Source organism: Aegilops tauschii, chromosome 1, assembly GCF_002575655.3.
Source record: "Aegilops tauschii subsp. strangulata cultivar AL8/78 chromosome 1, Aet v6.0, whole genome shotgun sequence".
In the NCBI taxonomy this organism is placed as follows: domain Eukaryota; kingdom Viridiplantae; phylum Streptophyta; class Magnoliopsida; order Poales; family Poaceae; genus Aegilops; species Aegilops tauschii.
In genome coordinates, this window is record NC_053035.3 from 113,055,172 (window position 1) to 113,127,260 (window position 72,089).

A 72,089-nucleotide genomic window follows, 5' to 3' on the forward strand; every position below is an offset into this window, starting at 1 on the left:
CTTTCTTTTTTCTAAAACTCGGCAACGTCTCTTTACTGGTACACTAGCTTGTTTTGTACGCCTTCCCAAGTCTTTGATTTTCTTTCCCTTTTTTTGCGAGGAAGGAAGGAGGACAAAATTGAGAGTTCCTGGGACTCGAACCCAAGACCTCTCGGTTGAAAACCAAGGGTGCTAGTCACTTATGTGGCGAACGTTCCCTGTGAGGAGGATGGCAGACGAACGCATTTTCCTCGCAGTTTTCTTCCTATATATAAAAAAGTATGCTACTTGGTGTCCGCTTAGTCAACAAACGATTGTGCCAACCTTGACCGTTGGATTGACATTCAACGTCTGTCGCGTTTCTTCAGTCTCTTCTTCCTCGAGCCGCCAAAGCCAAACCAGCGCCGGCGGGACCGCCTGCTCCCGCCTCCCACGGCTGGCTGTGATCTTCCCCGGCTCCTGTTCGTTCCCGTCCGAGGCCTCACCATCGTCCTCCGCCTTGGTTCGCTCGCCGCGACGCCGCCCTCCGGTGTTGTCAACATGGTCAACAACCGAGAGGAATAAGGAGATGACTGTACATGGTGAGGATGACAGTAGGGACCCAGCAGCGCGCGCAGTAATTTTGTTTTTTGGGACGGAGAAGGGTATCAACTGGGTTGTGCGGGACCCGTGGCCCGTATAGCCCAGGCTTTTATTTCATATGTTTAGCACATGACCAGCCCAGTTTGTTTTTTTCCTTTCTGAAAATGGCTAGCCAGCTATTTTGTTTTTTTGCAGAATAACCAACGTAGGCCTACTTGCTTTTCTATGCCCTGCTGGGCCGGAAATCTTTCAAGACGAGGAGGGATGCATTTTGCCCAGAAAATGGGCTATAAGTAATAAGAAATGGGCTATAAGTAATAATAAATGGGCCGTAAAATGAAAAAATACAGCAAACAGGCAATTAGTTCCAAAATACTGTTTTCTTTCGGATTTTGATATTTTAAATTTCATTGTTTTTGTGCGGGTAAAATTTCATTGAATTTAAATTAAGGTATATTTAGATTTAAAATTAATTTGAATCTGGCTAGAAATTTCGGGTTGTATGCTGTTTGGGACAGATTTGGAGGCTGACTTGTGGGTCTACTAGGTTGACGTGTACTTTGGCTTTGTCAACTTAGTCCACAAACGATTCTAGCAGCAGTGACCGTTGGATGTCAATCCAACGGCTGTGCTGCTTCTTCAATATCTGATCTTCTTGCTCCAGCCGCCCAAACCAGCTCCGGTGGGACTGCCTGCTCCCGCCTCCCGTGGCCGGCTGTGCTGCCGCGGAGGCCGCACCGCCCCACACTACTTCATTGCTGGCCAGGCCATTCCTCTACTCACCCACACCTCCTGTTATTTTCCGGCGACGGCAGCCGGACCAGTAAACCCTCGTACTCCCCACCGCGTGGGCAACCATTGCCGAGTCTTCCCCGGCTCCGTGTCGTTCCCTTCCTAGGCCTCGCCGTCGTCCACCGCCATGGTGCTCTCGGCGCGGCCTGGTCAACATGGTCAACGAACGACATCCATCGGCCGTGGACTGTACGCGCAAATAATGATTCCTCCACCTGACAGCTGGGACCCACCGGAAGGGCCTCTGTATTTCACGAAAAAACGTTCCCCCCGCTGACATGTTGGACCCACCAGCTATATCTTCGCACGCAAGGAAGTGCCTCCTTATTACGCACAAAAAAATGAATACCCCCCTGCTAGCTGGGACCCACCATAGTGGGAGGATGACTTGTGGGTCAACTAAGTTGACGAGGACGGAGGGCTTTGTCAACTTAGTCAATATGAACGATTCTAGCTCCAGTGACCGTACGATGTCCATCCAACGGCCGTAGTGCTTCTTCAACCTCTGGTCTTCTTGCTCCAGCCGCCCAAAGCAGCGCCGGTCGTGCCGCATGCTCCTGCCTCCCGTGGCCGGCTATGCTGCCGCGGAGGCCTCACCGCTGGCCAGGCCCTGCGGCGACGGCAGCCTCACACCGCAGCCGAACCAGTGAACCCTCGTACTCCTCTCCGCGCGGGCTTCCATTGTCGCGTCTTCCCCGGCTCCGCGTCGTCCCCTTCCTAGGCCTCGCCGTCGTCCACCGCCGTGGTGCTCTCGGCGCGGCCTGGTCAACATGGTCAAGGAACGACTTCCATCGGACGTGGACTATACGTGGAGAGGCTGACAGCTGGGTCCACGGCCGCAGCAAGGAAGTGCCTCCTTATTACGCGGAAAATAATGATTCCTCCACCTGACAGCTGGGACCCACCGGACGGGCCACTGTATTTCGCGGAAAAAACATTTCCCCCTGACTGCTGGGACCCACCAGCTTCATCTTCACACGCAAGGAAGTGCGTCCGGGCAAAAAAATGATTCGCCCCCCTGACTGCTGGGACCCACCAGCTACACCTTCGCACGCAAGGAAGTGTGTCCGGGCAAAAAAACGATTCGCCCCCCTGACTGCTGGGACCCACCGGCTACATCTTCGCACGCAAGGAAGTGCGTCCGGGCAAAAAAAATTGATTCACCCCCTGACTGCTGGGACCCACCAGCTACATCTTCGCAGGCAAGTGCCTGACAGTCGGGACCCACCTGGTCGAAGCGTACGTAGCGTTGTCATTCTGGTCGCGAACGTGTACGTACATACTGGTCGATGTAGAGGCGCGCACGTGTCGTAGTAGAGGCGCGCACGTAGCATGTACACGTACGTACAGCGGCCAGGGTGCAAGAAAGAAAATACGGCCACGTATGTGTACATACGGGCGGGGTCTCGAACGCCTACTCGCGCATACGTACGGCCAGGGCTTGTGTACATGGCTGGGTCAGAACGGAGAAACAACGTCGTCGTCGTGTTCATGGGGAGGCAACGGAATGCTCGTGTTCATGTGGAGGCAATGGAATGCGTCGTGTTCATGGGGAGGCAACGGAATGCGCCGTGTTCATCGGGAGGCAACGGAACGCGTGGGAGCCAACCGGCTGGGTCGGAACGGAATGCATGGTCGTGTTCATCGGGAGGGCTTGGATGGAACAGGTGATGGAAATGAGGCTTGGCGTACCGCAAAATGGAGGAAACGGACCTCCTACCTTCAGAACGGGGTCCTGTTGATCGGGAGGGGTGTGGCGTACCGCAAAACGGAGGAAACGGACCTCCTACGGTCGAAACGGGGGTCCTGTTGATCGGGAGGGATGTGGCTTACCGCAAAACGGATGAAACAGACCTCCTACGGTTGAAACGGGGGTCCTGTTGATCGGGAGGGGTGTGGCGTACCGCAAAACGGACGAAACGGACCTCCTACGGTCGAAACGGGGGTCCTGTTGATCGGGAGGGGTGTGGCGTACCACAAAACGGACGAAACGGACCTCCTACGGTCGAAACGGGGGTCCTGTTCATCGGGAGGGTTGTGGCGTACCACAAAACGGGACTCCACGGGATACTGTTCATCTCCACCGTCGACCTCCTCCAGCCTCCACGGGCTACCGTCGACCTCCTCCAGCCTCCACGGGCTACCGTCGACCTCCTCCAGCCTCCACGGGCTCCTGTTCATCCAGCCTCCACCGCGCGCTACTCCACCGGCTACTGTTCAACCACCCCTCCACGGGCACCCTTCCACCGTCTACTGTTCATCCAACCCTCCACACCACGGGGTCCTGTTCAACCACCCCTCCATGGGCACCCCTCCACCGTCTACTGTTCATCCAGCCCTCCACCACACTACGGGGTCCTGTTCATCCAGAGGCAACGCCACCGCTCACTGTTCATCCAAACCCCCCGCAACACTCACTGTTCATCCCAGAGGCAGCATCGATCGACTTCAGTTAGCAGCTGTAGCGAAGGAATCGCTCGATCGGGTTCAGTTAACAGCCATCGATCGATCGCTCGAGTTCAGTAACGCGTAGCCTGCCGTGCAATCGCTCGGGTTCAGTTAGAGCCCAACGCCTCGCTCGGGTTCAGTTAGAGCCAACGCCTCGCACACACGTGCGTACGTGTACGAGAGAAACGCGCATCGCTCGGCCCCCGACCTCCCACCGTAACCGGGAACTCCCCGAAATTTTCCTCCCCCTCGCTTCTACCACGGTTTTTCCGTCATGGACGGCCCAAAGAATGTCATGCAGCTGCGTCTCCGGCCCGCCCAGGACGAAAATCCCATTTTCTGTCATGATTTTTTGTCATAGAAGTAGGAGCCCACCACATCTATGATGATACCGGGTTTTGTCACAATTATCGTCATAGAAGTGTCATATGTATGACAGAATTTTTTTTCGTTCGGCCCAAAATGTCACGGATGTGTCTTTTTTTACTAGTGTTATGGACTGTTTTAGTCACCAGTGGTTTTTATCTAGGGTATTATGACCCGCTCTGGGGTAAACCGCCAGAGCACTTGTGATCTGTGTATCTGCAAGGAAAATAAAATCTGCTCTACATACTTGATGATATCATAAGCATAAGTGGCAGATCTTCAATTGGTGGATCAGCAGTGTTATGCAAAACAAAACATGCACGATGGCATGGAAGATCAAGAGTTTAACTAGCCTATTACAAGGCATCTGATGCCCCAAAAGAATAATTGTTTCGGCAGTTTCACAGAAAACCGATGCTAAGCCGACCTGCGACTTACGGATTTTGGCCTTGATGAGTTGAAGGTTGTGGATCGTCCAGCACCGGTTCATCCTGCTCGTCTTCACCCAATGGTGGGAAGTCAGTGGTTGCCCCGTTGATCCCAGTCAAAGCTCTGAATACAGCTTCATCACTTATAAGTGTTGATGTGTCAACATCAGGGGCAAAAGTGTGCTTACGGATCGGAGGAGTCAGGTCCTGAGAATCGTGAGTCGGCGCCTTGACCTTCTTGTTGTCAGCATCGTACACTGACTGATAATGTGAAAGATTAGTGTCTTCAGCCAGCTTACTGGCCAGAGGGTGCATTTCCCTTGCAATTGGGAAGAAGTCTTCTGTGCTGAAGGGTGACCCGTCTTCTTTTACGCTCGGGCAGCCGTTTGCCAAGTCTGTCAGTTCAAGATCAGCTAGCCATGCTTTGGCCCGGGTTAGCGCTGTAAGTGCACCGGCTCTGGCAGCTGATTTCTTCAATTCTTCGATCCGCAGAGGCATCATAGATAGTTTCTCCAACGTATCCTTGATGAGGGTTGGAGGCTGTTTGTTGTGAGCAGCTGTGCAGATGACCCGTTTTGTGCCAGTATATAACTGCTCTATGAGTGTGTAGGTGGCTTTCAGTTTTTTCTGCATGTCTGAGCCAAGGTGGGCAACTCTGGAGCCTGTATCATCAAGGAAGTTTGTAAGCCGGGAGCACATTGGTTAACATACATTAAAAAGATTAAGAGGAAGTTATTTACCGAAAATGGCAGCAGTCATGGCATTGATTTGTTGTTTTAAGCCGGCAAGCTCTGCAGCTACCGGCTTAAGGGTCGCTTCAGCATCCTCAGCCCTCTTCAACAGGGCTGACCTCTCTATATCCCAACCCGCCTGTTCAGCTTTGAAGCCTTCTTTCAGCTTCTCCATTTCTGCTAAAGTAGTGGTCAGCTCATCTTTGGCCTTGAAGGTTTCTGCTTGCTGAGACTTGATGTTTTCTTGAAGGTCGGTGACTTGGGATTCTTTGCTACTGAGCTCGGCCTACACGAGACAAACAGTAAATGAGATTGCAATGAATTTATTTGAAGTCCCAAGCACAATACAAGTATTTTCCTTGGCACTTGGGGGCTAATGCCTAGTTCTCTTAAGATTTTTTTTGAAGTCCCAAGCACAATACAAGTATTGTCCTTGGCACTTGGGGGCTAATGCCTATTGCTCTTTTTCAAGACAAGTTTATGATGATCTGGTTGTTATATGCTAATTATAGCCGAGTCATGGAGGCTCTATGCTTAGTTTTTCGGGATATATATATGGTATTGAGACCCTACTTATCTTAACAGATTAAGCCGGCCCTTGGTACGTCTCCATCGTATCTACTTTTCCAAACACTTTTGCCCTTGTTTTGGTCTCTAACTTGCATGATTTGAATGGAACTAACCCAGACTGACGCTGTTTTCAGCAGAATTGCCATGGTGTTATTTTTGTGCAGAAATAAAAGTTCTCATAATGATCTGAAACTTCACGGAGAATATTTTTGGACTTATCAAAAAGTACTGGCGAAAGAATCAAGACTAGGGGCCACACCCTGTCCACGAGGGTGGGGGGCGCGCCTACCCCCCTGGGCGCGACCCCTGCCTCGTGGGCCCCCTGGAACTCCACCGACCTCAACTCCAACTCTATATATTCACGTTCGGGGAGAAAAAAATCAGAGAGAAGGATTCATCGCGTTTTATGATACGGAGCCGTCGCCAAGCCCTAATCTCTCTCGGGAGGGCTGATATGGAGTCCGTTCGGCGCTCCAGAGAGGGGAATCCGTCGCCGTCGTCATCATCAACCTTCCTCCATCACCAATTTCATGATGCTCACCGCCGTGCGTGAGTACTTCCATCGTAGGCTTGCTGGACAGTGATGGGTTGGATGAGATTTATCATGTAATCGAGTTAGTTTTGTTAGGGTTTGATCCCTAGTATCCACTATGTTCTGAGATTGATGTTGCTATGACTTTGCTATGCTTAATGCTTGTCACTAGGGCTCGAGTGCCATGATTTCAGATCTGAACCTATTATGTTTTCATGAATATATGTAAGTTCTTGATCCTATCTTGCAAGTCTATAGTCACCTATTATGTATTACGATCCGTTAACCCTGAAGTGACAATAATCGGGATACTTACCGGTGATGACCGTAGTTTGAGGAGTTCATGTATTCACTAAGTGTTAATGCTTTGGTCCGGTACTCTATTAAAAGGAGGCCTTAATATCCCTTAGTTTCCAATAGGACCCCGCTGCCACAGGAGGGTAGGATAAAAGATGTCATGCAAGTTCTTTTCCATAAGCACATATGACTATATTCGGAATACATGCCTACATTACATTGATGAACTGGAGCTAGTTCTGTGTCACCCTATGTTATAACTATTGCATGAGGAATCGCATCCGACATAATTATCCATCACTGATCCAATGCCTATGTGCTTTTCACATATTGATCTTTGCTTAGTTAATTTTTCGTTGCCACTGTTACAATTACTACAAAGCTGCTACTGTTACTTTTGCCACCGTTACCGTTACTTCCATACTACTTTGCTACTAAATACTTTGCTGCAGATATTAAGTTATCCAGGTGTGGTTGAATTGACAACTCAACTGCTAATACTTAAGAATATTCTTTGGCTCCCCTTGTGTCGAATCAATAAATTTGGGTTGAATACTCTACCCTCGAAAACTGCCATCCCCTATACTTGTGGGTTATCAAGACTATTTTCTGGCACCGTTGCCGGGGAGCATAGCTCTATTCTTTGAGTCACTTGGGATTTATATCTGCTGATCACTATGAGGAACTTGAAAGGCGAAAAAACCAAAATTTATCCCTCAACTACGAGGGGAGGTAAGGAACTGCCATCTAGCTCTGCACTTGATTCACCTTCTGTTTTGAGTAAACTTGCGACACCTAAACCTGCTTCTGCTATTAATTCTGATATGTTGCATGTTATTGATGATGCCACTTCTGCTATGCATGATACTTATGATGGAACTACTTCTATGCTTGATACTACTGTGCCACTAGGTGAATTTCTTGATGAACAACTTGCTAGGGTTAGAGAGAATGAAATTATTGAAACTAATAATATTGATGAAAGTGATGATGAAGATTCTCCCCCTAGATATGAACTGCCTGTTGTGCCTGAGGGTTATGTTGTGGATGAAGAAACTGCTAGAGACTTTCTTGCTTGCAATGATAGATATGATCTTAAGAAATTATTAGTTAGGCTGAAAGAAAAATCTTTGAATGCTAGAATGAAATATGACCCTGCTTTTGCTACTTCACCTATCTATATTTCCGATAAGGATTATGATTTCTCTGTCGATCCTGAGATAATTACTTTGGTTGAATCTGATCCTTTTTATGGCTATGAATCTGAAACTGTTGTAGCACATCTTACTAAATTAAATGATATAGCCACCCTATTTACTAATGATGAGAAAACTCGTTACTACTATATCCTTAAATTATTTCCGTTCTCATTAAAGGGTGATGCTAAAACATGGTTTAATTCTCTTGATCCTGGTTGTGCGCGTAGTCCCCAGGATATGATTTATTACTTCTCTGCTAAATATTTCCCCGCTCATAAGAAACAAGCGCCTTAAGGGAAATATATAATTTTGTGCAAATTGAAGAAGAGAGTCTCCCACAAGATTGGGGGAGGCTTCTCCAATTACTTAATGATTTGCCTGATCATCCTCTCAAGAAAAATGAAATACTTGATATCTTTTATAATGGACTAACCGATGCTTCCAGAGACCACCTGGATAGTTGTGCTGGTTGTGTTTTCAGGGAAAGAACTGTTGATCAAGCTGAATTGCTATTGAATAATATGTTGACTAATGAAAATAATTGGACCCTTCCTGAACCAACTCCTAAGCCAACTCCGAAGAAAAGGGGTATTCTATTTCTCAGTCCTGAAGATATGCAAGAGGCAAAGAAATCTATGAAAGAAAAGGGTATTAAAGCTGAAGATGTTAAGAATTTACCACCTATTGAAGAAATACATGGTCTGAATAACCCGACACAGGTAGTAAAGGTAAATTCTCTCTATAGATTTGATGAAGGTGATATTCCTCGTTATAAGTCTGCTAGCCAATGCTTAGATGAGTTTGATAATTTTATTGTTAAACAAGAAAACTTCAATGCTTATGTTGGTAGACAATTGAAACGCAATGCTTATATGATTGAACACATGAGAGATTATATGTCTAGAGTTAAAGGTGAACTTAAACTCATTAGTAAACATGCTTCTATGGTTACCACTCAAGTAGAACAAGTGCTTAAAGCTCAGAATGACTTGCTCACTGAATTAAATAATAAGAAAAATGATAATGATGTTAGAGTTATGACTAGAGGAGGTAAAATGACTCAGGAACCTCTGTATCCTGAGGGCCATCCCAAGAGAATTGAGCAAGATTCTCAGAGAACTAATGTTGATGCACCTAGTCCTTCTAAGAGGAAGAGAAAGAAAAATGATAGGACTTTGCATGCTTCTAGTGAACCTATTGTTGACACACCTGAGAATCCCAATGATACTTCTATCTCTGATGCGGAAACACAATCTGGTAATGAACATGAACCTAGTGATAACATTAATGATGATGTTCATGTTGATGCTCAACCTAGCAATAACAATGATGTAGAGATTGAACCTGTTGTTGATCTTGATAACCCACAATCAAAGAATCAACGTTATGATAAGAGAGACTTTGTTGCTAGGAAGAACAGTAAAGAAAGAGAACCATGGGTTCAGAAACCCATGCCTTTTCCTCCTAAACCATCCAAGAAAAAGGATGATGAGGATTTTGAGCGCTTTGCTGAAATGATTAGACCTATCTTTTTGCATATGCAGTTGACTGATATGCTTAAAATGAATCCTTATGCTAAGTATATGAAAGATATTGTCACAAATAAAAGAAAGATACCAGAAGCTGAAATTTCCACCATGCTTGCTAATTATACTTTTAAAGGTGGAATGCCTAAGAAACTTGGAGATCCAGGAGTACCAACTATACCTTGCTCCATTAAAAGAAACTATGTTAAAACTGCTTTATGTGATCTTGGAGCCAGTGTTAGTGTTATGCCTCTCTCTTTATATCGTAGACTTGATTTGAATAAGTTGACACCTACTGAAATATCATTGCAAATGGCCGATAAATCAACTGCTATACCTATCGGTATTTGTGAGGATGTGCCTATTGTGGTTGCAAACGTTACTATTTTAACGGACTTTGTTATTCTTGATATTCCCGAGGACGATAGTATGTCGATTATCCTTGGTAGACCCTTTTTGAATACTGCAGGGGCTGTTATTGATTGCAACAAAGGCAATGTCACTTTTCATGTTAATGGTAATGAGCATACGGTACACTTTCCGAGGAAACGACCTCAAGTCCACAGTATAAATTCTATTGGAAAAATCTCAACAATTACTATTGGAGGTTTTGAATTCCCTCTTGCCACTGTTAAGAAGAAATATGATATTTTTATTGTTGGGGATGTGCATATCCCCGTTGAGGTAACCTAGTGCTATTCGAAAATTCTCCGATTTCATGCGATTCGGAATGAGTTTGTTAACAAGACTTGATCAACCTTGTTAGTAGATTCCTTCTGATGAGCATGAGATGGATGAAGTTAGAAAGCACAACCTTCTGTACCCTCCTTTTAATTTCTGTTATCTAGATTAAATAAAGCAAAAATAGTATTTTCTGTCTGTTTTCTGAATTATCCTTGCAATAAAAAATACCCCGAAAATAAAAGTTCTCCAAATGCCCTGAGATTGAAATATGATTTTTTCTAGATATTTAAGAATATTTGGCACTAAGAACACACCAGGGGGAGCCAGCACCTGGCCACGAGGGTCCAGGGCGCGCCCACCCCTTGGGCGCGCCCCCTGCCTCGTGGGCCCCACGTGCCCCCCTCCACTTATTCCAGCACCCACACACTTCGTCTTCCTCCAGAAAAAATCACCACACATCTCAAGCACGAGTTCTAGCTCATCGTGCTGCCATTTTCGATCTCCTTGCTCAAAGCTCCACTCACAAAACTGCTTTGGGGGATTATTCTTCGGTATGTGACTCCTCCAATGGTCCAATTAGTTTTTGTTCTAGTGCTTTATTCGTTGCAAATTTTTGCTACTTAGGTGACCCTGTTCTTGAGCTTGCATGTCAAATTTATTTGGTCCCAAGTAGTTCTAATGCATGATATAGTCTCTAGGCACTTGTGGGAGTAGTTGCTATCAATTTTGTTGAGTTTGGTTCACTTTTATTTTGAGTTACTAAAATTTTCAGAAATTTTTCAGAGGAAGAAGTATGTTTAGGAAAATGTACCAAGGTGGTTCTTCAAGGAAGCAAGGACCCAGGCCCGCAATACGTGAGCCGGACCATGAACTACCAAGAGAAGCTCAAGTGCGGCCTTGTGAATGGCCGTCAGAAGATTTCATGGTCCAAGCAGGAATTAAGGAGGAATTTCACGCATATGTGCGTAATGCTGAACTCGAGGGCTTCATGTTAGATAAGTGCCCTCAGCATTATTACCTAACTGATTCCTTTGTGAGAAGGTTCAAATTTACATCTTCACGCAATTCTCACGCTGTCCTATTTGATCTCTATGGTAAATGTTATACCTTGAACTTAGAAGATTTTAATACTGCTTGTAAACTCCCGCAATGGGGTAGTGCTAGTGAACCTCGCAAATCTGAGTTTAAAGATTTTCTTGCTAGTATCACTGTGGGGGAATCTAGAGAAATAACACAAGCCACCATAGGGAGCATTCATTTTCCTGCTATACATTATTTTGCTCTCTTTATAGGTAGATGCATTAACGGCAAGGACGAGGCATGTCACATGTGTGTTCCTGAATTTGTGTTCTCAAGAGTGCTGTATTAGGAGATAAACAATACAACTTGGGGGCCATTGTTGCACGTAGGTTGCATAATAACAGTACTAATGGAGATTTGTTCGGTGGAATTTACGCAACCCGTTTAGCTAATTTTCTTGAGATACCCATACATGAAAATGATATGGAATTGCCTCCTGTTTATTTAGATTATAATGTTATGGTTCGTCATCAGTTTGTTGAGAGGAATGAACAATCTCTCCAGTACCGACTAATCTTTGACAGGCGCCGCACTGTCCATGTTGCTCTCCCTGCTCCTACTTTCTTTGACTTTCAGGCAAAAGGGAGATATGTTATAACAAGGGAGGAGGCGAACGAGTATGAGAGGAGTACAGAGGCAGCTCGCCTCCAAGTTGCAGCTCATGAGGCAATAGCTACTGCATCTCAGTACGACCCCAGCTACAACTTTGATCCATGGGCATAGACCAACTTAGGCCAAAAGCCTAATCTTGGGGGAGTACGTATTTCCCACCGACATTACATTCATGTTCACACACTCATTGCTAGTTGTCGGTGCTCATACTTTTTCATTGTAATATCCATGCTAGTTTATTTTCTTTTTCTCGCTTTCTTCTCGTGTGTTTGAATAACCTTAAGAAAAACCAAAAAAATTAGTTGTAGCTTTTAGTTAGCTTACTTTCCATGCCTGTAGTAGTAATAATTAAAAGAAAACCCAAAAAGATTTCTCATTCTTCTTTTGCTTGTTGGGAGCTTTCCCGTGTAAATAGTTTTATTTCTTTTCTTTTCTTTGGGGGTCGAGAGGAGAAGACCATGATGAAAATGTTGAAGTGGCTCTTAAATGCATTATTGTTAATTTAACCAAGAGCCCATATTACCTTGTCTTCTCTCTTGTATTGAATGCTTGCAGATTCCAGCTTAGTCCAATGCACGTGCACTATTATTATCCACACCGTTCGGTTGTGCAAGTGAAAGGCAATAATGACGATATATGATGGACCGATTGAGATGAGAGAAGCTGGTATGAACTCGACCTCTCTTGTTTTTGTAAATATGATTAGTTCACCGTTCCTGATTCAGCCTATTATGAATGAAACATGTTTGCAATGACAATTAGAGATTATAGTTGCTTATGCCATGCTTAATTAGCTAGGAGTTTATAATGGTTTACCTTGCGTGCCAACATGCTATTAAAATGGTTGTGATGTGGTATGATAGGGTGGTATCCTCCTTTCAATGATTCAAGTGGCTTGACTTGGCACATGTTCACACATGTAGTTGAGACAAAATCAACATAGCCTCCACGATATTTATGTTCATGGGGGATTATATCCTACTCATGCTTGCACTAGATGTTTATTAATTTTAATGCATGTTCATGACTGTTGTCGCTCTCTAGTTGGTCGCTTCCCAGTCTTTTTCTAGCCTTCACTTGTACTAAGCGGGAATACTGCTTGTGCATCCACTTCCATAAACCCCAAAGTTATTCCATATGAGTCCACCATACCTTCCTATATGCGGTATCTACCTATCGTTCCAAGTAAATTTGTATGTGCCAAACTCTAAACCTTCAAATGAAATTTTGTTTTGTATGCTCGAATAGCTCATGTATCAACTAGGGATGTCTGTATCTTCCATGCTAGGCGGGTTATTCTCAAGAGGAGTGCCCTCCGCTCCTCACTCACGAGAAAATGGCTGGTCACCGGGATGCCCAGTCCCATGCTCAAACCAAATCAAAATAATTGCAAACAAAACTCCCCCAGGACTGTTGTTAGTTGGAGGCACCCGTTGTTTTGTGCAAGCCTTGGATTGATGCTTGTTGGTGGAGGGGGGGGTATAAACTTTACCGTTCTGTTTGGGAACCGCCTATAATGCGTGTAGCATGGAAGATATCGAGATCTCGGTTGTTATGTTGACAATGAAAGTATGCCGCTCAAAATATTATTTATCTCTATTTCAAAACCGAGCTCTGGCACCTCTACAAATCCCTGCTTCCCTCTGTGAAGGGCCTATCTATTTACTTTTATGTTGAGTCATCATCCTCTTATTAAAAAGTACCAGTTGGAGAGCACCGCTATCATTTGCATCCATTACTATTAATTTATATTGAGTATGACTATGATTGGATCTCTTTTACCATGAATTACAATGTTTAGTCAGTCCTTGATCTTCAGAGGTGCTCTGCATTTATGTTTTGCGGTCTCAGAAACGGCTAGAGAGATACCATCTTGTTATATCATATTATGATTGTTTTGAGAAAATGTTGTCATCTGATATTTATTATTATTGCTCGCTAGTTGATTATGACATTGATATGAGTAAATATGAGACCTAAATGTTATTGTGAATATGGTTAGTTCATAATCTTTGCTGAAAACTTGAATGCTGGCTTTACATATTTGCAACAACAAGAGCAAACAGAGTTTGTAAAAGTTTTTCTTTATCACTTTCAATTTGTCAACTGAATTGCTTGAGGACAAGCAAAGGTTTAAGCTTGGGGGAGTTGATACGTCTCCATCGTATCTACTTTTCCAAACACTTTTACCCTTGTTTTGGTCTCTAACTTGCATGATTGAATGGAACTAACCCGGACTGACGTTGTTTTCAGCAGAATTGCCATGGTGTTATTTTTGTGCAGAAATAAAAGTTCTCGGAATGACCTGAAACTTCACGGAGAATATTTTCAGAATTAATAAAAAATACTGGCGAAAGAATCAAGACCAGGGGGCCCACACCCTGTCCACGAGGGTGGGGGGTGCGCCCCCTGCCTCGTGGGCCCCCTGGAACTCCACCGACCTCAACTCCAACTCTATATATTCACGTTCGGGGAGAAAAAATAAGAGAGAAGGATTCATCACGTTTTACGATACGGAGCCGCCGCCAAGCCCTAATCTCTCTCGGGAGGGCTGATCTGGAGTCCGTTCGGGGCTCCAGAGAGGGGAATCCGTCGCCGTCGTCATCATCAACCTTCCTCCATCACCAAATTCATGATGCTCACCACCGTGCGTGAGTAATTCCATCGTAGGCTTGCTGGACGGTGATGGGTTGGATGAGATTTATCATGTAATCGAGTTAGTTTTGTTAGAGTTTGATCCCTAATATCCACTATGTTCTGAGATTGATGTTGTTATGACTTTGCTATGCTTAATGCTTGTCACTGGGGCCCGAGTGCCATGATTTCAGATCTGAACCTATTATGTTTTCATGAATATATGTAAGTTCTTGATCCTATCTTGCAAGTCTATAGTCACCTATTATGTGTTATGATGCATTAACCCCGAAGTGACAATAATCGAGATACTTACCGGTGATGACCGTAGTTTGAGGAGTTCATGTATTCACTAAGTGTTAATGCTTTGGTCCGGTACTCTATTAAAAGGAGGCCTTAATATCCCTTAGTTTCCAATAGGACCCCGCTACCACAGGAGGGTAGGACAAAAGATGTCATGCAAGTTCTTTTCCATAAGCATGTATGACTATATTCGGAATACATGCCTACATTACATTGATGAACTGGAGCTAGTTCTGTGTCACCCTATGTTATAACTATTGCATGAGGAATCACATCTGGCATAATTATCCATCACTGATCCAATGCCTACGAGCTTTTCACATATTGATCTTTGCTTAGTTACTTTTTCCGTTGCCACTATTACAATTACTACAAGGCTGCTACTGTTACTTTTGCCACCGTTACCGTTACTTCCATACTACTTTGCTACTAAATACTTTGCTGCAGATATTAAGTTATCTAGGTGTGGTTGAATTGACAACTCAACTGCTAATACTTAAGAATATTCTTTGGCTCCCCTTGTGTCGAATCAATAAATTTGGGTTGAATACTCTACCCTCGAAAACTGTTGCGATCCCCTATACTTGTGGGTTATCAACCCTTGAGGGCTATAGATGGGAAATTAATTCTTTATTATCTAAAGTCCCGGTTCATCTTGACAGATTAAACCAACCCTTGGGGATTACACATGCAAAGTTGAAGTACTATTATTATAAGTCCCGGTTTATCTTGAAATCATAAACCGGCCCTTGGGGGCTACTGGATTTGATCTATGCAACTATTGAAGTTTACATCACATTCTATTCTATCATGTCCAATAAACTTAGCGGCTAATGGAAGTATATTGATATGGAAAGGAGTTGCAGTGTTTACCTCATAGCGCTCCTTCATCAAGTTTACTAAGCCGGCTTCATAGTCGCGGCTTGTATAAAGACGGTTCAAATACCCAGAGTGAATTTCTTGGGCACTGAAACTGGCATAACTGTCCATATTGACTGACCACTTGCTCTTGTCAGTAATAGGAATTTCTTCCTTAGCACTGTGTTTGGATAGGACAGTGGGTTTGCCTGGCTCTATATAGCCATGCCCAGTGATGGTAACATCATCGTCTTTTTCTTCCACCGGTTTAATAGGCCTTGCCGTTCTGATGGGGCTTGGCGGATCAGTGATGGCCGGGTCAACATTCATCTGGTCGACGTCAACATTGTGATCAACTGGTGGCGGTTCATCGACTGTGGCTTCAGGAGCTTGAGAGGTTTTTTCTGCCTGCTGCTCCGACTCAGAAGGGTTCTCAGGAGTTTTGGTTACCTTCGCCTTCTTGCTGGGTTTTGCCATGGCCCTGTGAATGACACGCAAGGCAAGATTAGTACAACAATTGAGTATACAATTAAAAGCAAAAGCTTGATAATCTTACCCTGGCACCGGTTTGAAGGCCGGGATATGAGTCCATGTTGAGTCGCCAGAGGAAGAGTGAGATGTTCCCTGATAATTTGAATCGGAGGGATTAAGAGGTTGTCGGTAAACACCGGCCTTTGGATAATCTAAGTCAGAAATTTTTGAGACCTCCTGTCGACGTTTGCGAGGTGCTGGGGTGTTCGGTAAGCCGAAGGATAAAACTCCACCGCCACTGTTCCGAGTTGTACGGCGAGCTTCATGTTGCTGCTTCTTCAAAAGAAAGTTGGGATCCAAGTAAGCTAAAGGGTGAGAAAAGCTTACTTTCCGGCTTGCTTGTCGGGTTTTCTGTGTTGGCAGAGGTTCTGAGCCGGAGGAAAGAATAATTGCCTCTGCATCATCTGCACGGCTGGTGTCAGCCTCCTCCTAAGAACAATTATTGTCAATGAGATGTATAAAAAATGAGCCAAGAGAGTCAAGTTCTACCTCCGACTCATCATTATCACTGTCATCATCTGAGTTTAACCCGGCGGGCTCGATGGTTTTCTTCTTAGCAGGCCTCTTGGTGACCTTGGTCTTGGTACGAGCCGGTTTGGCCGGTTTTTCTTGCGGTTTCTTCTTCCAAAATGAAGAGTTGGTGAAAGATCGTGGATGTCGCCTAGAGGGGGGGGTGAATAGGCGCTTTAAAATAATTATGGTTTTGGCTTGAACAAATGCGGAATAAACCTAGCGGTTAATTTGTCAAGCACAAAACCTACAACAACTAGGCTCACCTATGTGCACCAACAACTTATGCTAAGCACGATAAACAACTAAGTGATAGCAAGATATATGACAAGAAACAATATGGCTATCACAAAGTAAAGTGCATAAGTAAAGGGTTCGGGTAAGAGATAACCGAGGCACGCGGAGACGACGATGTATCCCGAAGTTCACACCCTTGCGGATGCTAATCTCCGTTTGGAGCGGTGTGGAGGCACAATGCTCCCCAAGAAGCCACTAGGGCCACCGTAATCTCCTCACGCCCTCGCACAATGCAAGATGCCGTGATTCCACTAAGGGACCCTTGAGGGCGGTCACCGAACCCGTACAAAGGGCAACCCTTGGGGGCGGTCACCGAACCCGTACACTTTGGCAACCCTTGGGGGCAGTCACCGGTACCCGTCAAATTGCTCGGGGCGATCTCCACAACCAAATTGGAGACCCCGACGCTTGCCCGGAGCTTTTACACCACAATGATTGAGCTCCGAACACCACCAACCGTCTAGGGCGCCCAAGCACCCAAGAGGAATAAGCTCAAGGGCACCAAGCACCCAAGAGTAATAAGCTTCTCAACTTGTAACTTCCACGTATCACCGTGGAGAACTCAAACCGATGCACCAAATGCAATGGCAAGGGCACACGGAGTGCCCAAGTCCTTCTCTCTCAAATCCCACCGAAGCAACTAATGCTAGGGAGGAAAAAGAGAGGAAGAACAAGAAGGAGAACACCAAGAATGTTGGAAATATGCCCTAGAGGCAATAATAAATGGTTATTATTATATTTCTTTGTTCATGATAATCGTCTATTGTTCATGCTATAATTGTATTGTCCGGAAATCGTAATACATGTGTGAATGCATAGACCACAACGTGTCCCTAGTAAGCCTCTAGTTAACTAGCTCGTTGATCAACAGATAGTCATGGTTTCCTGACTATGGACATTGGATGTCATTGATAACGAGATCACATCATTAGGAGAATGATGTGATGGACAAGACCCAATCCTAAGCATAGCATAAAAGATCGTGTAGTTTCGTTTGCTAGAGCTTTTCCAATGTCAAGTATCTTTTCCTTAGACCATGAGATCGTGCAACTCCCGGATACCGTAGGAGTGCTTTGGGTGTGCCAAACGTCACAACATAACTGGGTGACTATAAAGGTGCACTACGGGTATCTCCGAAAGTGTCTGTTGGGTTGGCACGGATCAAGACTGGGATTTGTCACTCCGTGTGACGGAGAGGTATCTCTGGGCCCACTCGGTAATGCATCATCATTATGAGCTCTATGTGACTAAGGCGTTAGTCACGGGATCATGCATTGCGGTACGAGTAAAGAGACTTGCCGGTAACGAGATTGAACAAGGTATTGGGATACCGACGATCGAATCTCGGGCAAGTAACATACCGATTGACAAAGGGAATTGCATACGGGATTGATTGAATCCTCGACACCGTGGTTCATCCGATGAGATCATCGTGGAACATGTGGGAGCCAACATGGGTATCCAGATCCCGCTGTTGGTTATTGACTGGAGAGGCGTCTCGGTCATGTCTGCATGTCTCCCGAACCCGTAGGGTCTACACACTTAAGGTTCGGTGACGCTAGGGTTGTAGAGATATGTGTATGCGGAAACCCGAAAGTTGTTCGGAGTCCCGGATGAGATCCCGGACGTCACGAGAGGTTCCGGAATGGTCCGGAGGTGAAGAATTATATATAGGAAGTCAAGTTTCGGCCACCGGGAAAGTTTCGGGGGTTACCGGTATTGTACCGGGACCACCGGAAGGGTCCCGGGGGTCCACCGGGTGGGGCCACCTATCCCGGAGGGCCCCATGGGCTGAAGTGGGAGGGTAACCAGACCCTAGTGGGCTGGGGCGCCCCCCATGGGCCTCCCCCCTGCGCCTAGGGTTGGAAACCCTAGGGTGGGGGGGCGCCCCACTTGCCTTGGGGGGCAAGTTCCCCCCCTTGGCCGCCGCCCCTTGCCCTAGATGGGTTGTGGCCGGCGCCCCCCCCCCCCCTCCCAGGGGGCCTATATAAAGGGGGGGAGGGAGGGCAGTAGGATGACAGCCTTGGGCGCCTCCCTCCTCCCCTGCAACACCTCTCTCTCTCGTATAAGCTCGGCGAAGCCCTGCCGACATCCCGCTGCATCCACCACCACGCCGTCGTGCTGCTGGATCTCCATCAACCTCTCCTCCCCCCTTGCTGGATCAAGAAGGAGGAGATGTCGCTGCACCGTACGTGTGTTGAACGCGGAGGTGCCGTCCGTTCGGCACTCGGTCATCGGTGATTTGGATCACGGCGAGTACGACTCCGTCATCCACGTTCATTGGAACGCTTCCGCTCGCGATCTACAAGGGTATGTAGATGCACTCCTTTCCCCTCGTTGCTAGTATACTCCATAGATGCATCTTGGTGAGCGTAGGAAAATTTTAAATTATGCTACGATTCCCAACAAAGAACTCCAAGATCTAGATCCAAGGGGTTCCCCTCACAAAGAGGAGAAAGTGATTGGTGGAAATATGGATCTAGATCTCCTCTCTCTTTTCCCTCAAAAACTAGCAAGAATCCATGGAGGAATTGAGAGTTAGCAAGCTCGAAGAAGGTCAACAATGGGGGAAGAACGCGAGCTCAACGGATAAGGTTCATTGGGGAAGAAGACCTCCTTATATAGTGGGGGGGAACAATCCAACCGTTACCCCCCACACCAGCCCCTCGGAGCGGTACTACCGCTTGGCCAGCGGTACTACCGCTCCCCCTCGCGGTACTGCCGCTGGGCCCAGAGCGGTACTACCGCGGTGGTCAGGGCGGTACTACCGCATACGAGCGGTACTACGGCCCCCACTGCCGCGGCTAGTACCGTAAAACCCGACACGAAGAAAGACCCCTCGAATCGAGGCGGTACTAGCACGAGACCGCAGCGGTACTACGGCTAGGGGCTACCAGCGGTACTACCTCTCTGGAGCGGTACTACTGCTCTAGAGCGGTACTACCGCTTGTAGCACCCAAGCGGTACTACCGCTCCGGCCCGCGGTACTACCGCTGGGACCAAAACTGCCATAACTTCTGCATATGAGCTCTGAATTGAGCAAACTCAAGCTTGTTGGTTATAGTAAGAAGAGGCAGGGGAGGTATGCCAACAAATAGAAGAGTGAAACCTCCAACCAAGAAGAACCGGCATAACCTCCAACATCGAAAACATCATAGAAGATGCGAGTGAACTCCGTTTTCGATGAACTCGAGCTTGTCATCAAGATGACCATAAGCTCCAAAACTCACAAAGAGAAGAACCAAACAAGAACCAATAAAGATGATGCAAGGATGCAATGGTTTGAGCTCTCTATGAACGATACGATCAAGCTACTCATCGAGAGCCCCCCTTGATAGTACGACAATCGATCCTATAACCCGGTCTCCCAACTACCATCATGAGACCGGTAAAATAGAAAACCTATCAAGAGCAAACCTTTGCCTTGCACATGGTCCTCTTGAGCTAGATGATGACGATCTTGACTCCCTCAAGTTGGACCACCTTTCTTGGTTGCGTTGGCTCGATGAAGACTAGTTGATTGCTCCCCCATACTCCACTATGGGTGAGCCACTCTTCCGCACATCTTCACAAGTCCATTGTCACCACAATGGATGGCAAGCTTCAAGCATTTGATCTCTTCATGATGCTTCACTTGAACTTGCACACCGCAACATCTTCACAAGTCCATTGTCACCACAATGGACGGCAAGCTTCAAGCATTTGATCTCTTCATGATGCTTCACTTGAACTTGCACACCGCAACCTAACCCCACAAAGAACTCTCACGAAGACCATGGGTTAGTACACAAAGCGTAATTGACAAAGCTTACCATACCATGGGATCGCTTGATCCCTCGGTACATCTTGTGCGCTTTGTGTGTTGATCAACTTGATTCACTCTTGACTTAGTCTTGATCAACCTTGACTCTTTCCAACTCTCTTCATTTGGATGATGTCTTGAAGGTAAACATGAATGATCACACAATCTTCTTCTTCAAGACATGCTTGCAATAAGCTCAACTCTCACATGACCAATCTTTGGATAATTCCTTAATAACACATTGGTCACCACATAAACTCCTTGAAACCACCACATGGACTTCAAGAAATGCCTATGGACAAATCCTTCAAATATAACTCAAGGCAACCATTAGTCCATAGAGATTGCCATCAATTACCAAAACTAAACATGGGGGCACCGCATGTTCTTTCAGTTGGCCTGTTAACATCAAAAGGTCATAAGTGGGAAGTATTAATGCAAATGTGATTAAACAGAAGGTGTGCAATACTTACAGCTGGCGGTTTGTTGAAAGAGCAGAAATGACTAAGTCCTGTCTTACTGCAATCTACCAAAGGTTCGTTCAGCAACGCCTTGGCAGCTCCATTAATTTCTGCGTCGGACAGTTGAATGTCGCAAGAGCTGGGGATCTTTTAAATCGCCAGTGTATTCGCACATTAAACCGGGGCGACGGCTTAATGGTAAGATGCTCCATGACACCCAGCACCAAACAAAGTCAATGCCGGTTAGGCCGTTAGCAATGAAGGCTCTAAGCTTTGAAAAAGCTGGTGCATATTTGTCCCGCTCCTTCGCGTTGATCCGTGGGGGAGCGGATGTGTGTTGCTAAGCCGGTGGTCACGGTAACCCGACAGAGGATTTTCATCTGCTGGAGATGTGTCTTGACAGTAGAACCAAGTTTGGTTCCAATCTTTGGGATGACTCAGTTGCTTGGCGTAGGGAAAGTTGACTTCTTTCCTCTTCTGAATTGAAACCCCACCGAGTTCCAAGCTGGGCCCGTCAGTAAATTCTGTCTGACGGTTTAAGCAGTAAAATTCTCTGAATAATTCAACTGTGGGCTCCTATTGAAGATAAGCTTCACAGAATACTTGGAAGTTGCAAATATTGGACACAGAATTGGGCCCAATATCTTGAGGGTGCAGTTGGAGAAAATGAAGTACGTCACGGAAAAACTTTGAGCCGGGCGGGCTGAACCCCCGAATCATGTGCTCAGTAAAAACAATCACTTCTCCATCCCTGGGCTTAGGTCTTCTTCAGTGACCCGGGACCGTACCCAGTTGCAAGCAGTGTATGTCTTAGCCAAATTTTGATGATCTGAAAGGAGAACTATGCCGGTTTAAATTATATGGTTAATCCGGTTATTGGTTTAAAGGCAAATAATAACGAAGCATGCCTGAAAAGGTGTTAAACCGGAGGATAGCATTGAAATTATAAAGGTGAGCTATTGGCGGTTTAAAAGGGGACTAATGGTACCTCGCGGGTTACGGTTTCTGAGCTAAGCTACCCACACAATTATTGATTTACAGATCTGAGAGTGGAAAAGTTGCTAAGTGTTGAAAAAACAGATTCCACAGACTGATGTTATGATTTTGGATCTAGACACTTCAAAAAATGGAAAATATCTAAACCTAAGTGGCAGCAGTTGAGCAGTTCATGTGTCCAGATTGGATTTCTTACGCAGAGGAGATGTTTTAATATCAAAAATTAGTACTACAACTACCACCGCGTGGGAGGAGTATAAAGTTTGGATTGAAATCTCAAAATACAGTTAAGAACAATGAAAGGAAGAGATGAACTGCGACGAACTGGTGGAAACCCTAATGGGATCTATGGTGAGAGGAAAAGGAAAAAACTCACTAGAGCTGCGGAAACGGCGGAGGCGCACGGACGGACTCTGGTCAGTTCAGGTTGATGCAGCAGCCGTAGACGAAGCAGTGGTGAAGGTCGACGGTGGCGGCGGAGCTCGAGCGCAGAGGCGTCGTGAGGTAGAAGATGAAGACGAGAGGGCAAGGGGGAAAGTAAAAAGGGACCCGTGGCCCTATTTATAAGGCTGGAAAGATAAGTGGCATGCACGGGAATCGAGGAGGCCAAAAAATGGATATGTGACAGCACAGACGCCTCGATTTTCGGGAGCTCATTAAAAAAGAAGGTATATTGAAGATCTGAGCCTTGCATAATATTAATGACAGGTGACGTCACGGCGGGTTACCACAATCCTAGGAGATGACGTCATGGCGGGCTACAAGATCTTGCAAGAGCAAATGAAGAAGGATTTTTTCTAAGTATTGAAAGATTGATATGAACAAGTTCACATCAACCTGGGGCCTAATGTTGGGGATATAACTATTGGGTATGACCCGCCCAGGAGGGGCCGGGTCATACCACTGGCGGTTCATAATGACAAGGCCCATGAAGATGTTGAAGATGGCGGTTCGCAAAGCAGGTGTACTGAAGGCCCAAGACCCAAAGGCGGCTTGAGGCCCACAGGTGCGAACCGCCATATGTATGACTTGTGTTGTAAGGCATGTGTAGTTAGTCACCGAGCCGGGCACATTGTGTATGAGCCGGCCGGGACTCCGTAAACCGCCGGGCGTCAACCTGTGTATATAAAGGGACGACCCGGCGGTGGTTTAGGGCAAGAAACAAGAGATCGAGAACTAGGTCAAGCGTATTCGCTCCCTCGTAATCGAAACCTAAGCAATACCACCTCAAACTGGATTAGGCCTTTACCTTCACCGCAAGGGGCCGAACCAGTATAAACTCCCTGTGTCCGTTGTCCCGTTTAACCCCTTTAAGCTAACCTAGTTGCGATGGCTCCACGACTAAGTCCTTCCGCTAGGACATCTGCCGTGACGATTCCACGACAGGTGGTGTTGCAAGTCTACTCAAAACAGAAGGTGAATCAAGTGTAGAGTGTGATAGCAGTTCCTTAACCCCCCTCGTCCTAGAGGGAACGATCTTGGTTTTTGTATCCTTCAGATTCTTCATAGTGATAAATAGATAATAATCCCAAGTGACTCAACAAATATAGCTATGGTCCCCGGCAACGGCGCCAGAAAAAGGTCTTGATGATAATTTTGATAGCAGTGGTAACAGTAATAGTAACGGTAACAGTGACAACAATGGTTTTGTAGCAGTTGTGACAGCAACAATAACAATAGTAACTTAGCAGAAACAATATGTGGAAAATTCGTAGGCATTGGCTCGGTGAATTCGTTGGATGATATTCATCATATAACAGTCATAACCTAGGGCAATACAAAACTAGCTCTAGTTCATAATATAATGTAGGCATGTATTCCGTAAATAGTCATACGTGCTTATGGAAATAACTTGCATGGCCTCTTTTGTCCTACCCTCCCGTGGCAGTGGGGTCCATATGGAAACTAAGGGATATTAAGGCCTCATTTTAATAGAGAACCGAAACAAAGCATTAGCACATAGTGAATACATGAACTCCTCAAACTACGGTCATCACCGGAATGTATCCCGAATACTGTCACTCCGGGGTATACGGATCATAACACGTAATAGGTGACTATAACTTGCAAGATCGGATCTAACATAGATATAATGGTGATAATATAAATGGTTCAGATCTGAAATCATGGCATTCGGGGCCAAAGTGACAAGCATTAAGCATGGCAAAGTCACAGCAACATCAATCTCAGAACATAATGGATACTAGGATCAAGCCCTAACAAAACTAACTCGATTACATGATGAATCTCATCCAACTCCTCACCGACCAGCGAGCCTACAAAGGAATTACTCACTCCCGGTGGGGAGCATCATGGAATTGGCGATGGAGATGGTTTGGCGATGACGAAGATCGAAGATCCCCCTCTCCGGAGCCCCAAACGGACTCCAGATCTGGCCTCTCGATGAAGAACAAGAGGTGGCAATGGCTCTGTCTCGTGAAACGCGATAATTCTTTCTCCCTCATTTTTTTCTCGAAAAATAGGATTTTATAGAGTTGAAATCAGGGTTTGCGAGGGCACCAGGTGGGCAGAACCCACCTAGGCGTGCCAGGAGGGGGGGCACCTTGGTGGGTTGTGCTCCCCCAGGGACCCCCTCCGGTGGTTCTTGGCTCCAGTATTTTTCTTTTATTCCATAAAAAATCCGCCCAAAGTTTCGTTCCAATCCGAGAACTTTTATTTATGCACAAAAACAACACCATGGTATGACGTTCTGCTAAAAATCCGCCCAAAGTTCTGCTGAAAACAATGTCAGTTCGGGTTAGTTTCATTCAAATCATGCAAATTAGAGTCCAAAATAAGAGGAAAAAGTTAAGGAAAAGTAGATACGACGGAGACGTATCGCAGGTACCTCCGGAACCTTGTCGTTCAAGATCCTGCCCGGGAGAACCGCAATAAGGTTTTTGCGGAGCGTCGCGGCACGACTGCTCCCGATCCGTTTCCGTCTTCGTCCCCCTCTGCTTCCACTACCCCTACAAACCATGGCCACCGCCGCCAAGAAGAAGAACAAGGCCACAAACGATGCCGAGGTTGCTGCTGTCGCCGCCACGTTGTCCTCGCCAACCGAAGGGTATGATTTGTTAATCCCTCATTTATTCGTTCATGTGTTAGCTGTACATGCTATGTTCATAGATGTTTCTATGTACTATATGTGCTCACCTGCTTAGGTATCGATATGAGTTGCATACTGTGGTTGCCATATTTATTGTTTACTTGTTTCGCAAAAAATATATTTATTGTTTACTTGTGGATTATTCTAATAGAAAAAAATGCTAATATTTCCAGCAACTTAATACTCCGTTTAGGCGGTTGAAACTTAGTATTGCAAATTGAGCCGATTCATATATGAAACTTGGCAAAAGAGTTTTTTTTTTCTAAGAGAGAGAGGCGGTTCCAAAGATTGGTCTAGACTCGGCTCACACCGCGCTCCTTCCCGCACCACAGCAATGACACGTGGGCCCGTCAACTCCCAAGCACGAAAAACACATTTAATTGTCCTCCAATCACCCGTCCAAAAACAACTCCAAACTCGAAAGGAAGAAAAGCACGCTAACTTTCACAGACAAGTGGCCCCACCCCGCAACCAACTAAATATTCTTCCTTCCCCTTCCCCTTATAAATACCGTCGGGCCCCTTGCCTTTTCCCCCGAAGAAGCAGACCACCACCACCTCATTCAATCAGCAGTCCTCATTTTCTCAGAGGGGGAAGGGAGGAAGAGGTTGCGTGTTCGCGGAGAAGCAGAAGACCAAACCCTCTCCTCCTCGAGCGGGCGGAGAGGGAGGAGGGGCGCGCGGAGGACGAAGGCCACCAGCAGCCAGCCGCGTCGACTCGAGCCGCCGGCCAAGGTAATACCGCCTCCGCCGATCCCCAAACCCCGCTCAATCCCGTCGCGTGCCGCCGATTCGGCGCGGGGAGTAGATTGATTGATTCGATCGGCGGTTTCCTGGCCGGGGACTCCGTTTCCGGCGGTTGATCGGCCACCGCAGGTTGGTTCTGGGGCTGCTGCGGGATAGAGGAGAGATTTGAGGTCGATTTTTTTTTTGGGGGGGGGGGGGGGGGATTTGAGGTGGTGCTCTTTTAATTGACGGGATGAGCGTGGTTTTAGGCGGTACGATTGGTTGATTCTGCTCCCGGACTGTGCTGAGCTCCTGTGATCGTGCGATTTAGGCTGGGAGTCAGGGTCGGTCTCCGTGAATGCGCAATGTCCCCCTCTTAATGTGCTGTAATCTCTCTGTCACAGCTTGTTTGGTTCTGTACCCTCGACTCGTTGATCTCATACAAGCTGTGAACTGTGATCACCTTTGGTTGGTACAGTTGACTTGGCATGATACTTGCTTGATTGTACCGTAGCAGTCTCCTCGCTCTTGACCCTGTATTTTCACCATGGTACCTTTTATGATCTTTTGGGGAAACAGAATGCTGTCAAAGAGCAATATCATGCTTCAGCTTCTGATTCTGGCCATGTGTTCCTTCACTACTTGACGTCAGGCCTTCAGTCTGACTTCTGGTTGGTTCAATGACCCAATTAGAATTAGACCGAGCTTTTAAGATCGGGCTAGTTGTGCCAGGAAAAAACAGGCTCTGTAAACATGAATGCTCCTAATCCATTCCAACCTCACTACCCAGGCGGCCAGGCTTGTATTGTCTCTTGTTTGTAACTCAAAACTGGTTGATGTCAACACATGCTGTGCTGTGAATGGTCAATTGGTCATTACTCGCCCAATGGTCGTCTCTTTGAACCATCGCATCTATTATATCCTTCGGTAGGTTGGCCATTATCCACTAAGAAGCACGAATACGGGGACGGAGACACGGCGATACGCATACGGGGAGTCCCTGTCGGGAACACAGGATACGGCATTTTCCAAAATCATCCATTCGGGAACACAGCGAGTATATTATAAAATAAATAAAAAATATGTCATGTAATATACAGTTAAGACAAAATTAATGAGAAATACTACCCCTATCTGGGAATACAGAGGAAGAGGATACTAAGGATCTACAGCACCAGGACCAGGCCGCCCTTCACTCTCACCTACAGACGATTGCCTACCGGCGGTGGCGCTCCCAGATGCCATGCTACCTAACAGCAAGCAGCCAAGTAGCAATCATTCAACAGTAGCACAAGCATTCAAGGTCAAGCGAGCAGCAGCAGCACAACATAGGTAGCAAGCAGCAGCAGATCAAGCATTCAAAGAGCAGCGGCAGCCAGCGCCCAGCAGCAGCAGCTCAATGGAAGAAAATCAGAAAAAAGATGAAAAGGTCGAGGAGAGGCTGCTGGGATTGGGAACTTGGGTTACCTGCCGTTGAGAGGAGAGGCTGCTACAGCTGGGTAGCAGTCGCTGGTAGAGTCGACGGTGGCAGCAGTGAGTCCAGGCGGCGGCGGTGGCGGCCCATTTGCTGCTGCCTGGGAGGCTGGGGGCAGCTCGTTCTTTTGTGGAGAGCGTGCATGCGACACCTGCAAAACAGGGTTTGGTATTGGGCTGTAGCTGTTTTTTGGCCGACCGTCCCCAATGTATCATGCACGTATCCCAGCTGTGTCCCTGTATTTTTTAATTTTTTATTTGCAAATTGTGGGATACTATGGGATATGCGTATCCTGGCGTATCCTCGTATCCTGCAGTGTCACGACAGCCAATGGGCAAGTTTTGCCGTATCGGTGCTTCTTAGATTACCAGGTCCATTATTCAGTTGATGCTGCCAGATAGAATGGCTAGTTGATCATGTTTGACGAGTTCAGTATCTTTTTCACCATTCTTCTTAGTTCCTACTCTTTTCAGTTCATGAAACCTGTATGTATTTGACCTGCCCACTAAAGCCCTTGGAAACTTTCTTGATTCCTACCTAAAAATCTTTTTGTTTCTATTTATTTGTTTTTTGCTAGCAGTTTTTTTCCTGGATAACAGCAACCAGTAAAAATATGCTCCAATTTTCAATCTAAAACCATCCACGCACTATTTAATACGAGCTATCTGAATTTTGATCATTTATGTTTGATTTTTGTTGCTCAAAAATCAGGTTAGCGGTCACAATTTCTTGTATATGTGAGAATGGAGAGTAAGAATGCTGCATCTAAATTTATATAATGGAAATATAGTTTATGCTATCTCTATGATCACAAGAAAAAGATCATGTGATATGTATAACCCGTGCTAGATCTCAGCCTTCAAGTGTACCTTCATCGTGTGATCCTACTACCGTTAGATCATGGAAGGTACTCTTCCATTGTGCCATGGACACTGGTTGTGTATAAGTTCCACCCAACAGAGCATACAAGTTGTACAGCCTCTGCTTATTCTTAGAGGCAGAAATGCTTTATATGTTAAGAGCACACCACTGGTGTCCTTCCCTTTGATGATTATGCATGAAATTCTACATCACTTGCTGCATCTTCAGGTATTTATTTTTGATGTTTTAAACACTATCTATAAAGTATTTTATATAGTCAGAAATGGCACACAAACCGTTATTTCTTATGGTGGAAATGCAGGTTATAGTGAGATTCGGCTTCCAAAATAGCCACATTCTTCAAAGCAGCGATTAAGATTTGTTAGAGTTGGAGTTCAATATTTGGGGCCATGATTACGTTTCGTTGTTTGTTTGACTTCAACTTGGGCAATTGTGGGAATTAGGTTGGGTAAGCAATTGCCGTTTCCTCCAATTATCTGATGGCCTGGTACCCAGGTTAGTGAATAGTTTGAGAAATAATATAGTTACAGATTTAAGCCGACAACTAAGTAGGAAGCTAGCCTCGTGCTAAACTTTATTCCATGGGTGCTGCCACCTTTTTCGTGGTCACAAACCCTTTCCACGGGTACCACTATTCATACTACCTTGCCTTTAGCTTTGATGGGTTCTTGTTGGCCTTTCTTTCTCTAACTCCTCCAGTTTATTTGCTGTTCCTACTAAGTTGTGAATCTAGGGAAGTTTATTTATTGTGGAGGATGATAGCTTTGGATCCTTCGAAATATTAGTATAGTCAAAAAAGTCTTGTTTCCCTGTGCGTTAATACCTTTTCATCTGGACTGAGCTACTAATAATATTGCAGGTACTAGTTGATCCTGCGAAGTAAAGGAAAATTTTATTTTCTTGCTTGACTTCTTGATTTACCAAAATCAAGCTCACATTAAGGTCAAACAATTGGGCGCATTGGGCTCCTTGATTCATTTTGCAAGTGCTATGTGCTAACTGCTGCAGTCAAATGGAAGAGCTCTTCAGTTGACATGTGATTTGAGGACCTATTTAGCCTCAGAAAGAGCATACGCTCAATGTATTTTGTCCTTAGGGTGAGGGAAGGTGATACCTATCGCAAGATCTTAAGCATACAAGTCAGGCCTTCCAATGCGGTTTCTGGAAGTGGTGCCTCTTCTGGGAACTGGAAAATTATACCTAACTGCTGCCACACTTAGCACATAGTATGTTTAGACTACTGTGGTGTGTTCCATGAACTTCATGGACTAAGTACGTTGGTGATGGTATATGAACCAGTGCCCATTGTTAACCTGCATAGAAGGATTTCATGATCAATTGGAGTATTAATTGGAGCAGTGCAAGCATGCACTTCATACAAGAACCATCAATTTGCTTGTCATGGTTTGGATGGTTAATTTACCAATAGATGGGTGTAAAATCTGGAAAAGGAACGTAAGACCTAATGGTTCCTACCAAAGTAGTTGATCTGAAGGTGCTTTTCCAAGAAGAAATCAGCTTAAGACGTAGAACTTGCTGTGATGAGGGTAGGTGGACCCTTGAAACAAGCTCAGTTATTGCGTTGAGAGAATGTATTCGCAGATAGCCATTTGATCGGAAAATGAAAGGAGAGAAAGGCTAGTCAAACATAAATCAATTGATGTTGGAAACAAGATGCATCTACATATAAGCAGAACAAAAGGGCACACCAGCTTCATGGAGGAACCAACATGACACATACGTTATCTATTTAAATGGGCCATGTTTCTACCTGACATGTTATGTCCACTGCCTTGACGATATTTTCCGGCTCGTCTGGAGCTGATAGCTAGCATTACCCTTATGTCTTAGACATCCAATTATTTTACCTTTTTATAGTATTATGTACACTATCCATGTCTCCCCTTGATGTAGCTCATTATGACAAGAGCTCATCTCATGCTATGTAAAGATTGAATTTTCAGTCAGATCATTCTTATGCTCCTAGAATGTAAATGATAACTGTACTATTGGAAGAGTGCTGTCACAAAAAAAAATCAGTAATCTGTTTCAACTTCTTTGGCTACTTGTTGTGTTATCATTTTTCGCAATGCTTGCCATAGGTTTACGCTGTTTGAAATTATTTACCGAGTGCTCGCCAGAGGTTCGGGTGTTATCTTTCTTACATGTCATGGCAAAATGTAAATCAGAAGGCTGTTTTTCTTGCTTCTTACTCAAAAGTACAGGAAATTTGTTTGTGACACAATCCTAATACTATCCATTGTATATATACTGATATCATGTGCTCTATCACTTCGTTAAAAGACAAATGTTATCCTCATGCTACTTATCCTGTATGAAGTTGGAAATATAATCATATGAAATTGTAAACATTGTGACACAATCCTAATACTATCCATTGTTTTTGACTTTAGTATGAAGTCAAAATATCTTCAACCAGATTTGTTTACATTCCAGAAAAAGAAACAGATTTGCTTTAATAATTTGCTCACAAATAATCACTAAAATATACATGCATGCGAGCGACATTTTCTTGAAGTTATCACTTTAACTGACTGCACTTTGTTTCATTACAAGTTTCTATCCTCCACCATCTTTCATTATCTTTGAATGCAACCAAAGTTCTACCATGGCTGCAAGTAAAATTTATCTGTGGAACTTTGACATGGATTGTAGATGTAATATGTAAGATGGATAGTCTGCAGCTGGAGCAGCATTGTCAGCATCATATGGATATACTGCAAATTAGTTCTAAAAATATGCCGATCATTCAGATGCCATTAATATAAAGTTCCAAAAGATGTAACTTCAGATTGTTTTAACCAGTCATGTAGTCTGTTGTTATTTTCTTACCCCTGGTGCTGCCACGACCTTGGCTGTCATTATACTCTGATACTTAACTTGAGCAATAGTGCAGTTTTTCCAGCAGTAACTGTACCTTAACTGATTGGTACAAAACCATTGATATTGCTTTCTCTGGTTTAAAAACACAATTCATATTTTGTTGTCAAAATTTGCTCTGGCTTTATCATCTCAGCACAGTTTGAGTTCTTTTGCTTTGGCTTCTGATGTATTCAGCCACATTGAATAGAGGAAATTAGCTCAGTACAGTTTCAAAGCCATATAAATGGGAAAATATCGTCTAGTATAAGGATGACATGTGGTATCTGAGGACATGTCAATAGTTATATATTGGATATCTGGATCGTATTTTCCAAATCAGTGATCCTTGTGATGGTACTGAGCTATAATGCCCAATTAAGTAACTGCATTGCCATTTGATGAATCATTTGGCTTTGATTATCTCAGATCCGTGTAACTCTAATCTCACTTCCCACAGTTCTAAGGTCTGAAATGCTTGTATTTTGTCCCTTAAGTTTATGCATTTGTGATGCTTCATGCACTCACTTCTTATAAATGTTATCCCATTTGCAGCTGCAACTTGATTAGCTGAAGTACTAATACCGTGCCTCAAAATTTCCAGATTAAGCAAACATCTGATCAGACTGTACATGAGTCATGGCTGGGCATCATTATCACAATTCCCAGATGTCAAGAATGGATCGTACGAACCAGCCACGTAATGAACCTCCGCCTTTTGGTACATGGACTTAACTAGCAAACTGTTTTTTTTTATTCATGTATCTCAGTTTTGGTGAACTCATTTAGTTGTACCCTGTTTATCTCAGGTCAAAAGTTATTTGTGCATCCTAGAGGTGATGCACCTAATGGAGCGGGACCATCAGGTTATGGGGTTACAACTGTGAGATCTAATGAACTTCCATCCTCAAGCTACACTGGTCAGTCTTATGGTCAGCAGATTGGAGCCCCTGGAACCTTGCATGCCTCCCATGCTGGTTATCCTCCTGCTGGAAGCTCTAGTAGCAGCTATGCACCATACAATACTCAACATGTGCCTTCTTTAAGCTATCCACGTAGATCCGAGGATAGTTTTATTCCTGGAGTCCATGTGGATGACAGAAGGGTTGCACCGAAGCGGAGAAATCCCATCACTCATCCTGTGGATGGTATAAGTGCTGGAGGCTATTATCCTGGCAGTTCTTCCAATAATCAGATCTCTGGTTACATGCCCCTGAATCCTGTTCCTACTCGTGAAACCTGCCCTCCACAAATAAGTTCAAACATGGGTTCCAGCCACTGGAACGATCATCAGTTTCTTAATCATGAAGGATCTCAGAGGAATGTGAGGGGACGCCATGATCATAGTTCTATCCATTCGGAATATAATTCGTCTACAGCTTGCCCATCAAGCAGTGTTCATGTGCCACCATACCATCCAAATGCAAATGCTCCTTTTGGTGCACCAGTACAGCGGGAAAGAGCTCCTTTATCTCTACCTCCCAGAATTGTTCCTCCAGGTTAGTTTCAACTTCTGCTGTTCAAGCCCTATAGCCATGCTTCTAATCTGATGTGTTTTCATAGTGTTCTACTTCTGCTAAGATTTGGTACAGACTTTTGGGTAGTCAGGTGAAATGATCATATCTTACATGTTTGGACAGAATAGCTCTTTGTATACCGATATACTCCCTCTGTAAAGTAATATAAGACATTTATAGATCACTAAACTGGTGATCTAAACGTCTTATATTACTTTACAGAGGGAGTAACATTTACAAAAAATAGACGTGACGGAGGAAAAGCCTTCTCTGTGCATTCTAATTCCTAAGTTGGAGGTGAGAAATACTGGTTTATTCATCCCACAGGGATCACACCCAGGGAAGCTTAGGGTGTGTTTGGTAGCTATTCCCACCCTAGCATAGTTGTTCCCCTTTGAGACATGCTGAGTACATGCAACTGCAGCTGTTTGGTAGCAATGTATGTACTCACGCATGCTGAGCTGAGACTGTGTTTGGTAGCCTGCATCAGACAACACATGGTGTGCTGAGACTGTGTTTGGTAGCCTGTATGAGGTAGGCTGCATGAACGGATTTTTTGCCTTATGTTCGGTGAGATAATCTAAACAATTTGAGAAATAAAACAGAGACATTATTTCAGCAATGAAGCATCATCATATCACCAAAAGTAACTCATTCCAACATCAGTTTCAACAGAAGTAATTGACTACAACATCATTTCAGCTATAATTTTTTTGTCCAAACCATAGTAGGCTCTCTGTACAGAAGATAGACAGTAAATAAAATCAAATTATCATATTCCAATTAAGCGTACTAGGCTCTGTCTTCTGTACAGCAACAAGGGCGTCCCTGGTCACGGCTCCTGAGCCGAGGCAGGAAGGAGGGGGGTAGGGGAAGGGGAAGGGAGGAGGAGAGCGGAGGAAGGGAAGGAGGGGGCGGATCTGCTACGTCTCCCGGCGGCGACAGCCTGCAGGGGCGGCAGCGGCGAGTTGAAGGCCGGCCAGGAGCAGGGGCGGGGGCCGGCAGAGAGTGGAGAACCGGCCAGGCGCAGGGGCGGGGCGGCGGCGAGGTAGACGCCTTCAGCAGGGGCGGTGGAGAGGTTGAAGAAGGACGGGGACCGGCGGCGGGGTAGCTAGGCGGTCGCTGGAGGCTAGATCAGGAGAGCTCGCGGCTAGGGAGGGGGGAGGGGGTCGCTCAAGGGCAGGGGGAGAGCTGGTCGTTCGAGCAACGTGGGTCGGGGGGAGAATTTTCTCGTGTGCGTTCTCTGCCTCGCTCGACCCGGCTGGCCTGTCTGGGGTGCTTCGACTGAGCTATGCTGAGGCCCTTTTTTGGATCAGATGGGCATAGCCCAAGTGAGCCCATACACCCTACCAAACAAGCAAAAGTGGGTTGGATAGGGAACTTTTTGGCCTATACACCCGTCATACATGCTACCAAAAACACCCTTAGGGCGCACACAGTGGCCCCACACCACTGAGCTTATTGCTCAGTTCTCAGACTATCGTGTCATACCACTAGTTTCAAGCATAGGACTTTCACCAGTTAATATCTACTCTATTCCAGTTAATTGTAATATGGGTTGGTGGTATCCCATTCTCTTGGAATTTGACACTAGTAAAGATTTGTCATCAAAGAAGCTAAGAACTTTTTATATCATTCTCCAGGGACAGATGGAAGCACTGGCATAGCATTCAGAGAGAGGCCATTCTATCCTGCTCCACAGAGCACCAACATAAGTGCTCCTGTGCCACCACTTCCTGGTTCTTCTGACGGTGCACCATTTGCTCGCATTGGATACACTCCTAGACCAGTTCATCATAACGCTGGCCACAATTATCCACCGCCAGCTTTTACAACTTCTTCCAACTCTGGAGCAGTTCGGTGTGAGCCTGCTAACCCTCGCTATCAACCTGCCATGCCCAGCTATCCTCCTGCTACCGCTGCAGCATCATCAAGTGTCCAGCCATTACATGCCGAAGCTGCTGCATCTTTTAGACAGCCAAGGCACGTCTCTGTGGGGCATGGTGGTAGTGCAAGGAGTAGAAGGATGAGGGATTCCTATCATTGCTTTCATCCTTTGATGATCGAGGAGAATAACCTAGGAAGATCGGCAGCTGAGGTAGTTATATGTTTAGTTTTTCTTGTAATTGTTCCAACATTCTATACATTTTGAACTTGCATCTAATTTAGTTGCACTCTCTTTGAAGCGTTTTATGATGCTGGACCAGTTGGTCATCCACGAATCTAGAGAAGCATTAGATCCTCACTGGGACATGAGACTGGACATTGATGACATGAGCTATGAGGTAAGGAGCAAATTAGTTTAGGCTCTTCTTATAGCCTACAGCTGCATCAAAATGTTGAACAGATGTAAACTTTTGATATTGTCATGTACAGGAGCTCCTGGCGTTGGAAGAACGAATTGGCAATGTAAACACTGGCCTGGCTGACGAAAAAATCTCAGGCTGCGTGATGGAGCTAGCCTGTCGTAATTCTGCCCGTACACAGAATGATCAAGACAAGGAAAGGTGCATAATTTGCCTGGTAAGATGACACTCCTTGGTATCATAATTGCCAACAATTTCGTTGCACTGTATTCCTGGTTTGGTAAGTTTGTTCTCATCCGCATGCACTTGCTGTAGGAGGAATACAAGCACAAGGACTCCCTTGGGAAGCTGAAATGTGGGCATGACTTCCATGCGGGCTGCATCAAGAAGTGGCTGGAGGTGAAGAACGCCTGCCCGGTTTGTAAAGCCGACGCCGCAAATGAAACCACCTGAGGGACCAAGTAGTGCGCCCCTCCACATTTATCCTAGTTCAGGAATTTCAGTTATATCTGCTCATTGTGCTGCTCAAGTTGTCTGTGTAAATAATAATTAAAGTCCTAAAGTTAGGATTGTTTTGTGAACTCAAAACATCGTGCCCGATGTAAGTATGAATCTTTAAGCAAGTTATCGATTAGTTATCCAAAGCCTCTGATCCCCAGTAATTATCTACTCGCAAGATGTCCATTTTTTTTTCTGTTGACATGTCGTGTTTCTTATGATTGAGCAGCCGGCCGTTAGGAGGTTGTTGTCCTGCCAGCTTCGCCTCTGCTAGCAAACGGGACGGTTGGGTGTTCGGAATCGGTGATATTACGTCCGAGTTCATCGGGTAGCTTGCTTCTAATTTCTTCATGCCTTCCATGGGTGATGGATGCACCACCCTCCTGACCCAGATGGTTGGGTCCGGTGTTGGCATCATCTCCAAGGTGGTGAACTCATGTGGTGATGGCCATGGCATGTGATCAGACGGCCCCAAAGGATGTCCTCACGTGAGAGACGTGAGATAATTGCTCGCCTTACAGCTTCGAGGTGCACGGCTGAGTGCGATCTTCCAGCCAACGATGGATCGATCGCTGTCCCAAGATAAGCAGTCGTTATGCCCCCTCAGGGATTCATCTCAATTATATATCCACGAGAAGATGAGATCCCAACCCTTCATTTTGAATCTTGCACACTTCTGTTTTTTTTTCAGGGTTGAATCTTGCACGCTTTTCCATGCGTTGATTACATTATACTACTCCCTCCGTCCCAAAATAAGTGTCTCAACTTTGTACTAACTCTAATATAAAATTGTACTAGGCTTGAGACACTTATTTTGAAACGGAGGGAGTACTAACTAAAACTTACTCCGCCTGTTCGCGGTTGCTAAGGAGGCGAAGCCTGTTCGAGGGTATGCATGCTTTCCGTCATGTTTCGTATGTCGTTTGTTCGCTTGCATTTATCTGTAGTGTCGAAATTGCACTAGCCCGTACCCGCGTCTAGGAAAACGGCCAAATTTAAGCATTCCTGGCGGCCTGACTAAGGAGTGCTTTGAGTTTCACGCGGATTAGTTTCTTCGTGAGTGTCACACAGCCAAACAACTCAGATTTAGCACATTACAATTTGGTTGGGCTTGATGCAATCTACCAAACACGTAGATGTGTTATATACTATGAAAATTAAGCACAAAAGTATGTAAAGAAACACTAAAATAGGAAAAGACGGACGGAGCAAATGGGATTAATTAAGAGAATCCACCGCACTTTCAAACGCAGCATTAGAGAGGGAGATGAAACACATCAAACCTGACTTGTTTCCGATAGTATTGATTTAGAAATTGCAAATTACACACTTTCAGTATTACTATGTGCAGTTTTAAGTGACTGAGAATTATGAATATTGCATCCAAACGAAGATTAGCAGACGGATTAATCAAAACCCCATTCATTAATCAGCACTTAGCTGCCCCAAGAAGCAACCTAGGCAATCCACCTGTTAATGTTCCATCCATTCCTCGATGGCCCGATCTACTTCCATCTCACCTTACGTACAGCATCGCCATGATTAACCTGCGGATCCCACTTCCATTAATGACATCTCAATTGCACCACCATATATAGCGTAGCCAAGCACGCAGTAGCATCACACAAAGAACAAGCAGCACAAAGCAATGGAGGCGCATATGCGATCCATGACGGCCACCTTTCTCCTCGTGCTCCTCTCCCTGTCCGCAGCCGCTCCGTCGGCTCGTGGCCAGGCGGTGGCGGCCGCGCCGGCTCCAGCGGCGGCTGCCCCGAAGACGATCAAGGCGGTGCTGACCAAGGCCGGGCAGTTCACCAAGTTCCTCCAGCTGCTGCAGTCCACCCAGGAGGAGGAGCAGATCGACACCCAGCTCAAGGGCAAGGCCTCATCCGGCGGCGGTCTCACTGTCTTCGCGCCGCCGGACAACGCCTTCACTGCGCTCAAGTCCGGCACCCTCAACTCCCTCTCCGACCAACAGAAGACGTCGCTGGTGCAGTTCCACGTGGTCTCCCAGCTGCTCCCCATGGCGCAGTTCGACACGGTGAGCAACCCGCTGCGCACGCAGGCCGGCGACACCGGCAGGGGGAAGTACCCGCTCAACGTCACGTCGGACGGCGGCGGGAGGGTGAACATCTCCACCGGCGTCGTCAACGCCTCCGTCGACGGCACGCTCTACACCGGCGACAGGCTGGTGGTGTACCAGGTGGACAAGGTGCTGCTGCCGTGGGCGCTCTACGGGCCGCCCGTGCCCGCGCCCGCGCCCGCGCCGTCGCCGGCGGCGGACAAGGACAAGAAGAAGGCCGGGCCGGTGGCGGTGGCCGACGCGCCGGTGGCCGATACAGCCACGGCGTCCGCGGCGGCGCCCCGGGAGATGCGGGGCCTCGGCGGCCGTCTCTGCATGGTGGCCATCGCCGTTGCGGCCGCGTGGTGTGGCATGTGACGATCGAGGAAGAGTGGCGGACAGTCGGATGTTGCCATGCGTTGGATGTTTTGATTTTCCCTTTTCTTCGTCGAGACTCGAGAGACGAGAGGTGCTCGAATCGTTCGGTAACCGATATTTTTTATGTTTATGTTTTTCTTCGGTGTGTTGTTCTTCGTTTTGTTTATGTTTTTTCAGTATGATCCTTGTATTTGCTGAAGCATCGTAACGTTTCGGTCAGTATTTTCCTCTTGTAGCAAAGTAGCAATATTGAGTGTACGCTGGGCGCCACCCGGGGTTCAATTAAACGTTTTTCTTCTTTTTTTGAGAATCGGGTTCAATTAAACGATGAAACCACCCAATCCACGGTCTCAAACAGTTACATCAACCGTGTTAAAAAAAGTTACATCAACCACCTCTTGATATAGAGAAAAACAGTTAAATCCACGGTCTTCAACATTACTTAAGGCAGCAGGGGTTCTCAAACTTAGAGCGGAGTATTTGCTCGCGAGCTCAAATACTTTCTTATGAACAGTAAATAAAAATGTAGTAATAGTAAAAAATTCAAAAAAATTCTGATTCTTTTGCGGTAAACTTCTACAATTTTTTTAGGACAAAGAAGTGGCGCCTTAGGCGCCTATGCATTAATCTGAAGAACAAGTTACAACCATGATTTTACAATGTCTGATGTTCAGATTGCCTAGCTTCAGAAGCGTAGGACAGTGATCAACCGAGTGAGACCTGCTTTTACAAACCATTGTAGGACTAGTATTTGATTCTGAGAAGTATGCTCTAGCCGCATTGTTGTGAGCCCTACTATTAAGCTCCTTGGGAATGTGTCTAACGGTTATCTGAGCCTTGCTAGTAGAGCTAAAGAAATTTGCCAGTTGGCTTCTAATCTCCCAATGACCAGGTCATTTAAGGATATCTCTTGCTTGTGCAGCCTGCTTGTACATTTAGCATGAAAGGACATTCCTGAAAGTCGTGGAAAAAAAATCAATGCTCCAAAAAATGCTTTTTTTGACGTGAAACACCATGCATTCCATTAATTTGTGGGTCCGAAAATATCACGGGCCACAACACGACTTACATCTTGGCGAAGATTAGTAAACCAAATACATTGGCTGTCGATCATAGCCGTCGAACCACAACCGGCTAGTAGATGAGCAGGGATATTACAAAGATGAGAACAAACATCAATCTTATAATCTACGAAGTCCATTTGTAGCTTGAACTTAGCTTCTCGAAAGAGGATGCCAAGAGGTGCATGGTCCCAGGTTACTGATCCCAACGCAAGCTTCAGCAAGAGGCAGACCATGATGAAAATAACTTGGCCCATACCAAACTCTTCAACAAACCTGATAGCATTTATCATGGCCAAAGATTCGGCATGAAGGGCATCTGTGAGACACGCAAGTCTACCAGCATCTGTAAAAATGACTTCGCCTCCCTCCTCTTTAGAATACACTCCCCATCCACTATCTCCACTACACAAGAAAGCAGCGTCAACACAAATCTGCACCCATTCTGTAGGCGGGGTTTCCACTTTGGCTTGACAGAGCATTTTGGAGTGCTGATTTTGTTTTTTTGCCACGACTTCCACTAATGCCATTTCGTCATGAAATTTGTCAAGCAAATAAAACATTTGTCGAAGTTTGTTAAAAAGTTTAGAATTTTTTAAATTTTGTTTCCTTTTCCCTTTTTGATTTAACTGTTCGTCCCGAGCTCATTTAAGCTCGGGAGCAGAAGAGAACTTTCAGAAATACATCAGGATTTTCCAGCTCATCTTCAACTCATCGAAATGCAAACTACAACACTTCAGCAAGCGAAACTTCAGAAGCAACCTCCTTTCCGAACTTGATCTTCTTCAGCGGGGACTGGGTTGGGGATGGCGCAGGTTTCAGCAACATGCAAGGACTAAGAGTGGACATCTTCAGAACACGCCGATGACCATGCCGGGGAGGGGAAGACAGAAGCACACAAGGCGCCCAGGCTGAAGTTGCATACAATAGCATCTGACAAACATGAGCTTGTTAAGAAGCGTTGGACTGAGACCTGCACCTTTAGTGTTAGTCTCGAGAACACTCACCCCATTAAGCTGTGTGGCGCTTTGATCACTTCAGAGAGCATTTGGGTAAACGAACCCACCATCCTTGCACTAGATTTGTCATTTCTTCAGAGTTGTTAGGATTAGCCACCACACCTGTTTTTGATGTCAGGCCAAACAACATTATTAGACACATAATAATTCCTAGTTTTTCAAACGCATCATGGACTACAAACACAAATAAAATTAAGAGTAGAATGTTTTTTGTTTGATCACTAAACGTGTGAGGGCCTCCTTTAACCGAGGCCTTTCTTTCCCGAGGTCTCGAGCGAGCCGTTTATCGTGGATGCCATGCTTAAAAGCGGCAATCGCCTCCTGATACGTCTCCAACGTATCTATAATTTTTGTTTGTTGCATGCTATTATATTATCTATTTTGGATGTTTTATATGCATTAATATGCTATTTTATATTATTTTTGGGACTAACCTGTTAACTTAGAGCCCAGTGCCAGTTTCTGTTTTTTCCTTGTTTTTGAGTTCTACAGAAAAGGAATATCAAACAGAGTCCAAACGGAATAAAACTTTACGATGATTTTTCTTGGACCAGAAGACATCCACGGAGCTTGGAAAGGGGGGGGGGGTCAAAAGATGCCCGAGGAGGCCACAAGCCTGCCAGGCGCGCCCCGGGGGCGGGGGCGCCCTGAGGGCTTGTGGGCCCCTCGGGAGTCCTCCAACCCTAATTCTTGCGCTATAAATTCCCAAATATTCCCAAACCACTAGAAGCGTCCACCAAAATACTTTTCCGCCGCTGCAAGCCTCTGTTCCCTGGAGATCCCACCTTGGGGCCTTTTCCGACGATCTGCCGAAGGGGGGTTTGATCACGGAGGGCCTCTACATCAACCTTGCTGTCCTACCGATGATGTGTGAGTAGTTTACCACAGACCTACGGGTCCATAGCTAGTAGCTAGATAGCTTCTTCTCTCTCTTTTATCTTCAATACAATGTTCTCCTTGATGTTCTTGGAGATCTTTCGATGTAATACTTTTTCGTGGTGCGTTTGTTGAGATCCGATGAATTGTTGATTTATGACCAGATTATCTATGAATATTATTTGAGTCTTCTCTGAACTCTTTTATGCATGATTAAGATATCTTTGTAATTCTCTTCGAACTATCGGTTTTGTTTGGCCAACTAGCTAGATTTGTTTTTCTTGCAATGGGAGAGGTGCTTAGTTTTGGGTTCAATATTGCGGTGTCCTCACCCAGTGACAGAAGGGGTAGCGAGGCACGTATTGTATTGTTGCCATCGAGGATAAAAAGATGGGGTTTATATCAGATTGCTTGAGTTTATCCCTCTACATCATGTCATCTTGCTTAAGGCGTTACTCCATTCTTTTGAACTTAATACTCTAAATGCATGCTGGATAGCGGTCGATGTGTGGAGTAATAGTAGTAGATGCAGAATCATTTTGGTCTACTTCTCACAGACGTGATGCCTATATTCATGATCATTGCCTTAGATACCGTCATAACTTTGCGCTTTTCTATCAATTGCTCAACAGTAATGTGTTCACCCACCGTATGCTATCTTCAAGAGAGAAGCCTCTAGTGAAACCTATGCCCCCGGGTCTATTTTCCATCATATATTTTTAGATCTATAAACCAAAAAACCCAAAAATACCTTGCTGCAATTTATTTGTTTTTACTTTGTTTTACGTTTTAGTAATCTTTTATACCTATCTCTATTAGATCTCACTCTTGTTCGAGATCGTGAAGGGATTGACAACCCCCTTTTCACGCTGAGTGCAAGTGTTTGTTAGTTTGTGCAGGTGCATAGATTGGAGACTTGCTTGTGAAGGAAATATGCCCTAGAGGCAATAATAAAGTTGTTATTTATATTTCCTTATATCATGATAAATGTTTATTATTCATGCTAGAATTGTATTAACCGGAAACTTAGTACATGTGTGAATACATAGACAAACAGAGTGTAACTAGTATGCCTCTACTTGACTAGCTCGTTGAATCAAAGATGGTTAAGTTTCCTAGCCATAGACATGAGTTGTCATTTGATTAACGGGATCACATCATTAGAGAATGATGTGATTGACTTGACCCATTCCATTAGCTTAGCACTTGATCGTTTAGTATGTTGCTATTGCTTTCTTCATGACTTATACATGTTCCTATGACTATGAGATTATGCAACTCCCGAATACCGGAGGAACACTTAGTGTGCTACCAAACGTCACAACATAACTGGGTGATTATAAAGGTGCTCTACAGGTGTCTCCGATGGTACTTGTTGAGTTGGCATAGATCGAGATTAGGATTTGTCACCCCGATTGTCGGAGAGGTATCTCTGGGCCCTCTCGGTAATGCACATCACTATAAGCCTTGCAAGCAATGTGACTAATGAGTTAGTTGCGGGATGATGCATTACGGAACGAGTAAAGAGACTTGTCGGTAACGAGATTGAACTAGGTATTGAGATACCGACGATCGAATCTCGGGCAAGTAACATACCGATGACAAAGGGAACAACGTATGTTGTTATGTGGTTTGACCGATAAAGGTCTTCGTAGAATATGTGGGAGCCAATATGAGCATCCAGGTTCCGCTATTGGTTATTGACCGAAGACGTATCTCGGTCATGTCTACATAGTTCTCGAACCCGTAGGGTCCGCACGCTTAACGTTCGGTGACGATCGGTATTATGAGTTTATGTGTTTTGATGAACCGAAGGTTGTTCGGAGTCCCGGATGTGATCACGGGCATGACGAGGAGTCTCGAAATGGTCGAGACATAAAGATCCATATATTGGAAGCCTATGTTTGGACATCGGAATGGTTCCGAGTGAGTTCGGACATATACCGGAGTACCGGGGGGGGGGGGGGGTTTACCGGAACCCCCCGGGGAGTATATGGGCCCTAATGGGCCTTAGTGGAGAGAGAGAGGGGCCGCCAGGGCAGGCCGCGCACCACCTCCCCCTCTGGTCCGAATTGGACTAGGAAGGGGGGGGCCTTTCCTTCCTCCCTCTCTCCCCCTTCCTTCTCTCCTAGTCCAACTAGGGAAGGGGGGGAATCCTACTCTACTCCCAGTGGGAGTAGGATTCCTCGAGGGCGCGCCATAGAGGGCCGGCCCTCCCCCTCCTCCACTCCTTTATATACGGGGAGGGGGCACCCCATAGACACACAAGTTGATCATTGATCTCTTAGCCGTGTGCGGTGCCCCCCTCCACCATAATCCACCTCGGTCATATCGTCGTAGTGCTTAGGCGAAGCCCTGCGCCGGTAGCTTCATCATCACCGTCCTCACGCCGTCGTGCTGACGAAGCTCTGTTGGGGAACGTAGTAATTTCAAAAGAAAATCCTACGCACACGCAAGATCATGGTGATGCATAGCAACGAGAGGGGAGAGTGTTGTCCATGTACCCTCGTAGACCGAAAGCGGAAGTGTTATGACAACGCGGTTGATGTAGTCGTACGTCTTCACGATCCGACCGATCCTAGTATCGAAAGTACGGCACCTCCGCGATCTGCACACGTTCGGCTCGGTGACGTCCCACGAACTCTCGATCCAGCTGAGTGTCGAGGGAGAGCTTCGTTAGCACGACGGCGTGATGACGGTGATGATGAAGCTACCAGCGCAGGGCTTCGCCTAAGCACTACGACGATATGACCGAGGTGGTTTATGGTGGAGGGGGGCACCGCACACGGCTAAGAGATCAATGATCAACCTTTTGTGTTCTAGGGTGCCCCCTGCCCCCGTATATAAAGGATCAAGGGGGGAGGCCGGCCGGCCCTTGGGGCACGCCAGGAGAGGAGGAGTCCTCCTCCTAGTAGGAGTAGGACTCCCCTTTCCTAGTCCTACTAGGAGGGGGAAAGGAAGGAGGAGAGGGAGAAGGGAAGGGGGGCGCCGCTCCCCCTTCCCTAGTCCAATTCAGACTAGAGGGGGAGGGGGCGCGCGGCCTGCCCTGGCCGGCCCTCTCTCTCCCCACTAAGGCCCATGTGGCCCATTAGTTCCCCTCGGGGGTTCCGGTAACCCTCCGGCACTCCGGTTTTCTCCGAAATCACCCGGAACACTTCCGGTGTCCGAATATAGCTGTCCAATATATCAATCTTTATGTCTCGGCCATTTCGAGACTCCTCGTCATGTCCGTGATCACATCCGGGACTCCGAACTATCTTCGTTACATCAAAACACATAAACTCATAATACCGATCGTCACCGAACGTTAAGCGTGCGGACCCTACGGGTTCGAGAACTATGTAGACATGACCGAGAGATGTCTCCGGTCAATAACCAATAGTGGAACCTGGATGTTCATATTGGCTCCCACATATTCTACGAAGATCTTTATCGGTCAAACCGCATAACGATATACGTTGTTCCCTTTGTCATCGGTATGTTAGTTGCTCGAGATTCGATCGTCGGTATCTCAATACCTAGTTCAATCTCGTTACTGGCAAGTCTCTTTACTCGTTACGTAATGCATCATCCCACAACTAACTCATTATTCACATTGCTTGCAAGGCTTATAGTGATGTGCATTTCCGAGAGGGCCCAGAGATACCTCTCCGACAATCGGAGTGACAAGTCCTAATCTCGATCTATGCCAACTCAACAAGTACCATCGGAGACACCTGTACATCACCTTTATAATCACCCAGTTACGTTGTGACGTTTGGTAGCACACTAAGTGTTCCTCCGGTATTCAGGAGTTGCATAATCTCATAGTCATAGGAACATGTATAAGTCATGAAGAAAGCAATAGCAACATACTAAAAGAGCAAGTGCTAAGCTAACGGAATGGGTCAAGTCAATCACATCATTCTCTAATGATGTGATCCCGTTAATCAAATGACAACTCATGTCTATGGCTAGGAAACTTAACCATCTTTGATTCAACGAGCTAGTCAAGTAGAGGCATACTAGTGACACTCTGTTTGTCTATGTATTCACACATGTACTAAGTTTCCGGTTAATACAATTCTAGCATGAATAATAAACATTTATCATGATATAAGGAAATATAAATAACAACTTTATTATTGCCTCTAGGGCATATTTCCTTCAGTCTCCCACTTGCGCTAGAGTCAATAATCTAGATTACACAGTAATGATTCTAACACCCATGGAGTCTTGGTGCTGATCATGTTTTGCTCGTGAGAGAGGCTTAGTCAATGGGTCTGCAACATTCAGATCCGTATGTATCTTGCAAATCTCTATGTCTCCCTCCTTGACTTGATCGCGGATGGAACTGAAGCGTCTCTTGATGTGCTTGGTTCTCTTGTGAAATCTGGATTCCTTTACCAAGGCAATTGCACCAGTATTGTCACAAAAGATTTTCATTGGACCCGATGCACTAGGTATGACACCTAGATCGGATATGAACTCCTTCATTTGCTGCTTCCGAAGCAGCTATGTACTCCGCTTCAGACGTAGATCCCGCCATGACGCTTTGCTTAGAACTGCACCAACTGATAGCTCCACCGTTCAGTATAAATACGTATCCGGTTTGTGACTTAGAGTCATCTGGATCAGTGTCAAAGCTTGCATCGACGTAACCATTTACGATGAGCTCTTTGTCACCTCCATAAACGAGAAACATATCCTTAGTCCTTTTTAGGTATTTCAGGATGTTCTTGACCGCTGTCCAGTGATCCACTCCTGGATTACTTTTGTACCTCCCTGCTAAACTAATAGCAAGGCACACATCAAGTCTGGTACAAAGCATTGCATACATGATAGAACCTATGGCCGAAGCATAGGGAATGACTTTCATTTTCTCTCTATCTTCTGCAGTGGTCGGGCATTGAGTCTGACTCAACTTCACACCTTGTAACACAGGCAAGAACCCTTTCTTTGCTTGATCCATTTTGAACTTCTTCAAAACTTTGTCAAGGTATGTGCTCCGTGAAACTCCAATTAAGCGTCTTGATCTATCTCTATAGATCTTAATGCCCAATATATAAGCAGCTTCACCGAGGTCTTTCATTGAAAAACTCTTATTCAAGTATCCTTTTATGCTATCCAGAAATTCTATATCATTTCCAATCAACAATATGTCATCCACATATAATATTAGAAATGCTACAGAGCTCCCACTCACCTTTCTTGTAAATACAGGCTTCTCCAAATGTCTGTATAAAACCATATGCTTTGATCACACTATCAAAACGTTTATTCCAACTCCGAGATGTTTGCACCAGTCCATAAATGGATCACTGGAGCTTGCACACTTTGTTAGCATCCTTTGGATCGATAAAACCTTCAGGTTGCATCATATACAACTCTTCTTCCAGAAATCCATTTAGGAATGCAGTCTTTACATCCATTTGCCAAATTTCATAATCATAAAATGCAGCAATTGCTAACATGATTCGAACGGACTTAAGCATCGCTACGGGTGAGAATGTCTCATCGTAGTCAACTCCTTGAACTTATCGAAAACCTTTCGCAACAAGTCGAGTGATACGTCCATTTTGCATCATGCTTTTATATTGATATTTATTGCATTATGGGCTGTTATTACACATTATGTCACAATACTTATGCCTATTCTCTCTTATTTTACAAGGTTTACATGAAGAGGGAGAATGCCGGCAGCTGGAATTCTGGGCTGGAAGAGGAGCAAATATTAGAGACCTATTCTGCACAAATCCATAAGTCCTGAAACTCCACGGAAGTCATTTTTGGAAATAATAAAAAATACTGAGCGAAGAAAATACTAGAGGGGGCCCACACCCTGGCCACGAGGGTGGGGGCGCACCCTACCCCCCTGGGCGCGCCCCCTGCCTCGTGGCCCCCCTGGCAGGCCTCCGGTGCCCATCTTCTGCTATATGAGGTCGTTTACCCTGGAAAAAAAATCATAAGCAAGCTTTCGGGAAGAAACTCCGCCGCCACGAGGCGGAACCTTGACGAAACCAATCTAGGGCTCCGGCAGAGCTGTTCTGCCAGGGAAACTTCCCTCCGGGAGGGGGAAATCATCGCCATCGTCATCACCAACGATCCTCTCATCGGGAGGGGGTAAATCTCCATCAACATCTTCACCAGCACCATCTCATCTCAAACCCTAGTTCATCTCTTGTATCCAATCTTTGTCCCAAAGCCTCAGATTGGTACCTGTGGGTTGCTAGTAGTATTGATTACTCCTTGTAGTTGATGCTAGTTGGTTTATTTGGTGGAAGATCATATGTTCAGATCGATTATGCATATTAATACCCCTCTGATTATGAACATGAATATGATTTGTGAGTAGTTACGTTTGTTCCTGAGGACATGGGAGAAGTCTTGCTATTAGTAGTCATGTGAATTTGGCATTCGTTCGATATTTTGATGAGATGTATGTTGTCTTTCCTCTAGTGGTGTTATGTGAACGTCGAATACATGACACTTCACCATTGTTTGGGCCTAGAGGAAGGCATTGGGAAGTAATTAGTAGATGATGGGTTGCTAGAGTGACAGAAGCTTAAATCCTAGTTTATGCGTTGCTTCGTAAGGGGTTGATTTGGATCCATATGTTTCATGCTATGGTTAGGTTTACCTTAATACTTCTTTTGTAGTTGTGGATGCTTGCAATAGGAGTTAATCATAAGTGGGATGCTTGTCCAAGAAAGGACAACACCCAAGCACCGGTCCACCCACATATCAAATTATCAAAGTACCGAACGCGAATCATATGAGCGTGATGAAAACTAGCTTGACGATAATTCCCATGTGTCCTCGGGAGCGCTTTTCTCTATATAAGAGTTTGTCCAGGCTTGTCCTTTGCTACATAAAGGATTGGGCCATCTTGCTGCACTTTATTTACACTTGTTACTTGTTACCCGTTACAAATTACCTTATCACAAAACTATCTGTTACCGATAATTTCAGTGCTTGTAGAGAATACCTTGCTGAAAACCGCTTATCATTTCCTTCTGCTCCTCATTGGGTTCGACACTCTTACTTATCGAAAGGACTACGATAGATCCCCTATACTTGTGGGTCATCAAGACTCTTTTCTGGCGCCGTTGCCGGGGAGTGAAGCGCCTTTTGTATGTGGAATTTGGTATGGAAAAATTTATATAGTGTGCTCAAATTTACTGTCACTTGTTGCTATGGAAAGTAATCCTTTGAGGGGCTTGTTCGGGGTATCTTCACCCCGATCAGTAGAGCAAATAGTTGCTCCTCAACCCGCTGAACCAACTGAAAATGTCTACTTTGAAATTCCTTCGGGTATGATAGAGAAACTGCTAGCTAATCCTTTTGCAGGAGATGGAACATTGCATCCCGATTTACACTTAATCTATGTGGATGAAGTTTGTGGATTATTTAAGCTTGCAGGTATGCCCGATGATGTTATCAAGAAGAAGGTCTTCCCTTTATCTTTGAAGGGAGATGCATTGACATGGTATAGGCTATGTGATGATATGGGATCATGGAACTACAAACGATTGAAATTGGAATTTCATCAGAAGTTTTATCCTATTCATCTTGTTCATCGTGATCGTAATTATATATATAATTTTTGGCCTCACGAAGGAGAAAGCATCGCTCAAGCTTGGGGGAGGCTTAAGTCAATGTTATATTCATGCCCCAATCATGGGCTCTCAAGAGAAATGATTATTCAGAATTTTTATGCTCGGCTTTCTCGTAATAATCAATCCATGCTCGATACTTCTTGTACTGGCTCTTTTATGATGAAGACTATTGAATTCAAATGGGATTTATTGGAAATAATTAAACGCAACTCTGAAGATTGGGACCTCGACGAAGGTAAGGAGTCAGGTATAACACCTAAGTTTGATTGTGTTAAATCTTTTATGGATACCGATGCTTTCCGTGAATTTAGCACTAAATATGGACTTGACTCTGAGATAGTAGCTTCTTTCTGTGAATCATTTGCTACTCATGTTGATCTCCCAAAGGAGAAGTGGTTTAAATATAATCCTCCCGTTGAAGTAAAGGTAGTTGCACCTATTAAAGTTGAAGAAAAGACTATCACTTATAATGACCCTATTGTTCCTACTGCTTATGTTGAGAAACCACCTTTCCCTGTTAGAATAAAGGACCATGCTAAAGCTTCAACTGTAGTCAACAAAAGTAATATTAGGACACACAAACCCCCTGAGCAATTTAAAGTTGAACCTAATATTGCTATGTTTAAAGATCTCTTGGCTGATAACATTGATGTGCATGTTATTTATTTTTGTGAGGAAACTGCTAGGATTGCTAAACCTGGTGCTAAAGATAAACATAGACCTGTGGTAGGCATGCCTGTTATTTCTGTTAAAATAGGAGATCATTGTTATCATGGCTTGTGTGATATGGGTGCTAGTGCAAGTGCCATACCTCATTCTTTATATGAAGAAATTATTCATGATGTTGCACCTGCTGAGATAGAAGATATCGATGTTACCATTAAGCTTGCCAATAGAGATACTATCTCACCGATAGGGATTGTTAGATATGTTGAAGTCTTGTGTGTGAAAGTTAAATATCCTGCTGATTTTCTTGTTCTTGGTTCCCCACAAGATAGCTTCTGTCCCATTATATTTGGTAGACCCTTCTTGAATACTGTCAATGCTAAGATAGACTGCGAAAAGGATGTTGTTACTATTGGTTTGGGTGATATGTCTCATGAGTTTAATTTCTCTAAATTTCGTAGACAACCCCGTGATGAGGAATTGCCTATTAAAGATGAAATTATTGGTCTTGCTTCTATTGCCGTGCCTCCTAGTGATCCTTTAGAACAATATTTGCCAGACCATGAAAATGATATGTTTATGAATGAAAGAAAGGAAATAGATGAAGTATTCTTTAAACAGGGACCTATTCTGAAACACAACTTGCCTGTTGAAATCCTAGGGGATCCTCCTCCACCCAAGGGTGATCCAGTGTTTGAGCTTAAACCGTTACCTGATACTCTTAAATATGCTTATCTTGATGAAAAGAAGATATATCCTGTTATTATTAGTGCTAACCTTTCAGAGCATGAAGAAAAGAAATTATTGAAAACTCTGAGGAAGCACCGTGCTGCTATTGGGTATACTCTTGATGATCTTAAGGGCATTAGTCCCACTCTATGTCAACACAAAATAAATTTGGAGAAAGACGCCAAACCAGTTATTGATCACCAACGACGGCTAAATCCTAAGATGAAAGAAGTGGTAAGAAAGGAAATATTAAAGCTCCTTGAGGCAGGTATAATTTATCCCATTGCTGATAGTCAGTGGGTAAGTCCTGTCCATTGTGTCCCTAAGAAGGGAGGCATTACTGTCGTTCCTAATGATAAAGATGAATTGATTCGGCAAAGAATTATTACAGGTTATAGGATGGTAATTGATTTCCGTAAATTAAACAAAGCTACTAAAAAGGATCATCACCCCTTGCAATTCATTGATCAAATGCTAGAAAGATTATCCAAACATTCACATTTTTGCTTTCTAGATGGTTACTCTAGTTTTTCTCAAATACCTGTGTCAGCTGATGATCAAGAAAAGACCACTTTTACTTGCCCTTTCGGTACTTTTGCTTATAGACGTATGCCTTTTGGTTTATGTAATGCACCTGCTACCTTTCAAAGATGCATGATGGCTATATTCTCTGATTTTTGTGAAAAGGTTTGTGAGGTTTTCATGGATGATTTCTCCGTTTATGGATCCTCATTTGATGATTGCTTGAGCAACCTTGATCGAGTTTTGCAGAGATGTGAAGAAACTAATCTTGTTTTGAATTGGGAGAAATGCCACTTTATGGTTAATGAAGGTATTGTCTTGGGGCATAAAGTTTCTGAAAGAGGTATTGAAGTTGATAAAGCTAAAGTTGATGCTATTGAAAAGATGCCATGCCCCAAGGACATCAAAGGTATAAGAAGTTTCCTTGGTCATGCCGGTTTTTATAGGAGGTTCACTAAGGACTTCCCAAAAATTTCTCGGCCTCTGACTAATCTATTACAAAATGATATACCTCTTGTCTTTAATGATGATTGTGTAGAAGCATTTGAAATACTTAAGAAAGCATTAATCTCTGCACCTATTGTTCAGCCACCTGATTGGAATTTACCCTTTGAAATTATGTGTGACGCTAGCGATTATGCTGTAGGTGCTGTTCTAGGACAAAGAGTTGATAAGAAATTGAATGTTATTCAATATGCTAGTAAAACTCTAGACAATGCCCAGAGAAATTATGCTACTACCGAAAAAGAATTTTTAGCAGTTGTATTTGCTTGTGATAAGTTTAGACCTTATATTGTTGATTCTAAAGTAACTATTCACACTGATCATGCTGCTATTAAATATCTTATGGAAAAGAAAGATGCTAAACCTAGACTTATTAGATGGGTTCTCCTACTACAAGAATTTGATTTGCATATTATTGATAGAAAGGGAGCTGAGAACCCCGTTGCAGACAACTTGTCTAGGTTAGAGAATGTTCTTGATGACCCACTACCTATTGATGATAGCTTTCCTGATGAACAATTAGCTGTCATAAATGCTTCTCGTACTGCTCCATGGTATGCTGATTATGCTAATTACATTGTTGCTAAATTCATACCACCTAGTTTCACATACCAGCAAAAGAAAAAAGTTTTTCTATGATTTAAGACATTACTTCTGGGATGACCCACACCTTTATAAAGAAGGAGTAGATGGTGTTATTAGACGTTGTATACCTGAGCATGAACAGGAACAGATCCTAAGCAAGTGTCACTCCGAGGCTTATGGAGGGCACCACACTGGAGATAGAACTGCACATAAGGTATTGCAATCCGGTTTTTATTGGCCTACTCTCTTCAAGGATGCTTGTAAGTTTGTCTTATCTCGTGATGAATGTCAAAGAATTGGTAATATTAGTAGACGTAAGAAATGCCTATGAATTATTCACTCGTTATTGAACCATTTGATGTTTGGGGCTTTGATTATATGGGACCTTTTCCTTCCTTTAATGGGTATACACATATTTTAGTTGCTGTTGATTACGTTACTAAGTGGGTAGAAGCTATTCCAACTAGTAGTGCTGATCATAACACTTCTATTAAGATGCTTAAAGAAATTATTTTTCCGAGGTTTGGAGTCCCTAGATATCTAATGACTGATGGTGGTTCACATTTTATTCATGGTGCTTTTCGTAAAATGCTTGCTAAATATGATGTTAATCATAGAATTGCATCTCCATATCACCCGCTGTCCAGTGGTCAAGTAGAATTGAGTAATAGAGAGCTCAAATTAATTTTGCAAAAGACTGTTAATAGATCTAGAAAGAATTGGTCCAAGAAACTTGATGATGCATTTTGGGCATATAGAACTGCATATAAAAATCCTATGGGTATGTCTCCGTATAAGATGGTTTATGGAAAAGCATGTCACTTACCTCTCGAACTAGAACATAGGGCATATTGGGCCATTAAAGAGCTCAATTATGATTTCAAACTTGCCGGTGAGAAGAGACTATTTGACATTAGCTCACTTGATGAATGGAGAACCCAAGCCTATGAGAATGCCAAACTGTTTAAAGAAAAAGTTAAAAGATGGCATGACAAAAGGATACAAAAGCGTGAGTTTAATGTAGGTGATTATGTGTTGCTGTTCAACTCTCGTTTAAGATTTTTTGCAGGAAAACTTCTCTCTAAATGGGAAGGACCTTATGTTATCGAGGAGGTCTATCGTTCCGGTGCCATAAAAATCAATAACTTCGAGGGCACAAATCCGAAGGTGGTAAACGGTCAAAGAATCAAACATTATATCTCAGGTAATCCCATAAATGTTGAAACTAATGTTATTGAAACCGTAACCCCGGAGGAAAACATAAGGGACACTTTCCAGAACGTTTCAGACTCCGAAAAGGAATAGGTATGTGGTACGGTAAGTAAACCGACTCCAAAACAGTTCTAATGGCAATTTTTCTCCGTTTTGGAATATTTAGAAAAATAGGAAAATAAGAAGCAGTCCGGGAAGGACACGAGGCTTCCACGAGGGTGGGAGGCGCGCCCTACCCCCCTGGGCGTGCCCCTGCCTCGTGGGCACCTCGTGTGCCCTCCGGACTCCGTTTTCTTGCATGGTACTTCTTTCGGTCGATAAAAATTCATTATATAATCTCCCGAAGGTTTTGACCACCGTACCACGCAAATATCCTCTGCTTTTGTTTCGAGCTGTTTCTGTCGCAGATTAGAGCAAGATGTCTTCTCAAGAGTCAGTCGGGGAGAGTCGGGTGTCTCATCCGACACCAGGTCCAGGGGCAAACAGCGATGCCTATCACTTTGGGCCCTCAACGGAGGAAGAGATGGAAGCTGACTTGAAAAGGATAGATGCCATGGAAGAGGATCAAGAAGTTACTTCTCGTTTCCGGCCAGGATTCACGATGGGGGAACTACAGAGCTCAGCTATCCCAAACTCGGTCATCCCCTCCAATGTTAAATTTCTCTCTTATGAAAATATGAAAAGGAGTGTTACTTGTTCTCCCGCAGCTATGCAGCATCCATGGGTGCAAAGAGCTTTAACCGTCACGGGTAAGCTCCGTAAGGAAATAATGGATCTTAAGTGGCAAGTCAACAAGCTCGAGGAGGAGAATCGTATCCTGAGGGGTATCATAGCCAAGAATATCACATCACCACCCTCGAAGAAGGAGACATAATCACATGGGTATGGGCACTCCCCTTGGCAGCTGCCAAGCTTGGGGGAGGTGCCCCGGTATCGTATCACCATCACACTCCTATCTTTATCATTTTCTTAGTTCGATCCTTTTAGTAATATCTTGATCTAGTAGAATAAAGTTTTAGTATGATTTAGTTTCGAGTTTTGCCTTATGATCCCTCTCTGTAATCGAGTCCGTGAGCTATATAATAAAGATTAGTGTTGAGTCAAGGGCTTGATTATTTTGCTATGATCTTGAGGGAATAAAAGAAAAAGAAAGAATAAAAAGAAATAAAGAGATCATATTGATCTTATGGAGAGTAATGACTTCACATATAAAGAGTATGATGATTAAAAGTTGTTGAGAGTTGACAAACATAGTTTTGGTCATCGTTGCAATTAATAGGAAGTAATAAAGAAAGAGAGGTTCCACATATAAATATACTATCTTGGACATCTTTTATGATTGTGAGCACTCATTAAAATATGACATGGTAAAGAGTTGATGTTGGACAAGGAAGACAACGTAATGCGTTATGTTTTCTTATATCTGAAATAAAGTATATTGTCATGGATCCTCCAACATGTTGCACTTGCCTTTCTTCCTCATGCTAGCCAATTCTTTGCACCAAGTAGAGATACTACTTGTGCTTCCAAATACCCTTAAACCCAGTTTTGCCATGAGAGTCCACCATACCTACCTATGGATTGAGTAAGATCCTTCAAGTAAGTTTTCATCGGTGCATGCAATAAAAAATTGCTCTCTAAATATGTATGATTTATTAGTGTGGAGAAAATAAGCTTTATATGATCTTGTGATGTGGAAGAAATAAAAGCGACCGACTGCATAATAAAGGTCCATATCACAAGTGGCAATATAAAGTGACATTCTTTTGCATTAAGATTTCGTGCATCCAACCATGAAAGCGCATGACAACCTCTGTTTCCCTCTGCGAAGGGCCTATCTTTTACTTTTGTCTTATTCCTTATGCAAGAGTCATGGTGAACTTCACCTTTCCTTTTTACATTTTATCCTTTGGCAAGCACATTGTGTTGGAAAGATCCTGATATATATATATATATATATATATATATATATATATATATATATATATATCCAATTAGATGTAATTTAGCATGAACTATTATTGTTGACATTACCCTTGAGGTAAAAGGTTGGGAGGCAACACTATAAGCCCCTATCTTTCTTTGTGTCCGATTAAAACTCCATACCCATAAGTATTGCGTGAGTGTTAGCAATTGTGAAAGACTAAATGATAGTTGAGTATGTGGACTTGCTGAAAAGCTCTTATTTTGACTCTTTCCGATGTTATGATAAATTGCAATTGCTTCAATGACTGAGATTTTAGTTTGTTAGTTCTCAATGAAGTTTCTGATTCATACTTTACATTGTGAATAGATTATTACTTGAGCATAAGAAATCATATGACAATATTCATAAATGTTGCTGTTATAAGAATGATCATGATGCCCTCATGTCCGTATTTTATTTTATTGACACCTCTATCTCTAAACATGTGGACATATTTATCGTTATCGGCTTCCGCTTGAGGACAAGCGAGGTCTAAGAGGGTGCTTGGATACGTTTTAGTCCCATGACTAAAAGTAGTGGGACTAAAACTTGCTAGCCTCATCCATGCTTGGATCCAAATACTAAAGAGACTAAAATCAAGTTAATGAGCATTTATTATCCTTCAAACCCTCCAATCCAGAGCTCGCCTATGTTAAAGGAGAGGAGTTAAATGAGGAGAGAGAGGACTAATCCACATTTTAGTAGGGGTACCCCTGACTAAAAAAATTTAGTCTCAAGACTAGTTTTAGCCCCTCTTTAGTGAGGGGTGCTTGGAACTTTAGCCTCTTAAAGAGACTATTTTTAGTCAGACTAAAATAAGTCTCTTGGATCCAAGCACCCTCTAAGCTTGGGGGAGTTGATACGTCCATTTTGCATCATGCTTTTATATTGATATTTATTGCATTATGGGCTGTTATTACACATTATGTCACAATACTTATGCCTATTCTCTCTTATTTTACAAGGTTTACATGAAGAGGGAGAATGCTGGCAGCTGGAATTCTGGGTTGGAAGAGGAGCAAATATTAGAGACCTATTCTGCACAACTCCAAAAGTCCTGAAACTCCACGGAAGTCATTTTTGGAAATAATAAAAAATACTGAGCGAAGAAAATACCAGAGGGGGCCCACACCCTGGCCACGAGGGTGGGGGGCGCGCCCTACCCCCCTGGGTATGCCCCTGCCTCGTGGGCCCCCTGGCAGGCCTCCGGTGCCCATTTTCTGCTATATGAGGTCTTTTACCCTGAAAAAAATCATAAGCAAGCTTTCGGGAAGAAACTCCGCCGCCACGAGGCGGAACCAATCTAGGGCTCCGGCAGAGCTGTTCTGCCGGGGAAACTTCCCTCCGGGAGGGGGAAATCATCGCCATCGTCATCACCAATGATCCTCTCATCGGGAGGGGGTCAATCTCCATCAACATCTTCACCAGCACCATCTCCTCTCAAACCCTATTTCATCTCTTGTATCCAATCTTTGTCCCAAAGCCTCAGATTGGTACCTGTGGGTTGCTAGTAGTATTGATTACTCCTTGTAGTTGATGCTAGTTGGTTTATTTGGTGGAAGATCATATGTTCAGATCCATTATGCATATTAATACCCCTCTGATTATGAACATGAATATGATTTGTGAGTAGTTACGTTTGTTCCTAAGGACATGGGAGAAGTCTTGCTATTAGTAGTCATGTGAATTTGGTATTCGTTCGATATTTTGGTGAGATGTATGTTGTCTTTCCTCTAGTGGTGTTATGTGAACGTCGACTACATGACACTTCACCATTGTTTGGGCCTAGAGGAAGGCATTGGGAAGTAATAAGTAGATGATGGGTTGCTAGAGTGACAGAAGCTTAAACCCTAGTTTACGCGTTGCTTCGTAAGGGGCTGATTTGGATCCATATGTTTCATGCTATGGTTAGGTTTACCTTAATACTTCTTTTGTAGTTGCGGATGCTTGCAATAGGAGTTAATCATAAGTGGGATGCCTGTCCAAGAAAGGACAGCACCCAAGCACCGGTCCACCCACATATCAAATTATCAAAGTACCGAACGCGAATCATATGAGCGTGATGAAAACTAGCTTGACGATAATTCCCATGTGTCCTCGGGAGCGCTTTTCTCTATATAAGAGTTTGTCCAAGCTTGTCCTTTCCTACATAAAAGATTGGGCCATCTTGCTGCACTTTATTTACACTTGTTACTTGTTACCCGTTACAAATTACCTTATCACAAAACTATCTGTTACCGATAATTTCAGTGCTTGTAGAGAATACCTTGCTGAAAACCGCTTATCATTTCCTTCTGCTCCTCGTTGGGTTCAACACTCTTACTTAGCGAAAGGACTACGATAGATCCCCTATACTTGTGGGTCATCATTGAGCTTTGCAGACAGTAACATTACCATCAATGTCAGTCTTCTTCTTGAAGATCCATTTATTCTCGATGGCTTGCCGATCATCGGGCAAGTCAACCAAAGTCCACACTTTGTTCTCATACATGGATCCCATCTCAGATTTCATGGCCTCAAGCCATTTCGCAGAATCTGGGCTCGGCATCGCTTCCTCATAGTTCGTAGGTTCATCATGGTCAAGTAACATAACCTCCAAAACAGGATTACCGTACTACTCTGGTGCGGATCTTACTCTAGTTGACCTACGAGGTTCGGTAGTAAATTCATCTAAAGTTACATGATCATCATCATTAGCTTCCTCACTAATTGGTGTAGGAGTCACATGAATAGATTTCTGTGATGAACTACTTTCCAATAAGGGAGCAGGTACAGTTACCTCATCAAGTTCTACTTTCCTCCCACTCACTTCTTTCGAGAGAATCTCCTTCTCTAGAAAGGATCCATTCTTAGAAATGAATGTGTTGCCTTTGGATCTGTGATAGAAGGTGTACCCAACAGTCTCCTTTGGGTATCCTATGAAGACACATTTCTCCTATTTGGGTTCGAGCTTATCAGGTTGAAGCTTTTTCACATAAGCATCACAGCCCCAAACTTTAAGAAACGACAACTTGGGTTACTTGCCAAACCACAGTTCATAAGGTGTCGTCTCAACGGATTTAGATGGTGCCCTATTTAACGTGAATGCAGTCGTCTCTAAAGCATAACCCCGAAATGATAGCGGTAAATCAGTAAGAGATCATAGATCGCACCATATCCAGTAAAGTACGATTACGACGTTCAGATACACCATTACGTTGTGGTGTTCCGGGTGGCGTGAGTTGCGAAACTATTCCGCATTGTTTCAAATGAAGACAAAACTCGTAACTCAAATATTCTCCTCCACGATCAGATCGTAGAAACTTTATTTTCTTGTTACGATGATTTTCCACTTCACTCTGAAATTCTTTGAACTTTTCAAATGTTTCAGACTTATGTTTCATCAAGTAGATATACCCATATCTGTTCAAATCATCTGTGAAGGTGAGAAAATAACGATACCCGCCGCGAGCCTCAATATTCATCGGACCACATACATCAGTATGTATGATTTCCAACAAATCTGTTTCTCACTCCATTGTTCCGGAGAACGGCGTTTTAGTCATCTTGCCCATGAGGCATGGTTCGCAAGTACCAAGTGGTTCATCATCAAGTGATTCCAAAAGTCCATCAGAATGGAGTTTCTTCATGCGCTTTACACCAATATGACCCAAACGGCAGTGCCACAAATAAGTTGCACTATCATTATCAACTCTGCATCTTTTGGCTTCAATATTATGAATATGTGTATCACTACTATCGAGATTCAATAAAAATAGACCACTCTTCAAGGGTGCATGACCATAAAAGATATTACTCATATAAATAGAACAACCATTATTCTCTGATTTAAATGAATAACCGTCTTGCATCAAACAAGATCCAGATATAATGTTCATGCTTAACGCTGGCACCAAATAACAAATATTTAGGTCTAAAACTAATCCCGAAGGTTGATGTAGATGTAGCGTGCCGACTGTGATCACATCGACTTTGGAACCATTTCCCACGCGCATCGTCACCTCGTCCTTAGCCAATCTTCGCTTAATCCGTAGTCCCTGTTTCGAGTTGCAAATATTAGCAACAGAACCAGTATCAAATACCCAGGTACTACTGCGAGCATTAGTAAGGTACACATCAATAACATGTATATCACATATACCTTTGTTCACCTTGCCATCCTTCTTATCCGCCAAATACTTGGGGCAGTTCCGCTTCCAGTGACCAGTCCCTTTGCAGTAGAAGCACTCAGTCTCAGGCTTAGGTCTAGACTTGGGCTTCTTCACTTGAGCAGCAACTTGCTTGCCGTTCTTCTTGAAGTTCCCCTTCTTCCCTTTACCCTTTTTTCTTGAAACTGGTGGTCTTGTTGACCATCAACACTTGATGCTCTTTCTTGGTTTCTACCTTCGCAGCCTTTAGCATTGCGAAGAGCTCGGGAATTGTCTTATCCATCCCTTGCATGTTATAGTTCATCACGAAGCTCTTGTAGCTTGGTGGCAGTGATTGAAGAATTCTGTCAATGACACTATCATCAGGAAGATTAACTCCCAGTTGAATCAAGTGATTGTTATACCCAGACATTTTGAGTATATGCTCACTGACAGAACTATTCTCCTCCATTTGGCAGCTGCAGAACTTATTGGAGACTTCATATCTCTCAATCCGAGCATTTGCTTGAAATATTAACTTCAACTCCTGGAACATCTCATATGCTCCATGACATTCAAAACGTCGTTGAAGTCCCGGTTCTAAGCCACAAAGCATGGCACACTGAACTATCGAGTAGTCATCAGCTTTGCTCTGCCAAACGTTCATAACATCTGGCGTTGCTCATGTAGCGGGTTTGGCACCTAGCGGTGCTTCCAGGACATAATTCTTCTGTGCAGCAATGAGGATAATCCTCAAGTTACGGACCCAGTCCGTGTAGTTGCTACCATCATCTTTCAACTTAGCTTTCTCTAGGAACGCATTAAAATTCAACGGAACAACAACACGGGCCATCTATCTACAACAACATAGACATGCAAAATACTATCAGGTACTAAGTTCATGATAAATTAAAGTTCAATTAATCAAATTACATAGAACTCCCACTTAGATAGACATCCCTCTAATCATCTAAGTGATCACGTGATCCAAATCAACTAAACCATGTTCGATCATCACGTGAGATGGAGTAGTTTTCAATGGTGAACATCACTATGTTGATCATATGTACTATATGATTCACGCTCGACCTTTCGGTCTCAGTGTTCCGAGGCCATATCTGCATATGCTAGGCTCGTCAAGTTTAACCCGAGTATTCTGCGTGTGCAAAACTGGCTTGCACCCGTTGCATGTGAACGTAGAGCTTATCACACCCGATCATCACGTGGTGTCTCGGCACGACGAACTTTCGCAACGGTGCATACTCAGGGAGAACACTTGTACCTTGAAATTTAGTGAGAGATCATCTTCTAATGCTACTGTCGAACTAAGCAAAATAAGATGCATAAAGGATAAACATCACATGCAATCAATATAAGTGATATGATATGGCCATCATCATCTTGTGCCTTTGATCTCCATCTCCAAAGCACCGTCATGATCACCATCGTCACCGGCGCGACACCTTTTTCTCCATCGTAGCATCGTTGTTGTCTCGCCAACTATTGCTTCTATGACTATCGCTACCGTTTAGTGACAAAGTAAAGCAATTACATGGCGATTGCATTTCATACAATAAAGCGACAACCATATGGCTCCTGCCAGTTGCCGATAACTCTGTTACAAAACATGATCATCTCATACAATAAAATTTAGCATCATGTCTTGACCATATCACATCACAACATGCCCTGCAAAAACAAGTTAGACGTCCTCTACTTTGTTGTTGCAAGTTTTACGTGGCTGCTACGGGCTGAGCAAGAACCGTTCTTACCTACGAATCAAAACCACAACGATTTTTCGTCAAGTATGTGCTGTTTTAACCTTCAACAAGGACCGGGCGTAGCCACACTCGATTCAACTAAAGTTGGAGAAACTAACACCCGCCAGCCACCTGTGTGCGAAGCACGTCGGTAGAACCAGTCTCGCGTAAGCGTACACGTAATGTTGGTCCAGGCCGCTTCATCCAACAATACCGTCGAATCAAAGTATGACATGCTGTTAAGCAGTATGACTATTATCGCCCACAACTCACTTGTGTTCTACTCGTGCATATAACATCTACGCATAAACCTGGCTCAGATGCCACTGTTGGCGAACGTAGTAATTTCATAAAATTTCTACGCACACGCAAGATCATGGTGATGCATAGCAACTAAAGGGGAGAGTGTTGTCCACGTACCCTCGTAGACCGAAAGCAGAAGCGTTATGACAACGCGGTTGATGTAGTCGTACGTCTTCACGATCCGACCGATCCTAGTACCGAAAGTACGGCACCTCCGCGATCTGCACACGTTCGGCTCAGTGACGTCCCACGAACTCTTGATCCGGCTGAGTGTCGAGGGAGAGCTTCATCAGCACGACGACATGTGATAACCCACATGTATAGGGGATCAATTGTAGCCTCTTTCGATAAGTAAGAGTGTCGAACCCAACGAGGAGCTAAAGGTAGAACAAATATTCCCTCAAGTTCTATCGACCACCGATACAACTCTACGCACGCTTAACGTTCGCTTTACCTAGAACAAGTATGAAACTAGAAGTACTTTGTAGGTGTTGTTGGATAGGTTTGCAAGATAATAAAGAGCACGTAAATAAAAACTAGGGGCTGTTTAGATAAAGACACAATAAACTAAATATAGCGAGTGTGGAAAAGTGGTGGTAGGAGTTGCGAAATTGTCCCTAAGCAATTGACTACTTTACTAGACCGATAGCAAGTTTTATGTGGGAGAGGCCACTGCTAGCATGTCATCCCTGACTTGGAATTCTATGCACTTATGATTGGAACTATTAGCAAGCATCCGAAACTACTAACGTTCATTAAGGTAAAACCCAACCATAGCATTAAGTTATATTGGTCCCCCTTCAATCCCGTATGCATCAATTGCTATGCTAGGTTGAAGCTTCTGTCACTCTTGCCCTCCAATACGTAGTCCTATCAACATACAACTAACCCTATGGTGTGATCCACGCGTGCGCTCATATGATGGGCACCAAAGGACAGCAACATAACCACAAGCAAATTAAATCAATCATAGCAATTCATCAACCACCGATAGGACAACGAAAATCTACTCAGACATCATAGGATGGCAACACATCATTGGATAATAATATGAAGCATAAAGCACCATGTTCAAGTAGAGGGTACAGCGGGTTGCGGGAGAGTGGACCGCTGTAGATAGAGGGGGAAGGTGATGGAGATGTTGGTGAAGATGGCGTAGGTGTGGGTGAAGATCGCGGTGATGATGATGGCCCCGGCGGCGTTCCGGCGCCACCGAAAGCGAGGGGGAGAGAGCCCCCCTCCTTCTTCTTCTTCCTTGACCCTCTCCCTAGATGGGAGAAGGGTTTCCCCTCTGGTCCATGGTCTCCATGGCATGGGAGGGGCGAGAGCCCCTCCGAGATTGGATCTGTCTCTCTGTCTCTCTCTGTTTCTGCCTTCTGGGATTCTGCCCTTTCACCGTTTCTTATATATCCAGAGATCCGTAACTCCGATTGGATTGAAACCTTCGCCCAGATTTTTCTCCGAAAATTTGCTTTCTTGCGGCCAAAGAAGAGAAGCAACCGCCTTACGGGGGGGCCACGAGGGTCAGGGGCGCGCCCAGGGGGGCAGGCGCGCCCCCTGCCTCGTGGCCACCTCGGGCATCGTCTCGCGTTGATTCTTCCTCCCATATTTCCCAAATATTCCAAAAATATTCTCCATCCGTTTTTATTCCGTTTGATATGGGGTTTCTGCGAAACATAAAACATGCAACAAACAGGAACTGGCACTGGGCACTGGATCAATATATTAGTCCCAAAAATAGTACAAAAAGTTGCCAAAAGTATATGAAAGTTGTATAATATTGGCATGGAACAATCAAACATTATAGATACGACGGAGACGTATCAGCATCCCCAAGCTTAATTCCTGCTCGTCCTCGAGTAGGTAAATGATAAAAAAGATAATTTTTGATGTGTAATGCTACCTAGCATAATCTTGATCACATAATCTAATCATGTCATGAATATTAAGACACGAGTGATTCAAAGCAATAGCCTATCATTTGACATTAAGACAATAATCCTTCAAGCATACTAATAAAGCAATCATGTCTTTTCAAAATAACATGGCCAAAGAAAGTTATCCCTACAAAATCATATGGTCTGGCTATGCTCCGTCTTCACCACACAAAATATTCACATCATGCGCAACCCCGATGACAAGCCGAGCAATGGGTTCATACTTTTTAACGCGCTCCAGCTTTTTCAACCCTCACGCAATACATGAGCGCAAGCCATGGACATAGCACTATAGGTGGAATAGAATATGATGATGGGGGTTATATGGAGAAGACAAAAAAGGAGAAAGTCTCTCATTGACGCGGCTAATCAACGGGCTACGGAGATGCCCATCAACTGATGTCAATGCTAGGAGAAGGGATTGCCATGCAACAGATGCACTAAAGCTATAAGTGTATGAAAGCTCAAACTGAAACTAAGCGGGTGTGTATCCAACTTGCTTGCTCATGAAGACCTAGATCATTTGAGGAAGCCCATCGTTGGAATATACAAGCCAAGTTCTATAATGAAAATTCCCACTAGTATATGAAAGTGATAACTCAAGAGACTCTCTATATGAAGAACATGGTGCTACTTTGAAGCACAAGTGTGGTAAAAGGATAGTAACATTGCCCCCTTTTCTTCTTCTTCTTTTTTTGCAGGCTTCTTTGGCCCCCTTTTTTATTTAGGCTTCTTTGGACTCTCTTTTTTTGGGCAATGCTCTAATAATGATGATCATCACACTTTTATTTACTTACAACTCAATATTACAACTCGATACTAGAACAAAGATATGACTCTATATGAATGCCGCCGCCGGCGTACCGGGATGTGCAATGATCTAGCGTAGCAATGACATCAAAAAACGGACAAGCCATGAAAACATCATGCTAGCCATCTTACTATCATGCAAAGCAATATGACAATAAATGCTCAAGTCATGTATATGATGATTATGGAAGTTGCATGGCAATATATCTCAGAATGGCTATGGAAATGCCATGATAGGTAGGTATGGTGGCTGTTTTGAGGAAGATATAATGAGGCTTATGTGTGATAGAGCGTATCGTATCACGGGGTTTGGATGTACCGGCGAAGTTTTCACCAACTCTCAAGGTGAGAAAGGGCAATGCACGGTACCGAAGAGGCTAGCAATGATGGAAGGGTGAGAGTGCGTATAATCCATGGACTCACATTAGTCATAAAGAACTCATATACTTATTGCAAAAGTTTATTAGCCCTCGAAGCAAAGTACTACTACGCATGCCCCTAGGGGGATAGATTGGTAGGAAAAGACCATCGCTCGTCCCCGACCGCCACTCATAAGGAAGACAATCAATAAATAAATCATGCTCCGACTTCATTACATAACGGTTCACCATACGTGCATGCTACGGGAATCACAAACCTCAACACAAGTATTTCTACTAATCCACAACTACCCACTAGCATGACTCTAATATCACCATCTTTATATCACAAAACTATTGCAAGGAATTAAACATATCATATTCAGTGATCTACAAGTTTTATGTAGGATTTTATGAATAACCATGTGAATGACCAATTCCTGTCATCTCTCTAAATAGATATAAGTGAAGCAAGAGAGTTTAATTCTTTCTACAAAAGATATGCCCATGCTCTAACAAATATAAGTGAAGCAAAAGAGCATTCTACAAATGGCGGTTTGCTATGTGAAGAGAAACAGGCAATCCAAACTTCAAATAATATAAGCGAAGCACATGAAGCATTCTATAAAGCCATACTCAAAGAATATAAGTGAAGTGCAATGAGCATTCTATAAATCAACCAAGGACTACCTCATACCAGCATGGTGCATAAAAGAAAAATGAAAACTAAATGCAAAAGACGCTCCAAGATTTGCACATATCGCATGAACGAAACGAATCCGAAAACATACCGATACTTGTTGAAGAAAGAGGGGATGCCTTCCGGGGCATCCCCAAGCTTAGACGCTTGAGTCTCCTTGAATATTTACTTGGGGTGCCTTGGGCATCCCCAAGCTTGAGCTCTTGCCTCTCCTCCTTCTCCTCATATTGAGACCTCCTCGATCTTCGAACACTTCATCCACACAAAACTTCAACAGAAAACTCGGTAAGATCCGTTAGTATAATAAAGCAAATCACTGCTCTAAGTACTGTTGCAAACCAATTCATATTTTGTTTTTGCATTTTAGCTACTGTAATATAACTTTTCCATGGCTTGATCCACTGATAGAAATTGATAGTTTCATCAAAACAAGCAAACTATGCATCAAAAACAGAATCTGTCTAAAACAGAACAGTCTGTAACAATCTGAACATTAACCATACTTCTGGTACTTCAAAACTTCTACCAAAATTAGGAAAAATAAAAATTTTTGTATATAAAGACATTGCAAAAAGTTTCAGAACCGTTTGACGTTCCAGTAAAAAATGAAAAATCGCGCACTACAGCCAAAGTTTCTGTCCTGCACTGTACAAACCAACAAGCACTGTAAACATCCTAAAGGCAAACCTTGGCACATTATTTTTATAATACAATGGAATTGTACAAGGGGATAATTATTTTTATTGAAAATTTTCTGTAATTAAGATTCACAAAGTTTCCGTGAGCATGAACAAAGCTCAAGGAGCTCTCCCACTTCAACAATGCTTGTCCCTCTCACTTTCACTTTCATTTTTGAAAAGTTTTGGGCTCCCCTCTTTATTTTTTTGTTTTTAAACTATATGAAAGCACTCAACATAAATAAATGACTCTCTAAAACTTCCGGGTTGTCTCCCTGGCAGCGCTTTCTTTAAAGCCATTAAGCTAGGCATATAGTGCTCAAGTAGTGAATCCACCCGGATCCCAAGGTATATCAAAGCCAATTTTAATTAGCAACGATTTGGCATTTAGTAGTGAGCAAAAAGCAACATATATCAAGCAATGGAGAAGTCTAACTCTCTTCCTATGCATCGGCATGTCATAAAAGAACAATGCATGCACACATAGTAAAGGCCAATGCATAGTATAAACAGTTTCTTGCAATTTTATCATGTTGGAAACATAGAGAGGTGGAGATATAGTTCCTCTCTCATAATAATTGCAAGTAGGAGCAGCAAGCACATGCATATTATACTCATCAAAATCATCATGTGCAACGGTAAAATGCAACCCATCAACATAATCCTTAATAAGGGCAAATTTCTCTGATATAGTGTAATCGGGAGAATTCAAAAAGATAATAGGACTATAATGTGTGGGTGCAATAGCAACAATTTCATGTTTAACATAAGGAACTATAGCAAGTTCATCTCCATAAGTATAATTCATATTGGCATCTTGGCCACAAGCATAGCAAGCATCATCAGAAAGGGATATTTCAAAAGAATCAACGGGATCATAATAGTTATCATAGCAATCATCCTTCGGTAAGAACAAAGGGAAATTAGACAATGTATGAGTTGGAGGGTTACTCTCATTAGAAGGTGGGCACGGGTGATCAATCCGCTCTTCCTCCTTTTGTTCTTCGCTCTCCTCCTCATCTTTTTCATCCAATGAGCTCACAGTTTCATCAATTTCTTCTTCCATAGATTCCTGCAAAATATTAGTCTCTTCTTGGACAGCGGAGACTTTCTCAATAAACGCATCAATATCGGCATTGTATTCATAATTCTCATAGCAATATGTAAGGATAGCTAAATTTTCAGGTCTATAAATAGCATCATAAAGATTTTCACACTCTTTAAACAAAGATTCAATTTCATAAGCACCCATAAAAGCAACAAATTCTTCTATTTGTTCCACATCATAGTAATCATATATACCTCTAGCATAAGAAGCCAAGGTTTCATTATCATTAAATTTGCATGAAAAGGGAAGGTGTGGAGCCTTCATCCTAGAGCAACATGTATAATCATAACTCAAGCATACTTGCCGAGCATACCACTTCAACATATAAATTTGATCCCATAATAGTTTCCCTTTTTGAGTCAAGCGATAATCCCTAAAGTATTCACGTTGATCCAACATGTCTCCCATTACCAGATTGAATGGGGTTTTCTCAGGATTATCAAAGTAGTACATAATGTCTGTCACATAATGAGCATCGAGGGTTTTAGGAGGTTCCCCTTCTCCATGAGTAGCAAGTAAACCTAATTTTTTTGGTATTTCGTGTTCCATATCCATAACTAAAGATAGAGAACAACTAAGAATAGCAAATAAAAATTACTTAGTGATAAAGCAAACAAGCACACACGAGAATATTCACCCCACGCTATTGCTCCCCGGCAATGGCGCCAGAAAAAGGTCTTGATAATCCACAAGTATAGGGGATCAATTGTAGCCTCTTTCGATAAGTAAGAGTGTCGAACCCAACGAGGAGCTAAAGATAGAACAAATATTCCTTCAATTTCTATCGACCACCGATACAACTCTACGCATGCTTAACGTTCGCTTTACCTAGAACAAGTATGAAACTAGAAGTACTTTGTAGGTGTTGTTGGATAGGTTTGCAAGATAATAAAGAGCACGTAAATAAAAAATAGGGGCTGTTTAGATAAAGACACAATAAAGTAAATATAGCGAGTGTGGAAAAGTGGTGGTAGGAGTTGCGAAATTGTCCCTAAGTAATTGACTACTTTACTAGACCGATAGCAAGTTTTATGTGGGAGAGGCCATTGCTAGCATGTCATCCCTGACTTGGAATTCTATGCACTTATGATTGGAACTATTAGCAAGCATCCGAAACTACTAACGTTCATTAAGGTAAAACCCAACCATAGCATTAAGTTATATTGGTCCCCCTTCAATCCCGTATGCATCAATTTCTATGCTAGGTAGGAGCTTCTGTCACTCTTGCCCTCCAATACATAGTCCTACCAACATACAACTAACCCTATGGTGTGATCCACGTGCGCGCTCATATGATGGGCACCAAAGGACAGCAACATAACCACAAGCAAATTAAATCAATCATAGCAATTCATCAACCACCGATAGGACAACGAAAATCTACTCAGACATCATAGGATGGCAACACATCATTGGATAATAATATGAAGCATAAATCACCATGTTCAAGTAGAGGGTACAGCGGGTTGCGGGAGAGTGGACCGATGTAGATAGAGGGGGAAGGTGATGGAGATGTTGGTGAAGATGGCGTAGGTGTTGGTGAAGATCGCGGTGATGATGATGGCCCCGGCGGCGTTCCGGCGCCACCGGAAGCGAGGGGGAGAGAGCCCCCCTCCTTCTTCTTCTTCCTTGACCCTCTTCCTAGATGGGAGAAGGGTTTCCCTTCTGGTCCATGGTCTCCATGGCGTGGGAGCGGCGAGAGCCCCTCCGAGATTGGATCTGTCTCTCTGTCTCTCTCTGTTTCTGCCTTCTGGGATTCTGCCCTTTCTTTCACCGTTTCTTATATATCCAGAGATCCGTAACTCTGATTGGATTGAAACCTTCGCCCAGATTTTTCTCCGAAAATTAGCTTTCTTGCGGCCAAAGAAGAGCAGCAACCTCCTTACGGGCGCCCCTGCCTCGTGGCCACCTCGGGCACCGTCTCGCGTTGATTCTTCCTCCCATATTTCCCAAATATTCCAAAAATATTCTCCGTCCGTTTTTATTCTGTTTGGATTCCGTTTGATATAGGGTTTCTGCAAAACATAAAACATGCAACGAACAGGAACTGGCACTGGGCACTGGATCAATATGTTAGTCCCAAAAATAGTATAAAAAGTTGCCAAAAGTATATGAAGTTGTATAATATTGGCATGGAACAATCAAAAATTATAGATACGATGGAGACGTATCAGCATGATGACGGTGATGATCAAGCTACCGGCGCAAGGCTTCGCCTAAGAACTACGATGATATGATCGAGGTAGTTTATGGTGGAGGGGGGCACCGCACACGGCTAAGAGATCAATGATCAACTTTTTGTGTTCTAGGGTGCCCCCCTGCCCCAGTATATAAAGGAGCAAGGGGGGAGGCCGGCCGGCCCTTGGGGCGCGCCAGGAGAGGAGTCCTCCTCCTAGTAGGAGTAGGACTCCCCTTTCCTAGTCCTACTAGGAGGGGGAAAGGAAGGAGGAGAGGGAGAAGGAAAGGGGGCGCTGCTCCCCCTTCTCTAGTCCAATTCAGACTAGAGGGGAGGGGGCGCGAGGCCTGCCCTGACCGGCCCTCTCTCTCTCCACTAAGGTCCATGCGGCCCATTAGTTCCCCCGGGGGGGGGGGGGGTTCCGGTAACCCTCCGGCACTCCGGTTTTCTCCGAAATCACCCGGAACACTTCCGGTGTCCGAATATAGCCGTCCAATATATCAATCTTTATGTCTCGACCATTTCGAGACTCCTCGTCATGTCCGTGATCACATCCGGGACTCCGAACTATTTTTGGTACATCAGAACACATAAACTCATAATACCGATCGTCACCGAACGTTAAGCGTGCGGACCCTACGGGTTCGAGAACTATGTAGACATGACCTAGACACGTCTCCGGTCAATAACCAATAGCGGAACCTGGATGTTCATATTGGCTCCCACATATTCTATGAAGATCTTTATCGGTCAAACCGCATAACGATATACGTTGTTCCCTTTGTCATCGGTATGTTAGTTGCCCGAGATTCGATCGTCGGTATCTCAATACCTAGTTCAATCTCATTACCGGCAAGTCTCTTTACTCGTTTTGTAATGCATCATCCCGCAACTAACTCATTAGTCACATTGCTTGCAAGGCTTATAGTGATGTGCATTACCGAGAGGGCCCAGAGATACCACTCCGACAATCGGAGTGACAAATCCTAATCTCGATCTATGCCAACTCAACAAGTACCATCGGAGACACCTGTAGAGCACCTTTATAATCACCCAGTTATGTTGTGACGTTTGGTAGCACACTAAGTGTTCCTCCAGTATTCGGGAGTTGCATAATCTCATAGTCATAGGAACATGTATAAGTCATGAAGAAAGCAATAGCAACATACTAAACGATCAAGTGGTAAGCTAACGGAATGGTTCAAGTCAATCACATCATTCTCTAATGATGTGATCACGTTAATCAAATGACAACTCATGTATATGGCTAGGAAACTTAACCATCTTTGATTCAACGAGCTAGTCAAGTAGAGGCATACTAGTGACACTCTGTTTGTCTATGTATTCACACATGTACTAAGTTTCCGGTTAATACAATTCTAGCATGAATAAACATTTATCATGATATAAGGAAATATAAATAACAACTTTATTATTGCCTCTAGGGCATATTTGCTTCAAGCTCTCCCCCGACACTCGGCTGGATCGAGAGTTCGTGGGACGTCACCGAGCCGAACGTGTGCAGATCGCGGAGGTGCCGTACTTTCAGTACTAGGATCGGTCGGATCGTGAAGACGTATGACTACATCAACCGCGTTGTCATAACGCTTCCGCTTTTGGTCTACGAGGGTACATGGACAACACTCTCCCCTCTCTTTGCTATGCATCACCATGATCTTGCGTGTGCGTAGGATTTTTTTTGAAATTACTGCGTTCCCCAACAGCTTGTGCCTCCTACTGGATTGATACATTGGTTCTTAACTGAGGGAAATACATATCTCTACTTTGCTGCATCACCCTTTCCTCTTCAAGGGAAAAATCAATGCAAGCTCAAGAAGTAACAGGAAGAATTTCTGGCATTGTTGCCGGGGAGGTTCTACATCAAGTCTACCAAGTACCCATCATAAAATCTCATCTCTTGCATTACATTATTTGCCATTTGCCTCTTGTTTTCCTCTCCCCCACTTCTAAAACATTTTCAAAAAACAAAAAAATATTTGCCTTTTTATTTGCCCTTCTTTCGTTCGTCGTTTTCATTTGCTTTCCGTTTGCTCATGTGTTAGATTGCTTGCCTTGTCACGATGTCTCAAGAAAATACCAAATTGTGTGACTTTTCCAATACTAATAGTAATGATTTTATTAGTACTTCGATTGCTCCCGCCACTAGTGCGGAATTTATGAAATTAATGCCTCTTTGTTGAATCTTTTTATGAAAGATCAATTTTCCGTCCTTCCTAGTGAAGATGTCGCATCCCATCTAAATACTTTCGTTGAGTTGTGTGATATGCAAAAGAAAAAATACGTGGATAATGATATTGTTAAATTGAAGCTATTTCCGTTCTCACTACAAGATCGTGCTAAAACTTGGTTTTCATCTTTGCCTAAAAATAGTATTGATTCATGGAGCAAGTGTAAAGATGCTTTTATTTCCAAGTATTTTCCTCCCGCTAAGATCATCTCCCTTAGGAATGATATAATGAATTTTAAGCAACTTGATCATGAACATGTTGCACAATCTTGGGACAGGATGAAATTGATGATAAGAAATTGCCCTACTCATGGTTTAAGTTTATGGTGATCATACAATTTTTTTATGCCGGATTGAATTTTGCATCTAGAAATCTTTTAGATTCCGCTGCGGGAGGTACTTTTATGTAGATTACATTAGGAGAAGCTACTAAACTCCTAGATAATATGATGGCAAATTACACTCAATGGTATACCGAAAGATATTCCACTAGTAAAAAAGTGCATGCGATTGAAGAAATTAATACTTTGAGTGGAAAGATGGATGAACTTATGAAATTGTTTGCTAGTAAGAGTACTCCTATTGATCCTAATGATATGCGTTTGTACACTTGATTGAGAATAATAATGAATCTATGGATGTGAATTTTGTTGGTAGGAACAATTTTGGTAATAACACGTATAGAGGTAATTCAACCCTAGGCCGTTTCCTAGTAATTCCTCTAATAATTATGGTAATTCCTACAACAATTCTTATGGAAATTATAATAAAATACCCTCTGATCTTGAGAACAATATTAAAGATTTCATTAATTCTCAAAAGAAATTCAATTCTATGGTAGAAGAAAAATTGCTTAAGATTGATGATTTGGCTAGGAACGTTGATTGAATTTCTCTTGAGATTGATTCTTTGAAGATTAGATCTATGTCACCCAAGCATGATATTAATTGACTCGTATATTTGTAGTACTATTTTGACCTTAATATGCAATGGACTTAGATTTTATTAACCATTCTCGAATGTGTTTCCCCTGTCGATCTCATCGTAAATGATCTGTATAGCTTACTCGGCTGCGATCTTCGACATTATTGCACATA

General features: G+C 43.8%; 2 protein-coding genes across 3 annotated transcripts; both read left to right on the forward strand.

The window, feature by feature from the left end:
• The first annotated feature begins 25,842 nt into the window (after positions 1–25,842).
• LOC109750748 (uncharacterized) lies at positions 25,843–35,755 on the forward strand. Of its 2 annotated transcripts, none has more exons than XM_020309699.4 (7): positions 25,843–26,061; positions 31,893–32,009; positions 32,098–32,787; positions 34,449–34,903; positions 34,992–35,090; positions 35,182–35,328; positions 35,427–35,755. In XM_020309699.4, exons 2-7 carry the CDS (start codon positions 31,928–31,930, stop codon positions 35,562–35,564), a joined length of 1,611 nt encoding a protein of 536 aa, XP_020165288.1. In that variant the 5' UTR covers positions 25,843–26,061; positions 31,893–31,927; the 3' UTR covers positions 35,565–35,755. The 2 variants fall into 2 exon arrangements, with proteins under 2 accessions (XP_020165288.1, XP_020165289.1); XM_020309700.4 differs by having other exon boundaries at positions 25,861–26,061; positions 31,893–31,988.
• A 1,408-nt stretch (positions 35,756–37,163) lies between these two features.
• LOC109750757 (fasciclin-like arabinogalactan protein 11) lies at positions 37,164–38,248 on the forward strand. Its single transcript, XM_020309709.4, has one exon. It carries the CDS (start codon positions 37,258–37,260, stop codon positions 38,047–38,049), a length of 792 nt encoding a protein of 263 aa, XP_020165298.1. The 5' UTR covers positions 37,164–37,257; the 3' UTR covers positions 38,050–38,248.
• Positions 38,249–72,089: the final 33,841 nt, after the last annotated feature.

What these genes read in the sequence shown, in the direction of transcription:
- LOC109750748 (XM_020309699.4), top strand. Translation starts at nt 31,928, where the DNA reads ATGGCTGGGCATCATTATCACAATTCCCAGATGTCAAGAATGGATCGT. An exon ending in TCCCAGAATTGTTCCTCCAG is followed by an intron (nt 32,788 to 34,448) that starts GTTAGTTTCAAC and finishes ATCATTCTCCAG; the next exon opens with GGACAGATGGAAGCACTGGC. An exon ending in AAAGGTGCATAATTTGCCTG is followed by an intron (nt 35,329 to 35,426) that starts GTAAGATGACAC and finishes CACTTGCTGTAG; the next exon opens with GAGGAATACAAGCACAAGGA.
- LOC109750757 (XM_020309709.4), top strand. Translation starts at nt 37,258, where the DNA reads ATGGAGGCGCATATGCGATCCATGACGGCCACCTTTCTCCTCGTGCTC.